Raw genomic sequence first — 72,089 nt, forward strand, 5'->3', positions numbered from 1 at the left:
TGGTTTCAGTTACAGAAAGAATATAGGGGAGCCAAGTAAGACATCAGGGGAAAAAATAATAACAATATAAAACACACACAAAAACACAAAAACAAAAGGACAATTATAAATCAGAGACATTCTGCAGGGGAGGGAGAGGGATCAGAGGGAGGGCGGGAAGGAGCACAGGGGACTGAGGTGATGGTGCACGGGTGCCTTGGTGGAGGAAATTCTATGGGGACTACACCTGCAGGGCGGCGGGGGCGGGGGGAGCAAACATTGTTTAAAAATGAACAATGATGTAAAGTATATAAAAACTAAAAAAAAAGCTTACCTTCCCTGCCCACTACCATCTAGTACACTGTTCTTAAAAATTTAATTTATTGTTCTAAATATGGAACTTCAAGGGCCTCCCCAGTGGTGCAGCGTTTGAGCACTGGGCTGTGAAGCTGCATGCAGCCTCTGTAGTGCTGGTTCGATCCCCAGCTGCCGGGCGAGGGTCCCACATGGCGCACAGACCTCTCCTGCCTCCCGCTGCTCCCCTCAGCAGTGTACTTCGGTCCTTCTGCCTGCTCTGCTCCCTGCTCTGGCTCTGGTGAATTCTCTCACCCTCCCGCACTTCTGAGTGTACCCAGTGCTTGTATAAATAAATAAATAAATCTTAAAAAAAAAAAAAAAGAAATATGGAACTTCATGTTTTCAGTTATGGGAAGTTTTCTTAAATTAGTTCTTTGATAATATCCCCATCACTCCAGCCCTGTCTATTTTCTTTGTTCTCTATTTCTGGAAATCAGATGTTGGACCTGAGTTAAAACTCAAATTTTCTTATGTAAATAGAAACCACAATGAGATACCATCTTACACCAGTGAGAATGGCACATATTAAAAAAACTAGCAACATCAAATGTTGGCGAGGATGTGGAGATAAAGGAACTCTTCTGCACTGCTGGTGGGAGTGCAAATTGGTCCAACTACTGTAGAAAGATGTAGGGAATTTCCTTAAAGTGCTAAAAATGGAGTTTCCATATTATCTAGCAATTCCACTCCTATGGATCTACTCAAAGGACACAAATATTAATTCAAAAGGGCATCTGTACCCCTATGTTTATTGCAGCGCTATTTATAATAGGTAAGCTATGGAAACAACACAAATGCCCAAAAATAGATGACTGGATCAAGAAGATGTGGTACATATACAAAATGGATTACTCAGCAATCAAAAAAGACAAACTCATGCTATTCTCAGCAACATGGATGGAGCTGGAAGGGATCATGTTCAGTGAAATAAGCTAGAAAGAAAAAGAAAAATACTGGATGATCTCACTTGTAGGAGGAATGTAGGGAATCCAAATAAGGAATCGGGGGAAAATAATTATAATAAAGTAAAAATCAAAATCAGCAGGTAACTATAAACCAGAGGACATTCTGCAGCTGGGGAGAGGAGGGAGTTGGATCAAGACAGAGGTGGGAAGAGCACAAGGGACTATGGTGATGGTTCATGGGTGAATTGGTGGTAGAAATTCCACGGGGACTATACCCGAGATGATAAAACATACACTGTATAAAAATGAAGAATGATGTAAAAGTATATATATAAAGTAATAATTTAAAAAATCCAGTCTTTCAGTTGCACCAACCACATAGCCTGTCGAATGGGAGTCCAGAACACTGCACCGCAGCAGGAGGTGCTGCTGGACAGCCCTACTCTGAGGCTGCCTGTGGCCTAGTCAGTCCCAGGCTTAATAGTGGGGCTCAGGACACAGGCACAGCAGGCCTTGTACCAGAACTTGCACTTCACCTCTGCAGACAGTGGTCAGAGCTTCGTGGCTGGCGCCCACGGTAAGCACACAAGACCTGTTTTCTTGCAGCAGAGAACAAGGGTGGAGGAACAATTATAACAGTATGTCCTAATAAAAGCTATGTGAATGTTCTCTCTCAAAATACCTTGTTGTATATAATATTTTTAGACTGCAGTTGACTGCGGGCAACTGAAACTGCTGAAAACAAAACCACAGGATGGCGGGGGGGGGGGTGGAGTGGGGAAGGGAACTACTGTATATTTTCTTAATGCATATTAAAATTCATATAAAACTATTAAAATGAAAATGTGTTCATTGGAGTCCCTGGAATCAATCTGTAGTGAGGAGCACACACACCACAGGCAAGGGAAAGCCAGAGGAAATACTTTTTTGTTCTGTTTAATAAACTAAGTTCAGAAAGGGTCCAGTCAGCAGAGGTGCTGCCGGGACAGGGCCTCTTTGCGGCTTGTCCCCGAGCCCCAGCTGGGCCCACAAACTGTAAATGACCAGGAGCAGCGCTGAGTATGTTTCTCTGGCTCCGGCTGCTCTCACTGCCACATATTTGAGCTAGAAAACCCGAGTTTAAGACTACAGGCTGGAAGAATCATTCACAGGAGTGGAAGATATTGCTTCTTTTCTTAGAAAGCCCCTTACCCAAAATTAAATAGCGTAGGGCCAATAGTCTCCAGAATAAAGCTCCTGGCTCAAAACACCAGCTCTTGGAGAACTCTAAGAAGCAAGCAGCACAGACGCTGGTGGCCAATATGACGAGCACATTGGGCTGTAGCTGCCCCAGCACCCACAGCAACCTGCTTTATTCCAAAGAAAAGTAAAGAAGTAATTGCTGCTAAAAGGGGGGATACTAGTCACTGTCTTACCTTTCCACATTATCCACTTCCATTGCTTTTTAGAATGTTGGGGGACATAGGAAAAGCCAGGCATGTGGGTAGCCTAGAGCACATCATTATAAAAAGACCCTGCCCTAATCAAAGGGATGCAGTAACTCTTATCACTTTTTACCTTTGCATCAGCAAACATTATTTTATGCCATTTTTTTTCTTCAGTAAAATTAAAAATAGGACGAGGAAGAGGGGATGTGGTGAGGCTAGCTCACGCTGCAGGGGCAACAGCACACCAGCACTCTGTTCACAGCATGGCTGCTGTTGCTTGGTGACAAGGTAGCGGGTGGCTCTGGGGACACCACAGTGAACTTCATACCCTGGCTGACTGTCCCGGACAGGAAAGGTGCCTCATTGTTATTGGGTTCCAGGGAAGTGAGTTTTACCATCTGCATTTGTGGCTTTGGCCGACGCTGAAAAATACTCACCACCAGAACCTGCTCTTGTTGGTGTCAGGATGATGTCTTCATACCTGCTCTTCCTTTCCATCTGAACTCAGGGTTAAAAGCCCAGGTGGTTTCCTCAAGGTTAGGCGAGAAGATGGAGGCCTAAATGACACACCTGTCTGTCTGATGTGAGGGCACAACATCTGGATTCTCACACCTGCTTTCTTACCCGTTGGCGGCCCAGGGGAGCACATTTACCTGCTACCACCTGCTCCTCTAACATCCTGGATCTATCAGCCCGTGAGCCGTGTGCACTCACAGCACCGTGTATGTTCCATATTCCGACAAAGGACAGCGAGGTTTAGAAGGCGATGTACACAGCAGCAATGCAGCAGGTGAATTGCAATGTGGATTCAGGGGACACTCACAGTGGGAGGGCTCCCCTGCACTCTCATGGCTGCTGTTCTCACACAGACCTGCTGCCCTGGACACTGCACTTTTTTCTTTGTAGTTGGTTGTGTTTTGTAGGAAAAGGAGCAGGTGTCATGATTTTGAAAACAAGTATCTGTAAAACTACAAAAATACTTTAAGAGGCACACAAAAGTGTGTACAGAACAAGCAAGTTTTCCTCCTACATCAGATCACAGGCCTTGACACTCTCTCTGGCAGGCATCTTTTTACAAGATTCTCATATATCATTCCAGAAGATTCTAAGTTGTGTAAGTTGTGTGTGCATCCTTATTTTTTTTTTAAAAAAAACTTCAACATAGTGTGCTAATAAGACAGCTACGTGTCTCACCACTACACCCCGAGACTTCTTGGTAGGAAAGCTAGAACTGGAGGTCCTGGGCTTACGGTAGACTCTAAAGACAGAAGGTTTTAGAGACATCCCCTTAAGCAGGCGGGGGTGTCTCCTGCTGCTGCTCCTGCTTGACTCAGAGTCATGGATGGGAGGTAACTGGTGATTGCAGCCCTCATAGGTCTTTTGGAGTGACAGGGTTTTGCAAGGTCTGGATGAAAAAGTAGAGCTTTCATCCAGATTAAAGGTGAAGTGGTCACTACTGGGATTCTTATCTACACTGGGGCATGTTAGCCATTTGATTTTTTGGATTTGTGTGATTGCTGGTAAAAGAAAAGATTCTAATGTCTTGGCTTCCTACTAAGAAAAACTTGTTTGGAGGAAACCCTCCAAGGGAATTAGGAATGCAGTCCAGAACCTCCAAGTATGCAGGCTGCCACCTGTGACATATTCTTGTATCAGGCAGACACACCAGGTTTTGATAATTATCTTTGGTGTCTTACCACCAGGTGCAGGGCAAGATTTGGTGACCTCTGCTTTCCATCCCTACCTAGTTTTATACTTTTATGTTTGAGTTTTTATTTCTAAGAAATTATTCTATACTTTTCCCCCTTTTGTCCCTTTGCAGACTTTTGCAAATCATTGGAATCTGGGAACAAGCAATCTAATAAATATGAGCACAACTACAATTTTAAACAAAATCTTCCATGTGGTTTAATGAAAACTAAACCATCTCAGCAAGTGTCTATGTTTGTGTGATTCTCTTTTTCCATTGATAATTGGTGGTTATTGAGAAATAATTTGGGGCCTCCTTGGTGGTGCAGGGGTTAAATTTGTGGCACTATCAAGATACTGTCAGCCACTGCAGCATGAGTTTGATCCCCAGCCAGGGAGCTAACCCACACGGGGCAGCAGACCTTTCCTGTTTTGCCTGCTGCTCCCCTCAGCAGTGGATTTCAGTAGATGTGACTATTCTGCTCCCCACTCTGTCTCTGGTGAATTCTCTCACCTACTACACCTCTGGCCTGCACCCCAGTTCTTGTGTCCATAAAAAAATAAATCTTTTTTAAAAAGGTAAATATTCTAGGGAAAAAAAGAGAAATAATTTGAAATTAAAGGGCTTAATCTGAAACATATGCCTTTAAAGGTATTGCATTAGCAATAATACTATTTATTTCCACATGGGTTTATCAATTTAAAAAGTAGGGTTTTACATAAGTTAAGGTTTAATGGAAGGAAAATGGATACTTTTGGAATGAGATAATATAAGGAGATGGGAAAGGTCTAATTTTGTCAAAACTGTGCTGCTGAGTCTATTCAGAGTTTTGATACTCCCTTAATATTTGTGGCAAAAAATTCCCAAAAATCTAAATCTGGAAATATTAGTACTCTTTTATTTGATTGATCAGAGGAAAATTTATGGAACAGCAGTGGAGCTCTTGAGATACTACACATGAATTTTGCTTTTGTTTATGGAAATGACTTTAGACACATTTGCCTACTGGGAATTTATCTGATAAATTACAGCTTAAGGGGAAGTATTGTCACTTGAGGGGAATATTTAACCTCAGCATATACATGAATATTAATGTTGGTGTTCTAATACTTTTGTGAAACTTCCTAGGTATATAATGTTCTGACATAATACTGCTTTTCAACTTTGATTATTGTTGGTTTGGAATGTTGTAAGTTACGACATTGAACAATTCCTTGTCAATTATGTTATTATCAGATTTTTAATTTTGTTTATTTCAGAGTTCTGGCATTCAGAGAAGTTGTTTCTGGAGAAATGAATGAGAGATCTTGACAGTTTTAAAGACCCATGGTGATAGGTGGAACTTGAGATTGGGAGATTTCTGCAGAGAAGTGAATGGATTAAAAATTATAATTAAGTTTTGTTAGATGAAACTTGTTTTGTTTTGACTCATGGAAAAAATATTTTTACATGAGCTGACTAGTCTGTAGCAAATTTAAAATTCCATTTTGTGAAGAGAAGTAAACTCTGTTTGCATTTTCTCTTTCTTTTACACCACCATAACATGGAAAATAGTAGTATATATTCATATTACTCATGAGAATGTGTCCATCTTTGCATAATTTCAATAGGGAATTTCATTTACCTAATCTGAAAACAGAGAATTGAAAAAGGGTTCATTACCAAAGACTGATTGGAATATTTTCTGGAAGTAGAAATTAAACACAGCTAATGAAGAAAAAGTCTACCTTTAGTGTTCCGTAGACCTCCGTGCAAGGCTGGAAGATGACATTCATCAGCAGGACTATGTACCCCAGAGAGAAAAGACTTGAGAACCTTGAGAAGTGGAATTCTCAGACAACGTTTTTTGAAACTATAGGATGACACCTGAAGCCTGTGCAGGCTGAATGTTGAGAGCTCAAGCTAAGACCCCTATGGAAAGTTCTAATAAAGCCAACAAAATTTCTGTTTGGTTATTTTTGGTATGAGTTTTTGCAAAAATAGACCAAATGAATTGGAATTGCATTGAATTATTTTATAAAATTATGATGAAGGTAGAGAGACAATTTTATTTTATTCTTTTTTTTTTCCTTTGGCTTGAACTAAATGATTATTTTTTAAGAATGACAGACTTTGCGACAGTGGCTATGCCTGGATAATACCTAATACTGATTGATATTTAGTTTTGTACACCCTCTGGCCCCTTAAGTGACTGTCTTCTGAGGCCACATCTTGCACTTACAGGTTTGACCTTTGTCACAATAGAAATTCTGACAAAAATTGAAGAAGGGATTTGTAAAAGAGTTGTGAATCTACTTCTACAGTCCTGTGACTCCCTGAATCAAGACAGGGGAATTTGAAGGGATTTGTAGCCCCACCACTCTCCCTACCCATTCAGGGTTTGACTGGAATAAACCAGGCATGCTGTTTTGAAGTGTCTGAAAAATTTTTTAAGTTTAAGAACAAGAAACTGTTTTTAATAATCTATTTTATGCAACCCAAAGTATCAAAAACAATGTTGAAAATTACCCTCAGCCGAGCATCGGGAGGAAGCTCCATGCCCAGTGCAGAATGCACCAAATAATGCAAGGGAGCAGCCAGATGCACACACATGTTCTCATAAGACCACCCCTGGCCCAGTATGGGTGAGAGGGGGCATATCCAGCTTGGAAACTGTGAAATCCCCAAGATAGCATTAAGGCCTACATGGGCCCTTGTAAGACCATCCTAGCATGGTCTTTTAATTGAGGAGTTCAGTACATTTAGAGTAATTGTTGCTATATGACAGTCTGTTACTGCCATTTTGTCCTTAATTTTTGTGGTTTTATTTCTTTCATTTTTCAGTTCTTTGTATTTCAGTTCTCTTCACTTTAGATATGAGAGCTCCTTTTAGTATTTCTTCAATGGGGTTGTAGTGTTTGCGGACTCCTTCAATTTTTGTTTGTCTAAGGTCTTTATTTCGCCCTCAAATCTGAAGGAGAGACTTGTAAACTAGAGTATTCTCAGCTGGCAGTTTTGATCTTTTAGTATTTGGATAGTTTCATTCCATTCTCTCCTTGCCCAGAATGTTTCATCAGAGAAGTCTGATGTTAGCCTGATGGGGATACTTTTATAGGTTATCTGCTTCTCTCCCCTTGTCAGCTTCAATATTCTTTCTTTCCCTTGAACTCTTGTTCAAGACACATTACTATGTGTCTTGGTGTAGGCCTCATGGTGTTCTTTTACCTTCATGGCTTTGTAAATATAGTCCCTTCTCCAGGTTTGGGAAGTTTTCCTCAATTTATTTAACTATGTTTTCTACTGCCTCTCTCTCTCTCTCTTCCCCCTCTGGTCTACCCATTATTTTTATATTGCCTTTGCTCAAGGGGTTGAATAATTCTCAGAGTGTTTATTAATTTTTTAACTTCATTTCTCTCTTTCCGTTTCTGCCCATATTCTTTTTTCCTTCGTAGCTTCAGGTTTACTGATTCATTCTTCCATTTGTTTTATTCAACTTCCATAACATAGTCCTGAATTTGTAATATCTTCTTTTGCTCTTTTCACATCCTGCATGACCATTATTTCCTTAAAGTTTCAATTTCAATCTTTTCTCAGTACATTCATTTTCCTGAATTTTCTATTTCTTTGAATTTCTTTATTATGAGCAATTTTGAATTCTGTTTTTGATAGGAACAACAGATCTATGTCTTTGTAATTGGGTTCTGGACATTTTCTGTCCTTCTGTGGTATAGTGTTACCTTATGAACTCATGTTGTCATTTTTCATCTCCTTATCCTTCCCCCTCACATTTTGCAAATGCCAAAGGAAGGCAGAGATAACAATACTTACATTAGACAAAATAGATTTGTAGCTAAAAAAAGGTAAGCAGAAACAGAGATGGACACTACATAATGACTATAGGACCAATACATTAAGAAGACATAATACTCATCAATGCATATTCACCAAATGAAGGAGTACAAAATATATAGGGCAAATACTATTAATTCTGAAAGCTGAAAAGCCACATTTTTGTGGGGGAACATCCATACCCCAATCCTCACCAATGGACAGTTCTACTAGACAGAAAATAAATTTATAGGCCTCATTAATAGGGCACTTTAGCTCTCCTATGCTGAATGCTCATTCTTTTCAAGCACACGTGGTACATTCTCCAAATTGACCACATATTGGGTCATGAAGCAAGTAACAACTTTATGAAGATTGAAATCAGACCAAACCTCTTCTCTAACCATAAAGTTATCAAACTAGAATTCAACTACAAAAAGAAAGCAGGGAAAAGGTCCAATACAGAGATACTGAACAACACACTACTGAAAGACAAATGGGGAAATCAAGGAATAAATAACAAAATTTTTGAGACTTGTGACAGTGGAGACACAGCCTTCCAAAACTTATGGGACATAACAAAAGCAGTACAAAGATGGAAATATATGACAAAATAGGGTCTCTTTAAGAAACAATACAGAGGGCCTCCCTGGTGGTGCAGCAGTTGAGCACTGGGCTGCGAAGCTGCCCGCAGCCTCTGCAGCACCAGTTGGATCCCCGGCCCCCCGAGAGGGTCCCACGTGGCACACAGACTTGTCCTGCTGTGCCTGCTGCTCCCCTCAGCAGTGTATTTCGTCAGTCTGCCTGTTCTGTTCCCCGTTCTGGCTCTGGTGAATTCTCCCACCCTCCTGAGCTTCTGACTGTACCCAGTGCTTGTATAAAATAAACAAATAATTAAATCTTAAAAAAAAGAAACAATAAAGAAATCAAATAATTAACCCTATCTCCTAACTCGAAGAACTAGAAAAGAGAACAAATAAAACCCAAAGCCTGTTAGAAGGAAGGAAATAATAAAAATTAGAGAATAAATAAATGAAACAGAAATAAAAAACAGTTCAAAAGATAGACTAAAAGTAGGTTCTTTGAAAAATAAACAAAATAGATAAAATTCTTGCTAGCCTCACTAAAAAAATGAGGAAGAAACTAAATAAATAGGATCAGAAATGGAAGAGAAGTTATGAGACACTGCAGAAATTCAGAGGCTAATAAGAGACTGTTATGAATATTAATATGCTAACAATTTCAATAACCTAGAAGAGATGGAAAAATTCTTAGAATTATACAATCATCTAAGACTGATAGGGGAAAAATAGAAAACCTGAGCAGACCAATCACAAACAAGGAAATTGAAACAGTAATCAAAACTCTCCCAGAAAATAAGAGCCCACAACCAGACAGCTTCACAACTGAGTTCTACCAAAACAGCAAGGAAAACAACTGGACTACATGAAACTAAAAAGCTTCTGCACAGTGAAAGAAACCAGAGCTAAAATGAAAAGACACTCTACTGAAAGGGCGAAAATATTTGCACACCACGTATCTGACAAGGGATTGATATCCAATTCATACAATTCACCCAATTGTACGGATTCATACAATTCAACAACAACAAAAAACAAATAATCTGATCAAAAAAATGGCCAGAAGAACTAAACAGGCACTTCTCCAAAGAGGCAGCAAATATATACATGAAAAAAAATTTCATTATCACTTATTATCAGGGAATTGCAAGTCAAAACTACTCCAAATTTATTGCAGCACTATTTACAAGAGTCAAGTTATGGAAATAACCTAAGTGCCCCCAAACAGATGCATGCATCAAGGAGATGGGGCATACATACTCAGTGGAATATTATTCAGTGATCAAGAAAGATCAACTCATGCTATTTGTGGAAACAGGGATGGATCTGGAGGGACAATGCTATGAGAAATAAGTCAGAAGGAGATAGACAAATACTAGCTGGTGTCACTTTTACCGGAAATATAGAGAAAGCAGAAAAAGCATCAGATAAAGCCAAACCCAAAAACTAACCTCTAAAAGCTTACTATAGAACTGAGGCATTCAGATGGGGGGAGGGTAGATGGGGGACAAAGTAGGGAGGGGACTATGGTGGTAGACCTGGTAATTTGATGTTGGGAGCACTATATGAACAGGGCAGAAGGGTCCATCATATGCTTCTCAAATGCAAACAACAGTGTAAACCAATGTTACCTCAAAAACAATTTTACATATATATTATTATTAAAATATGTAATCAATATAAACAATTATAAATTATATATTTCACTTATTTTAAGTACCAAGCATTCCCATTGGGGTGGGACTTTTATACTTACAGGGCATTTCAGTGTCCCACATTGGTTGTCATCCCGGGACTTGATTGCAGAGTTATACTTTCTCAGCTGGCTTCTGACTGTGTTGTTGGGCATGTTATTAATAAAAGGAGAGGTACCATGTTTTCAGGCCCAGTTTCACAACCACCTTGAACCACAAGTCTCAAAATGCTTAATCTGGATTTCCTGAGAATGAACCTAGGGACAGGGTCAAGCAGCCATGCTTGGTATTATATATAAGTGAACACATGTGAGTCTGGGCTCTCTTCTTGTTTCTATGGACCTGCCTGCCATCTTGGTACCACTGGTTAGTAGGATGGATAGTATTTGACCACATTTTGACCAATTAATTTATTTCTCTCTCTTTCCCTCTAGCTGTCTCTGTAAATAAACCTTCCTTTTTTTATTTTCCTCTGTATTTCTCTCTGCATGTCTGCTTTTGGGTTTGTCTCAAATTCTTAAGCACATGGGTAAAGACTCACATCCAAGTCACCTCACTTCCCACGGGGTTGCCCTGAATGTTAACATTTCAGTGTCTTCATTTTTCTCATCTAGAAAATGGTGATAAAATGCCAATGTCATAGGGTTTCTGTGAAGATTAAAGGGGAAAACCCAGGTGTAGTTGTCTTTTCTTTTTGTAATTCAAGTACCTGACTTAAATTTTGTTGCAGAGGCATGCACTTCAATGAGGGCTAGCTGAATAAACACCTTGCAGCCACAGGTCTAGATAGAGTCAGGTTCCCCTCCCACCATCAAGTTCTTTTGTTTTACAGATAACTATCTCTTTAGACCCACTAGGGTTTTTCTTAATTTTCTTTCCTTTACTTCCTGTACTTAAAATGATCGTTTTTACATCCCAAGTTCACTAATAGTGAGACTGAAAAATTCTAAGCCCTCACCCTTGACCCCAGTGAAAGCAGGACCATTGACCTATGAGCACATTCTCTCTGTGTCCCCAGTGACCTCACTGAGGCCCAGCTGTGCTGTTAATTTCAAGGTCTTATAAATATCTACATTTATTTTTAAGTTTCCTGATGATTATTGCTGAGGCATATCTTGCAATCATAAATTCTCAAAGGATGAGTCCAGGTACAACATTGATATTGATAGGCCAACACTGGCACAAATCCTACACAAATAGGGCCCCCTTGTGGTCTATGTTATTGAGCAAACCCAAAAATAAAAGGGGGGCCTAATTTGTGGTTCCTCACCCATGTACTTAAGAACTCAGGACAAGATCCAAAAGCAGACAAGCAGAGAGAAATGAATAAGGGCTTATTTACAAGGGGAGTTAGAAGAGAAAGGAGAGATAGACAGAGAGAGACAGAGAGAGAGAGATTAGTTGGCCAGCACATGGTTAGATGCCATGTGTCTTATCTGTAATATGAGGATGCAAATGAGAACTGAAAAGCAAGAGTGACAGGCCCACCTGACTTCATTGTTTAAAGTTCCATCTGGTTGCTCAGCAGCTTTTCCCAGTCGTTCCCAGCAATTTCTCCACTCAGGAAGCACAGTTCATGGGTGCTGAGAGTTATACTCTAATGTGCCTGAGGTCCTATCAGTATGGAGATGGAGTGGAAGCCATTTAAGATATCATTTGTTGACTCAGAGTTTGCTCTCATTGTTCCTATGGCACCCGTCCTCATGGTTTTTAAGGCTATTTGCATGGTTGTCAAATTAACATAGAAATTTAAACACCACTCAACTAATCACCAATCAATGCACTTAAGCTGGTCATTTCCTCAAGCCTGACCCCTGTGTCTGTACCTCTGGCCCGTGGGGAGTGAGCAGTTTCATCTCTTCACTTCTCCTTCCTCAGCTGGTCACTTCCTCAAACCTGACCCTCATCTTGACAACCTTTGCTCCATGGGCAGTGAGTGGAAGCCCATATCCTTCCCTTGCCTGCCTCTCAGTCTCCTCCTGGCCCAAGTACATCCTCTAAGATTGTCATAGAAAGTTGGCATGGAGCAAAATCCTGACTGAGACTCACTGATTTCTCAGATAGAAATGATGTTTGTCCTGCATGGCCTCACAAAAGATTGCCTGTGATTAAAATAGTCTAAGGGTGAAGGGAGGCTGGATGCTTAGCAATGGAATATCAACCCTGGCTGCAGATTAGAATGATCTAGAGAAGTTTGTAAAACACTCCTTGAAGGGAGATAACTTAGACCAATTAATAAGTGTCCCTGTAGGTGGCGCCTGTCCTGCACAGACTATGCTACTGTTAGTCAGGGCTGAGAAATACGGTTTTAAGTCCATTTTCAGAAAAGCATGTGAGATACTTTGACTTAGAAATTACTAGATGATGATGAGGGTATGTTTTTAACCAGATATAAACATCCTCTCCAAATAGACAGATGTAATGGATTTTCAAAATAAGATCAATGGTCTATAATGAACTTTAAAGCAGAAAAGAGTGATGTTTCCTTAGTTATCTCCTGCCTCATTGTGAAACAGAGGCATCATGCTACCTGACTTTAAACTATTTTGGGGGCTTCCCCTGGTGGCACAGCATTTGAGGGCTGGGCTGTGAAGCTGCCCGCAGCCTCTGCAGTGCTGGTTCCATCCCCGGCCGACACAAGGGTCCCACGTGGCACTCAGACCTCTCCTGCTGTGCCCGCTGCTCCCCTCAGCAGTGTACTTCATCACTCTGCCTGTTCTGCTCCCTGCTCTGTCTCTGGTGAATTCTCCCACCCTCCCGTGCTTCTGACTGTACCTAATGCTTGTATAAATAAATAAATAAATCTTTTTAAAAATTTTAAAATAAATAAATAAACTATGTTTAGGGCCTCCCCTGTGGCTCAGGTGGTTGAATGCAGCTCAGTGAAGCTTTCTGCAGCCTCTGCAGTGCGGGTTCAGTACCAGCCGGGGAGATACCCAGATGGTGTAGCAGACCTCTCCTGTCTCGCCCCCTGCTCCCCTCAGCAGTGTATTTCGTCAGTCTGCCTGTTATGCTCCCCGCTCTGTCTCTAGTGAATCCTCTCACCCTACCACACATTGGCCTGTACCCAGGTTTTTGTATATGTGAATAAATAAATCTTTTTTAAAAAAACCTATGTTTAAAATAACAGTAATTAAAACAATAGGGTATTTGCATAAAAGTAAACATGTGTGACCTCCTCATTTGTCAACAAATTAAACCACTTTCCATTTCCTCAAAAAAAAAAAAAAAACCACCAAACTAAACACATGGATGAATGGAACAGAATTGTCTACTGATAGTAAATCCAGACAATAAGTCCAGAAAAAAAATATATATATACACACACACAAACATACACACACACTCTTTGTTTTAATTTATTTTTTTATTTTTATATTCCCCATACAATTGCATCCCCCTTATTTTCACCCCAATTCCCCTGCCCCCTCCCATAGTATGTCTCTGGTTTATAGTTGTCTGTTGATATAGATTTTTTTCTTTCTTATAGTTATTCTTTTTCCTGGTCCCTTATTTAGGTTTTCTAGATTCCTGCTATGAGTGAGACCATCCGGTATTTTTCTTTTTCTTTCTGGCTTATTTTGCTGAGCATGATCCCTTCCAGCTCCATCCATATGGCTGCAAATTACACACACACACTCTTAATGATAAAGGATCACAATCATATAATGGGGAAAGGAGAATCTCTTTATCAAATGGTATTGGCAAGACTGGACAGTCAAATGAAAAAAAAAGTTGAATCACAATATAACTTAGTACACAAAAATAAGTTTGAAATATATTAAAGTCTTAGATATTAAAACTGTATAAATAAAATGTATAGAAGAAAATACTTTAAATACATTTTATGATATTAATGATAAAAGTGTTTTGGGACACTGTGGCAAGGGAAATAAAAAGAAAATTAAACAACTGGGATAAACTCAAATTTAAAGTTTTTACAATGAGGCCAGCAATATTGTGGCAGAATGAAGATACTGGGTGTACCACCTCCATTTCCTTACAACTAGATTGTGGTAGGACAAAGCCAAAAATCTCTGAAGGAAAAATGGATGGTCACAGCACACACTACGAGCAATAGTCCAGCAGACAAGGGTGCAAAGGCAACAATCTGAACGTCTATCACTATTACAACCCATAAAAAGTAAAAATGAGGATGCAGAAGAAAGTATTCCAAATATTGGAACAAAAACACCCTGAGAGGAGTCTCAATCCACCAGAACTATAAAACTTGACTGAGGGATTCAAGGTAACAGTTCTAACAATGCTCGCAGAACTCCAAAAACAATAGACTATATAAAACAACAATATAATAAATACAGTGGAAATAAGAGGCACTTGCAATTAGAAGTAATAGAACTACTATAACCAATAAAAAAATACAGTGGTGGTCCTCAACAACAGACAAATATAGCAATAGAGTGAAGTAACATGGTTAAAAGCACAATGTCAGAGAACAAACAAAATAGAACAACATAGTGGGAAAAGAATTTAAAAAATAATAAGATCCCTTCAGCATAACCTCAAGGGAAATAATAATATGAGGGTCCCAGAAAGATAAGATAAAGAAAGGCATAGAAAATTTCTTTAAAGAAACAACCACTGAAAACCATCTTTGTATGAAATGAACCACGTATTGTGATCCAAAAGGTCCAAAGAGTTCTAAACAAAAGAATACAGGAAACCCATATTATGATACATTACAAAAAAGCATTTGAAAGCCAATGTCAAGGACAGATTATTAAAAACATCAAGAAAAAAAAGGGAACCAATAAGGAAACCAATAAGAGAGTATAGCAGTGGAAACACTATTCGGTGGAAATATTAGAAACATAAAGGGACTGGTAGTAGATATTCAAAGTACTTAAATAAAAGATTTGCAGCCTAGTTTATTCTGTAAGACTAACATACATTGTAACATCAACATACCCTGTAAGAAGGAAAATTAAGGAGAGTCACTAAACAGCAAAAACTAAAATCATTCACCAACACCAAGCCACACGTGAAAGAAGTCTTAATGGAGTTATAATAAAGTAACACAACAAAAAATTTCGGTGACAGACACTGAAATTATCAGGGTCACTCAAATAGTCTATCATATGCTAATTAACCTCACTAGAATCTTCAAACAAAAATTAATAGAGGTAAAACATAAGGTATGGATCCTAAACAAGACATAGAAGGAAGTTCTCAAAAAATAAAATGACTGGGGTCCTTCCAGTGGTACAGCAGGTTGAGCTCAGTGCTGTGAGGCTGTCTGCAGCCTCTGCAGCGCGGGTTGGATTCCCAGTTGGCCAGGGAGATTCCCACATGGCATGGCAGACCTCTCCTGTCTCTCCTGCTGCTCCCCTCAACAGTGCTGTCCGTCTGTCTGCCTGCTCTGTTCCCCACTCTGTCTCTGGTCAATCTTCTCACCCTTCCACACCTCTGGCCTGTACCCCAGCTATTGTATAAATTTTTTAAAAATCTTAAAAATAAATAAAATGACAGGAAACTGGGGTACTTCACAGTTGCCAGGGACAAACATTGATGGGGCATGGAGAAATTTCATCTTAAGAGAACAAAGGGTAATTGTAAGGAGAGACAGTTACAGTTCTTATCTGTGCCTAGGAAAGGCAAAGCTTAGTGCTGAAGATCTAGTCACAGAAGAGATATGAGTGAGTGCTGTAGGGATGGGTCAGATGAGAGTTCCCAGGGTGAGTGGGAAAAGCTTAGAAAACAGCTCACTTACCCAATTCCCCTGGGAGTGACAAAAACAAATGAGTATGGGACTAAGCAGAGAAACTGAGACCAAGACAGAATTGCACATGGGGTACAGGCTGGAAACAGCAATAATGGAGGTCTGAGTCCTCTAGAGGAACAATAATATGGACTCAGGCATGAACCAAGCCAGCCCCAGCCAATAGCACTCCACTGAGAGACAGGCCCTCAACCCCTATTCTCCCTTCACCCATTGAAGAAAAAGCTTCAAGTTAGCTCACCATGTCATATAGCACCATCTACTAGAATAGTGGGAATATTGTGAAAGTAACAGGCAAGTTCAAATCTACAAGAGGTAATTGAACCCCTGTGAGGAATCTTATACCACAGGAGCAAACAAATCTCCAGATCCCAATCATGTGGGCATGGAAAATCTTTTCTTCCTATCATATACAGAATTCAAAATTATCATGATAAAGAAATTCTAAGAGATGAAATAAAATTCAGAAAAATAAAATTAATGAGCATAAGATCAAATTTGAAGATGTAAACAAGAAAATAACAGAATTTCAGGATGTAAAAAAAAGTCAGTAGAGGAAATAAAAAGTTCTTGAGAAAGCTATGGAGGCAAATATATCAAATGGAAGATCAAATCTGTAGCTCTGAGGATGAAAATGCCTATAGAACTCAGGAGGAAAAAGAGAACTTTAAAAAATGAAGAAACTTCAAGAATTATCCAACTCCATGATGAAAGGTAATATAAGAATAATAGAGATTGCAGAAGGGGAATAGAGAAAGACAGAAGGGAACGGAGAACTTATTTAAAGAAATAATAGAGGAAAACTTCCCAAACCTGAATAACTAAACATGAAAATTCATGAAGTAAAGGACACCAGACTATCTTAACAAAATGAGACCAACACCAAGGCATAAAGTAGTGAAAATACCAAGAATACAAGATTAAGAAAGAATATTGAAGATGGCAAGAGGGAAGCAGATAACATATAAAGGAACCCCTATTGGGATTACATCACACTTCTCTGAACAAACACTATGAGTTAGGAGAGAGAGAGAATGAAATGATGTGATCAAAATACTAAAAGATAAAAACTATCAGCCAAGATCATTTTTTCCTGCAAGATCACTCTATACCTCAAACATAATGGAGGAATAAAGACATTGTCAGGCAAACAGAAGCTGAAGAAATTTGCAAACACTAGACCACCCCCTCTAAGAAATGCTAAAAGGTGTTCTAGTATCTAAACTGAAGAAAAAATTGACAAAGAACTAAACAAGGAAACAGAATCATATGCTAATGACAATAGCAGACTTTCATATCTCATCACTCTAAATGTAAATGGACTAAACACACCAATAAAAAGACAGAGTTTCGATTGGACTAAAAAACAGAATCCAACTTTCTGCTGTCTTCAGGAAATGCGCTTGAGCTCCAAAGGTAAACAGAGGCTCAGAGTAAAGGATTGGAAAATAATCCAAGGACTGGAAAATAATCAGAAAGCAAATGGGGCTTGACAGACTCCCACCTGGGAAACTGGGAATCCCAAAATTAGGGTGGGTCCCACCTCCATCCTTCCAGTAAAAGATCAAAGACAAGCCAGGCAAGACTCCATAAAAATGTCTACACCAGAAAGGACTTCATAGTGAACTCACATTCCAGGAAGGCAAACCAACAGTACATATGCTTCCCAGTTCTTCAAAGGCAGTCGCTGAAGTAAATACAGAGCAAAAATGGGCATAGCAGTATTTTTCACAATAGCCAAGTCCTGGAGTCAACCTGAATGGCCATTAACCAACAACTGGATATAGAAATTGTGGAATATATACACAGCAAAATAATACTCAGCTATTTAAAAAAGATTAAATAGTGCCTTTCCAAATAACATGGATAGGTCTTGCGGTAATTATGTGAAATGAAATAAGTCAGACATTGAAAGACAGAAACTGGATAATTTCACTCATTTTGGGATATAAATAACCAAAGAAAACAAACTAGCAATTCATTAACAATAATCCCTAGACCTTGTGAAATATATATTAGTTGCCAGAAAGAATGAGAGGAAAGTGCTGCAGAGGACAGAATAAAGAAGGGAAGATGATAGGATATTGGGGGAGAGTGAGTGAAGATGTGTACCTATGGGGGTGTGAAGTTGTACTCCCAAAGTTATATGCAGTTATATAAACCAGTGGCTAACCAATAAAATTTGAGAGAATGGTGTTGAACCTTCTGTCATCCATGCTCTTATTATTTACTTTTCTTGCAGTATCATTTTATGTTTTAGCCTTGACTTATTTTCCAGTAGTCTCTAGTTTGAAGATTTGGCTTCATTAAATCTGAACGATGTAATTTTACAAAGGTAGACATGTAACCTACCTAAGTCACAACATACCAAAATGAACAAGTGAGGGGAGCTCCGCCAGATGTTCTTCCTCCCCAACTGCATGCAGCCTGTATGACTGTGTGTCACGCAAGGGCATCAGCCTAAGTATAAATAGGTGTGAAACTAATTCTTTCTTATTGGATTGAATATCTCATACACTTTTCAGGTCATGGATCTAGATCACTTTTTCAGAATTCTTGTGGGTGAGGGATGGAGTAAAGCAGTAACTAGACAGAGTTCTATAGCATATGAGTACTTTGTTTTCTTGCTTGCTTCTTTTATTCATTTATTTATTTTTGTAATTTATTTATTTATTTTAGTCTAGAGTTTAAAGATGCTATGAATTTGAGGATACTTCTATTATAAGGGGAAAGAAAAACTATTAATTGAAATTTCTCAGATTAGTGTCCCCAGAAAGATTTAGAAATTATTATATATTATAATAACATTTCAATCCACAGACCTGAAGTCATAAGTACAAATGATAGAGATTGTTCTCACATAAATGAGAACAAATTAGAAAAAGAAGTTATTGGAGTAAAATGGAAAGCAAAAAGACTTAACTGTACTTATTATAATGATGCAACTGAAACTAATCACTTTATAAAGGTCTTATTTTTGATATTTTGATCTGAAGACACATAAATGTTTGTCATTAGGAAAAACACATGATAAAGGGACAAAGAAAAGGAAACAAAAAAATTCCTTTTTAGAGTCTCTTAATGGCTCGTGATTAAGGCCTGGTAATAAAACAGGCTTAAAAAATGATGTCACCTTCTTAGTGTGCCCACAAACGTACTTTCGGGAGTAACAGAGCTGGGATTAGTTACTAGTAAGAGATTTCTTGTCCATTTAATCACTAACATAGTTTTCATGTGTCTGAAATACAGAATCTACAGTGTTTTTCTCTGCGAAGGAAGTGCTGCAAGGGCTTGAAGCTCTTTTACAGGCAGCCTGGGTTTGGGCATCCAGGCAGGCTGCAGCCTGACTCCCTCCGGCCTTCCCAGAGCCGCTGCATAGCAGTTTTACTCTCTCCTTCAACTGATTTGTGAATAACCTTTATGATCTCTCTCACGAGGGTCCAATTTCTCAGTCGTATGACTGGTTTACGAAGCAGATGACCGAGGAGCTTAGCTTGGAGGGTTTCTACAAAAGAAGGGATTGGTCATTTTTCTTAGCCACACGCCTCGGCAGTTCCAGGAAAATCCTCCAGAATGTGTATTTATTCTCAGTCTAAAATACCTTCATGAAAAACATGCAACTGGTCAGATGTCTTCGGGGATAAAGGGGAGACATTCTATGTGATTGTCAAACAGTTTGGCATTAACAATGCATTGCGGGGGCATGATAGTCTGAACTCACATTTTTAGATGTTTACTTTTTGTTCTCCACCTTCAAAGAATACTCTAGTCCTCCGTCTGAAATACCAATGGTAATTTTTTTTCAGAAATAGAAAAATTTGTCCTAAAATTCATAGGGAGTCTTGCAGGGCCCTGAATGTCCAAGGGAACAAAGGAACCTGAAAAGCAACAAAGCTGGAGAACTCACATTCCCTGATGTCAAAATTTACTACAAAGCTGCAGGAATTGCAACAGTGTAGTCCTGGCATACAGACAGACAGAGAGACCAAGGTAATAGAAGGGAGAGCCCAGAAATAATCCCTGGTATGGGAGGCAGGTGATTTTCAGCAAAGAATCCAAGAACATTCAAAGGTAGAGCCTTTTCAACTAACGATGCTTGGTACTTCCGTGGGGAGAGAGCAACGGTGACCACACCCGAAGGTTGAAGTTTTAAACTGTCAAATTTTAAGAAGACCGCAACCTAGAGGCACTTCATGAAATCTTTCAAAATTAGGATGTCCTTGAAGGGCTCACATTTGATCCTTTAAAATGAAACAGTTTTTGCGTTCTAGCACTGGACATTGAAGCACAATGCATGTCAAGCAATCCAATACTAGGAGTACATGTGAACTTCAGGAGCAAAAGAAAGAAATACATTTTCACCAAAACCAAGAATAGACATCTAAGGGAGTCATTTGCCAATGGGAAGACCCTTAACAATATTTGTACATGGAATGTTTCTTTAGGAATTCTTTACATTATGTACATTTTAATTAAATTTTAAAAAATCTCTGGGCTTTCCTGGTGGCCGAGGGGTTACATTTCAGTTACCACCGCTACTGCCTGAGTTCGATCCCTAGATAGGGAGTTGACCCACATGGCACAGCAGACCTCTCCTGTCTCGCCTGATGCTCCCCTCAGCGGTGTATTTCGTCAGTCTGCCTGTTCTGCTCCCCACTCTGTCTCTGGTGAATCCTCTCACCCCTCCCTCCACACTTCTGGCCTAACCCCAGTTCTTCTATGCAAAAATAAATAATAAATAAAATCTTCAAAATAGAATAAACTAAAATAAAAAATCTGAACAGAACTTCCTTTCTAAAAAGAGGACCTGACTGATGTCCACTTGACTTGGAGAGGGGAAATGTTTAATCTTAATGTTTATAAAATATAAGATTATTTGAAGCTTGGACTTTGTCCTTGGTCTCCCAGAATGCACCTTAAGAAAATGTCCTGGAAAAAAAAATCCACTTCTGAGTGTTTACACAAAAGAATTGAAAGCCGGAATTTGAACTGTACACTGAACACAGTTTCAATGTAATGAAGCTTTCCCCCTATGACTTCTTCTACAATTTTATAGTTTTAGCTCTAATGTTTAGGCTTTTGATCCATTTGTATGAATTAACTTCTATAAAAGGTACAAGGTAAGGTCTAACTCCTTTTTTTGTGTCTGGATATGCAGCTTTTCCAACCATCATTTTTTATTATATTATTTTATAATATAATAAATAAATGAATAAAATTCATTAATTTGCTTGTGTTTTGACAGGTCAGGATTTCCCCCTCAGGTTGACAACCATAGCATTCCCACCACCAAAGCACCCATAGTCCTCCACTGTTGTGCTCCTCCTGACCCCTTTTGGCACCCTCCCGCTCTAGATGCTTCAGATCTATGGTCAGCTTTCAAGGGCTGTTTTTTGGTTTTTGTTTTTTACTCACTCAATTTTATTTTTCTGTCCTACAAATCTCCGTTCTTTTTGTGATGGCTAATCATCACCTTTGTCAAACAAAACTACGATACATCTTGGATGTCACAGGTATGCCCACTTTATCTTTGCTTAGGAAAAAAGTGCTTAATCTCTCAAGGGCTGTGTTTTTGTTTTTGTTTTTAAGATTTTTATTTATATTTATTTATGCATGCAAGAACTGGGGTGTAGGCCAGAGGTATGGGGGGGTGAGAGAATTCACCAGAGACAGAGTGGGGAACAGAACAGACATATCTACTGAAATATACTGCTGAGGGAAGCTGCAGGCAAGACAGGAGAGGTCTGCTGTGCCATGTGGGTAGCTCCCTGGCAGGCTGGGGATCAAACTCATGCCACAGTGGCTGGCAAGAGCTTGATAGCTCTGAGACTTTAACCCCTGTCACCAGGGAGATCTGTTTTTAATATTTGTCTCTGTCTGACCCTTTCTTTGATTCACTGTTTCCACAAATAAGTGAAACCATCTGGTATTTTTCTTTCTCCTTGTGGCTCACTGCACTTAGAACAATCCCTTCCAGTATCATTTGTGTTGTCGCAAATGGATGAGTTTATCTGCTGAGTAGTATTCCATTGTGTGTATATATATCATACCTTCTTGATTCAATGATCTGTTTTGGGGCATTTAGGCTATATCTGTAGATTGATTATTGTAAACAGTGATACAACAAACATAGGAGTGCAGGTTTCCTTTTGAAATAGTGTTTTTGTATACTTTGAGAAGATACCTAGAAGTGAAATTGCTGGATTGTATGTCTGATCCATTTTTAGTCTTGAGGAAGCTCCACACTGCTTTACATAAGGGATGTGCTATGTAAACCCACCAGCAGTGTAAGAGGGCTCCTTTTTTTTTTTTTAAGATTTATTTATTTTTATACAAGAGCTGGGGTACAGGCCAGAGATGCAGGAGTGAGAGGATTCACCAGAGACAGAGTGGGAACAGAACAGGCAGACGGATGGAAGTATACTGCTGAGGGGAGCAGCGGGCGAGACAGGAGAGGTCTGCCGCGCCATGTGGGTTTCTCCCTGGCCTGCCGGGAATTGAACTCGTGCTGCAGTGGCTGCGGATTGCTTCATAGGTTGCTGTCTTAACCCCTGCACCACCAGGGAGGCCCAAGAGGGCTCCTTCTTTGCCACATCCTTGCCAGTTCTTGCTGTTTCTGGTATTTTTAATATAGGCCATTCTCACACGTGTGAGGTGGTATGTCATTTAGGTTTTGATTTGTATTTCCCTGATGATAAGTGATGATGAACATTTTTTTTCATGTGCTTATTAGCCAGCCATTTGTATGTCATCTTTGGCGATTTGCTTATTTAGCTCCTCTGCCCATTTTTGACTGGGTTGTTTTCTTTGCTGAGTTGTATGAGTTTTTTGTAGGTCTCAGATCAGTCCCTGACAGATACAAGGTGTGCTAATATTTTCTCCCATTTGGTAGGGTGTCTCTTCATTTAAATTATAGTTTTTTTTTTTGCTGCATGGGAGATTTTCATTTGACATAGTTCCAATTGTTTATATTCTCTTGTTTTTCTTGCTGCCAGGTACAAAACTCTGAAATTCATGTCATGGAGCATTTTGCCTGTTTTCTTCTATGTGTTTTATGGTTTCAGGTCTTACATCCAAACTTTTTATCCATTTTGAGTTTTTTTGTGTGTGTATATTATGAGAGAGTAGTCTAGTTTCATTCTTTTGCATGTGGCGGTCCACCTTCCCAACATATTTATTGAAGAGGCTTTCTTCATTCCAGTATATATTCTTTGCTCCTTTGTTGTAGGTTAGCTGTCCAGATGTATGTGGTCTCAATTCTATTATTGGTCTGTGTGTCTATTTTTGTGCCACTACCATGCTGTTTTAATTATTATGGTTTTATAGTATTTATTCCCCCCCCCCTTTTGGGTAACTTTTGCTATTTGGAATTTTTTGTTGTTTCATATGAATTTCAGTAATATTTGTTCCATTTCTTTAAAGAATGTAATTGAGATTTTTATTGGGATTGCATTGAATCTGTCAACTACTTTGGATTAAATGGCAGTCTTGACAATGTTGATTTTTCCAATCCATGAACAGGGGTATCTTTCCCCTCACCTCCTTTGTTAGTTTTACTCCTAGGTATTTAATTTGAGGGGGGGCATGATTGTAAATTTCTTCCTCTTCTACCTCATTATTTGCATACAGGAAGGCAAGTGAATCTTGTTGATTTTGTATTTTACCATTTTGCTGAGCTGGTTTATTGTTTAATTAGTTTTTTGTGGAGTTTTTAGGATTATGTATTTATTATATAGTCTCCAAATAATTAGCTTTATTTCTTCTTTCCCAGTTTGGATTCCTTTTTAAACTTTCTTTTGCCTAATTGCTCTATCTGAGACTTCCAATACAATGTTGAATAGTACTGGTAAAAGCAGACATCCCTGTCTAGTACTGGATCTTAGTGTATAAATTTTCAGTTTTTTTAATCACTGAGAGTGATGCTAACTGTGGGTTTGTCATATTAGGCTTTTATAATATTAATATGTATTCCATTTATTCCCAGTTTTTTAAGGGTTTTCACTGTAAATGCATATTGAATCCTATCAAATGCTTTCTCTGAATATATTGATATGATCACAGTTTTTTTCTTCCTTTTTGTTGATGTGGTGAATTACATTGATTTTTGGATGTGGAAACACCCTTTGTCCTGGTGTAATTCTGATTTGGTTGTGATATATAATTATTTTAGTGCATTGTTGGGTTCAGTTTGCTAAGATTTTATTGAGGATTTGTGCATTTTTGTTTATTAGGGAAATTGGTCTGTGGTTTTTCTTTCTACGTGTTGGCTTTGGTTTTGGTATTAGTGTAATGTTGGCCTCATAAAATATGTTGGAAGTATTCCTTCTCGCTCAATTTTTTTTAAGAGTTTTAGCAGGACAGGTGTTTATTCAGCTTTGAAAGTTTGGTAGAACTCATTTGTGAAGCCATCTAGTCCTAGACTTTAGTTTCTTGAGAGAGTTTTGATTAGTGTTTCAATTTCCATGTATTTAATTAGTTTGCTTGTGTTTTCTATTCTTTATTCAGTCTTAGACTGCTGTGTAAGGCAACACCACACTGTCAAAGAAATGGGAGCTGTGGAGCAAACTGTTCTGACAGGATGCTGCAGAGAAGGCAGAACCTGGCTTTTTTATTCAGTGAGTGTTTTTACAGAGTCAGTTACGCAGGGCAGGAGAACAAAGAGAGAAAAGTTAGGAGGAAGGAATGTATAATTAGGTTATCTAGACTTTTGGGGAATGGAGTCCGTAAATCAAAATTAGATTTATAGCTCAGTTTCAAGGCTCAATGTTTGAAGGTTGAATCAAACTTTGCACCTGGTTTGTTAACAAGGCATTCTGCTGATGATTCTCTGGGAGGCAAAGTTACCTATCAGTCAACGACTCCCCAGGCGTTCCTGGTCTTGCCTCGTGATGCGTACCCATCCTCCCAGGGGATTAAGCATCTTGCTCTTGTTTAACTTAAGAGGTGCCTCTGTGAGGTCAATAATTGGCTGGGCCAAATGGACTTTGTGCAGGGAAGGCTGAATTGCATAGCCAGAATGGTGGCTTAAACTGCTCTTTAATTCTAGCAGACCCACATTGGATGATTGTATAATTCTAAGAATTTGTCCATCTCATCTAGGTTGTTGAACTTGTTTGCATGTAAATGTTCATAGTAATCGTTTAGTGTCTTCTGAATTTCCACAGTCTCTGTTGCAGCTTCTCTTTCATTTTGATCCTATTTGAGTATTTCCCCTTTTTTTTCTTAGTGAGCCTAGTCAGAGGTTTATCTATTTTATTTTTATAAGGACCCTGCTTTTGGTTTCATTGATCTTTTGAACTTTTGATTTCTATTAATTTATGTCAGTTCTAATTTTTATTATTTCCTTCATTTTAAAGGCTTTTGGGGGGTTTTTTGGTTGTTGTTGTTATTCTTCTTTTTCTGTTCCTCGAGATGGTTGTTTATTTGGGCTCTTTATTGTTTCTTGATGTGGGCCTATATTGCTATATATTTCCCTCTTAGAACTGCTTTTGCTGTATTATACATTCTGGAAGGTTGTGTCCACATTGTCATGTGTCTGGAGGTATATTTTTTATTTTTTCTTTGAGTTCCTCATTGACCCAGTGGTCATTCAGCAGTATGCTGTTCATTCTCCACATATTAGAGATTTTCCCTGCTCTCTTTTTGTAGTTGACTTCTAGTTTGATATCTTTGTGGTCCAAGAAGATACTAGTATGATTTCAGTCTTCATGAATTTGAGAATAATTTGTCTGTGGCCCTTATGTTGTCAATACTGGAGAAAGTCCTGTATACACTTGAGAAAAAGGTGTGTTCTTTTGGGGGGAAATGCAGGGACCTGTAGATGTTGATTAAGTCCGTATGGTCTAATTCTTTATTTAAAGCTATTATGTCTCTTGATTTTGTCACTTTGTTCTATCCATTGGTGAGAGTGGGGTATTGGATTCTTCCACCACATATGTATTTATCTAATATCTATTTTCAAATTTGATCATAGTTGTCTGATTTATTTTGCTGCTCTTTCATTTGGTGGTATATATTTATGAGTGTTATGACTTCCTATTGTATTGTTCCCTTCATCTTTCCATAGTGTCCATCCTTGTCTATTGTCACCTTTTTAAGCTAGAAGTCTATTTTGTCCAATGTAAGTATGGCTGCCCCACCTTCCTTTAGTTGCCTTTGTGCTTGCAGGATTGTTTTCAGTCCCTTTACTTTCAGTCTGTGTAAATCCTTGGTACTTAGGTGTGGTTCCTAGAGGCAGCAGAAGCTTGGATTCTGTTTCATATCCAACTAGAAACTCTGTGTCTTTTTATTGATGAGTCCACAACAATAACATTTAGAGTCATTGCTGTCATGTAAATGTCTGTCACTGCCATTTTGTTCCTAGCTTTGTGGTTCAAATTATTTACATTAATGAAACTGGTGGTAATATTTAATGGAAGAAGGCTACTTAAATTCAAGGCTGGAAGGAAACTGAAAGAACTCAAGCTAGGGATGAAACTGTATAAGCTCATGGTTGAGGCCATATTTGAGTCAAAAACACACCCACAAGAGCTGTACGCACAGGAAAAAAACAGACTTTTCAGGACTTGAGACAAAGAGTTACACTGCGAGTCCTGCAGACCTAGTGTGCTTATGGTGACCAACACAAGGAATGTTACTTTGGGCTGGTCAACCGCTGGTGTAACTTGGAAACCACGTTGGGCGCCAAACTGTTATAGGGCAGCCCCAATACAAAACAGGTTGCCTGACTGTGGGTCCTCACCCGTGCTCTTAAAAGGACTTACCAATACTCTACTGCAGGCACACATGAACGGTTAATAAAAGGTTTATTTACAAGGGAAGGACAAATGAGGAAATGTACAACTCAGGGAGAAAAGTGGGAGACAAAGTTTTAAATGTGTCCTACCTGATCCGCCAATCTGGAATCCCAAATGGCACTCTGAGAGCTGGCTGCAAGCCAGGAGCCATGAAGCCAGGAGGCGAGTGAGAGAGCGAGCCCCTCAAGGCCCACGTGTTTGGTTTTTATACCAAACCTGGCTGCTTAACTCCACCCTCAGGTCCCAGCCACCTTCCCTTTGGTGGTGATGGGATTTGTCTTTCTCAATGTCTTGATGGCTTTGGTCTGGAGTGGGGGTGGAGTCCACAAAGCCTGCATGGAATTAGCTCAGGACATCCTTTCCCCCTAACAATTCTATTTAATATTTTATTCAGTTCTTTGTGTTAGTTTTGCCTCTGGTTTAGATCCTAAGGCTTCCTTTAATATATGTTGGCTGGGGGTGTTTAGTAGATACAAACTCCCTAAGGTTTTCTTTGTGAGAGAAGATCCTTATCTTTCTATCACACAGGAAGGAGATCCTTGTAGAATGGAATACTGTTGGCTGGCTTTTTTTTTTTTTTTTTTTTTTAGTATTTTGAATATGTCATTCCATTTTCTTTCTTCTTTTTAAAAAAGATTTATTTATTTATGCATATAAGAGCTGGGATGTCTACCAGAGGTGGGGGGGGGTTGAGAGGGTTCACCGGAGAGAGTGGGGAGCAGAACTGGCAGATCTACTGAAATACACTGCTGAGGGGAGCAGCAAGCAAGGCAGGAGAGGTCTGCTGAGACTTGTGGGTTGCTCCCTGGCGGACCTGGGATCAAACTCTACTGCAGTGGCTGGTAGTAGCTTGGTGGCAGTGTCTCTAACCCCTGTGCCACCAGGGAGGCCCTTCCATTTTCTTTTTGCCCTTAGAGGGATTTGATGTTAGTTTAATTCGATGTTAGTTTAATTTATAGGTTATGTATTTCTTCTCCCTTGTCAGCTTTGTTACTTTTTCTTTGTCTTGGACTCTTGAGTTTTTATTCTTATGTGTGTCTTGCTGTGATTTTCCTTTCATTTAGGTAGCTAGGTGTTGTCTGTGCTCTTTGTATGTTTATATTCACTTCCTTCTTCAAATTTGGGAAGTTCTCCTCTACTATTTCCCTAAGTAGGGTCTCAGTTCCCCTCTCTCTCTGTTCTCCTTCTGGGATTCCTATGATTCTTCTATTTCCTTTTCTCATAGTGTCAGATAATTCTGGAAGAGTTTCTTCATTCTTTTTCTTTTGTTTCTCTCTTTTTCTATCTTCTTACCTCTTTTACACTTCCAGATCACTGATTCATTCTTCCATTTGATTTATTCTACTTCTATGAATTTTCCCAAATGTTTTGCTTTCCCTTCAACTCCATTATTTTCTTGCTTAATGTCTCAGATTTACTCTTCTGTTTATTTAATGTGTTTCTCATAGTATTCATTTCCTTTTCTGAGTTTTCTTTGTGTTGATCCCATTCTTTAGCTTTCTTGATTACAGCTATGTTAAATTCTAAGTCTGATAATAAAAGAAGCTCCTCCACGTCTCTGTAGTGTGACTCTGAATTCTGTTTTCTCTCTGGTGTATTTTTCCCTTGAGGGGTTGCTTGGCCATTTGTGTTTTTCTTTCTCCCCATTGTTTGCTTTTGGTTTCCACTGCTTTAGTTGGGACTTTGTTGTGCATAAATTGATGGTGGGCATAACTACTGGGGATCTGACATGGTGCTAGAACCTCCCCCGAAACAATTCCAGACTTTGTTCCGGTGGCTTGGAGGGTTGGGGGGATGCTGGGTCAAGAGGCTGAGTTGCTGGGATCTTGCCTCACTCAGGAGCAGTAGCTCAGGACCTGTTTCTGATGGTTAAGGAGACAGAGGATTGGTGAAAACCCCTGATATAGAAGGAGGCCGTATTAGGCCCAGGCTGGGCTTGAGTGTGCTGTGTAGGTGCTGGTGGCTTGAGTGCTGAGTGGGATGCACTTCCCAAGTGGCTGGGGGCATATGTTGAAAAGCTAGGTCCTGCAAGGCCCAGACTGGTGCTTGTATCTGCTCCCAAAGCTGATTGCTGAATGGGATGTACTACCTGTGTGTGGCTAGTGGTCCAAGGTGAAAAGCTACATTCTGCAAGGCCCCAACCTGGGCTTGTGTCTGCCCTAAGCCCTAAGTGGTCGTGTCTGAGCATTTCCCAGGTGCAGCTTGTGGCCCGCAGTGAAAAGCTACATCCTGCAAGGCCCAGACTGGCATTTGTGTCTGCTTCCCAGGCGCTGGTGGCTGAGTGCTGAATTGGATGTATTTCCCCTTGTGGCTGGGGGCCTACATTGAACAGCTGGGTCCTGCAACGACCTTGACTGGGGTTTGCGTCTGCTCCAAAGGAGCTGGTGGCTGGGGCCTGGATTCAAGGGTGCTTAGTAGGGGGTTGCTGAGCATCCCTGATGTAGAACAAGGTCCTGTGAGTCCTAGGCTGGGGCACCGGTCTGGTGGGATATGCTGTTGCCTGAGCAATGAGCAGGATTCCTTCTTGGGTGCAGTTGGGGGAATGTAGTGAAAAGGTGGCCCCTACAAAACCCATACTGAGGCTTGCGTCTGATGCCCAGGCGCTAGTGACTGAGTACTGAGTCTCATTTTTTTTTTTTTTATTATTTCATTTTCCTGTTGTTTCTTTTTCCATTTGTTTCTCTCTGGTCACTCTAGATGGCTTTACTTAGTATTTCTATAATTTCTTGGTTTCTTCATCTATAGGTTTCTATTCTGGATTTTTGGGTTGTGGTCACCATGGATTTTTACTTAAATTCCAATATCTTAATTCCTTTATGAACTGGTGTTTGCTGTCCAACTTTTCACTTCTCAGGTTCTGTCCATTTCTTCCTCCCACTTAGTGTTTTGTTGTTGATTCATATATTCTTGCTTATGCTTCTGGTGTTGCACTGATATTGTCATTTTACTAAGGAATTTGTGCTTCATTTTTTCTTTTCTTCTTGAAAGGAAGTTCTGGTGGTAATAAATTCCATTAGTTCCTGTTTGGCAGGAAAAAACTTTATTTCACCTACATACTTGAATGATAATTTTGCTGGGTAGAGTATTTTTGGCTGGTATTTATTGTCAATTAGGATTGTGAACACTTCCTTCCACTCTCTCTCATCTAGACAGTGTCTGGGGCTGAGGTCCAGGCAAAACCTAATTTGGGGGGCCTTTGTAAAGTTATTTTATCCTTGCTTCTGCAAATTTTTTTTGTTTGATTTTTGATTCTTTGACAATAATATATCTAGATGTAGGTTTTTTTGCACTTAGAATGTGGGCACCCTGTTTCCTGGACATTCATTCTTTAAGTTTGGGAAATTTTCAGTTATTATTTCTTTACAATTAGGGTCTTGAGGGTCAAGAGAGAGAAATGGGAGCAGAAAGTGTCTTCTTCTAATTGAGTATGATATAGTTTCCTTATTTTTCCTTTGTCCTAATTCTTTCTCTTTGTTCATTTGAGTGGTCTACTTCTGAAATTTTTTCTTCTACCCATTGAATTCTGAGTAAAGTGCTGTCTAAATTTATTTGCATTTCATTCAGAGTCTCTTTTTGTCATCTTTTTATATATTTAATCTTTTGGTGAAGAACTGTCTTTCTTTTTGCATCTTCTTTCTAAGATCTTGTACCTCCCTATCTGTTTTTGACTAACTGTCCAGTAGTTCATTTAGCATTTGTTAGCCTTTTGTTTTGAAGTCTGATAGGTCTTTGGTTCCTGTATCCTTTAAATTTTTCTCAGGACTTCTGTTCTCATTTTGCTTTTCTACCTTGTGTTCAGATGTTCCTTGTTTCCTAAGCATGAGTGTTGCCTTAGTTGATATGTGTTGTGAGTTGTGTAAGTGCATAGATGTAGTAGTGGGGATTTAGTTTTGTTTGTTTCTCTTTAGTTTACCTTGGTGTGAGAGGGGGCAGTTGAGTGTGTGGCTTTAATACTCAATTTCAGTTTGAAGAGTGAAGTTGTAACCTCTACCCTCTCTTCTTTTGTTCCACAGCAAGCTATATTCTGTGCTTAGGTTGTCCTCCCATGCCGCCTCCCTGACGCTCCTTTCTACAACAGGTTGCAATCTATGAAGCCTGAGTCTTCCTGGGGAGAAGCTAGGTCTGCATCACTAGGCTCAAGCTCTGGGATGGAATTTTGCTTGACTGGGAGGCTGCATTGCACTTGAGTGTGGTGATTGCACGTGTGCTGCCTTGTCACTATGATTGCCAGCAATGGCTGTTACCAGACTGCTCCTACTTCTGCTTAGCATCTGTGGGGCTGCAATATCTGTATGCCCGAGTGTTTAGTGAGTTATCTCAGAAATCCTTCTCTCTGTTCTTGGGCTTATTTTGGAGTTGGTCTAGCATTTCTTTGACCTCCTCCAGAACAGGGTTGGGGAGAAAGTTTTCAACGGCCCCTGCCAACTACCGAGTTTCCAATTTCCCAGGTTTGTGCTCACAGAATTCCCACACATAGCAGCAAAGTTCCTTCAAAGAATTTCACATTATACTAGGACATTTTAAGAATTTCATTAGAATTTAGAACACTTGTAACCTATATTTATTATTTTACATTTTAAAAGGACAGGTTCGTTGGGAAAAAGAGAAGGAAAAAGAGAGGCACCTGCATATTCACAGGCAGGTAGGAGCAACCTATAATTACAAAATACAAATAAAGGAGGCTTAGTATTGCTTTTCAATTGAGGATACTTTCATCCACTTTGACATACCAAATAAGCCTCTTTAGATTAATGGCTTTCATTTCATTAGGAAAGAAAACAAATCTTTTTGAGATTGTTCCAGGCGCCCGTCTAGAATTATACAGATCATTATGAAATTTAATACTCAATTATCTACTTAAAGTGACAATGAAAGATTTTAAAGTAGATAGTAAAGTAAAAAGTAAATAGTAAAGAAGTTTACATAGTTCTGAACAAAGCTTCTCTCTTAATGTCGAGAAGACTATGTTTATGTTAAATCCTGATTAAAAAAAAACTCAATCTTTTTAAAATTACAAAACAGACTACATTAAAGATAAAGGAAAACCCGCTTATAACTTCATGTTGAGTAGACTCAACATCGAAGAAAATTCTGTTTACTTAAGAGAGAAAAAATAAATTCGAATTGAGTGGCAATAGGCTTTTGTTTAGAATTTTCTTTTACTTAAATTCATTCCTATCTTCGCCTAGCCATTTATGAAATTCCTTTCTCCAGATTCTTTCCCACAAGCCTGCCCTTTGCCACAGCTCTCCTGGAACTCATGCATTCAGCTTTGTTCCCTCTGCAACAGCCACCAGGCTCCCCGGGGCTGACCTTTGCTCTGGCCGCACCCGGGTCCGGGGAGGGGGGGGTTGGGGGGGAGAAGTGGGGGGCGCCGGGCCCGCCCCGCCCCGCCCCGCAGCTGAAGGCTCACCCCCCCTGCACCCCCAGCTCTCCCGACGCCCCCAAATCCCGCCGCCTTGTCAAACGTCGCGGGATTTCGGGGGCTCCTCCGGGCTGGCTGGGGGTGCCGCGGGCGCAGCTGACTCCCGCGGTCGGGCTGGGGGTGACCGCCCTGACGCGGCCGGGAGGGAGCGCAGCCCCGAGGCGGGCGGCGGGCGCCCCGGGTTGGGACCGGGCCCGGCGCCGGAGGGAGCTGCGCGTGCGCGGCGGCGCCTCCCACCCCCGGGCTCGGGCTGGGCCCGGGTTGGTCCCGGAGCCGGGCGGGCCGGGTGGGGCGGGCCACTCCGCACTCACGGGCTGCGGGAAGACCCGATCCCGCGAAGCGAGGTCCTGCGAGACCCCCGCGCCCAGCGTGCTGCCAGGACCCCGGGGCCGGGCGGCCGCGCGTCCTCCCGAGGGCTGCAGGTAAGCGCCGCAGGTAAGCGCCGCGCACACCCCCCTGAGGCGGCCGCGCCCCGCCCTCGGGATTGCTGCCGGCGGCCGGCGAGAGGCTGTTATGACGGCATCCAATGACACGCTCAGATTCCGTGCTGTAACTCTCAGCTGAGTTTTGAGAAATGTATGCACCCGCGCAAGCAAAGCCTGGGTAAGATGCAGAACATCTTCCTCCCAGAAAAGTACCCTCATGCTTCTTCCTTACCAGAAGCAACACCTGTTCGGATTTCTATTCCTGAGAGCTAATCTTCCTGGGATTCCTTTTAGGCAATACAACATCCATGGAACAGCAGTCAAAATTGTGCCCTAAAGTGCAGCTCAATCCTGAAGTGTTAATTTAAGTTTAGCATGAATTAAGGTTGGAATAAAGATAGTTTGGGGAAAGAGGGATATGAAATTGCAAGGATATTAAATACTCCGTTTCCAGAGGATATTCAGGAGCCTCCATTGACAGGTAAGTGTAGCAGAGAGTGGCGTTACCAAGAAGAAATCAATCTCCCCCGCCCCAACCTATCCCAGTCACAAAAGCTTAATTCCATCTTCTCAAGATTACTTTTCCTGAATTTTTATCATAGTTTTATCATAGTTTTGGTCCATAAGCTCATAACTTAATTTTTTAAATAACCCTAATTTTTATTTTAAGCCTTTGTTCTTCCTAGCAATAGAACACTTATTCTTTACAATTGAAGTGATAATTTTGCTTCTTTTCCAATTTGGATTCCCCCCCTTTTTTGATGTATTTATTTATGCATACAAGAGCTGGGGTACAGTTCAGAGATGTGGGGGGCGAGAGAATTCACCAGAGACAGAGTGGGGAACAGAACAGGCAGACTGACGAAATACACTGCTGAGGGGAGCAGCAGGTGAGACAGGAGAGATCTGCCGTGCCATGTGGTTTCTCCCTGGCTGGCCAGGGATCAAACTTGTGCTGCAGAGGCGGCAGATTGCTTCACAGTGAGTTGCTTAACTCCTTGCACCACCAGGGAGGCCCAGTTTAGATTCCCTTTATTTTCTGTTATTTGATTGCACTAGCCAAAACTTCTAATACTAAATTAAACAGAAGTGATGACAGCAGGCATCTTTGCCTTATTCCTGTTTTTTTGTTTTTTTCCCCTTAGTTCAGGTCAAGTATAACCTTCAAAAGTTCCTTTCTAGCTGAGCAGTAAAACCTTCTCACTTCTCAGAAGGGATCAGCCTTTCCCACACGCGTCTTCCATCTCCCCACTCTCACTCAGCCCAGCAAGGCCTCAGTGATCCACGTGACTTTACTCAGGCACATGCACACCATGCATCAACATTTTGTTACTTTGGGCTTTTGTTTCCCTGAGCTACAGAGGTCAGGCATCAGCAGACTGGAACTTCTGCTGATGTTCAAATTTGGCTATTTTCATCGTTGGTCCACTTCAGGAAGAGTAGATCTCAGATTATTCCTGTTCGTAAAGAGAAATCTTTAACTGTTGTCTTGGTGATGCTAAATATACTGAATATTTATTCTTTACTGTTTGAGGTTAACTCAGTCACTTTAGAATTAATTCAGTCATTTCAGTTTATACTTAATTCAGGGTTTTCTCTGGCATTCTATTGCTTTAATATTACTACCTTGTAAATTTGTTCTGAAAAGATTTTAAATTTTTTATTGTTCAGGATATCTGTGATGATGAGGTAACTTTTATGTTTATGTTTAAAATACAGGTGATATGCTAGATGATAATCCTTATAATTTAACAAAATTTGTGAATGGAAAAGTAAGACCCTGTATTTTCGTTTACATTTTAATCCCAAAACTGGTGGCGACATAGTCAAAATGACGTAATCCTGGTTTAAAAGAGCTGATTTCTTTTGGTAACTTGGTATGTAAAATTGGGTAAGGGGGCCTCCCTGGTGGCGCAGCGGTTGAGCGCTGGGTTGCAAAGCTGCCCGCAGCCTCTGCAGGGCCGGTTCGATCCCCGGCTGCTCCCCCGCCACCGGAGGAGGGTCCCACATGGCGCGCAGACCTCTTCTGCCGCCCGCTGCTCCCCTCAGCAGTGTACTTTGGTCCTTCTGCCTGCTCTGCTCCCCGCTCTGGCTCTGGTGAATTCTCTCACCCTCCCGCGCTTTTGACTGTACCCAGTGCTTGTATGTATGCATGTATAAATCAATCAATCAATCAATCTTTAAAAAAAAAATTGGGTAAGGCACGGAACATCTCAAGATTGAAATTTTCCCTGTAAAGAAAGTTGATGGGGGGAAGGGGTAGAAGGAATTTGACTAGATAATACCAATATGCTTTCCTCGTGGGTGTTCTGTCATTTGAAAGGTAACATCAGCAAGCAAGGTGAGTTTTAAAATAATTTTTGCTGCAAGGGTGTTTATTCACTTGTCAAAACATATACTTTACTTCATTTGCTGAACTTAATTTTTGAACTTTGGGTGAAAATTAATAATCTCAAGAAGTACAAAATCAATATTGAGAAACATTGTTGATTTATCTTAAGAGAAATCATTTAAATAAACATATGTATTATATATCCCCTTTCTAGATTGTTTCCCCCCCCCCCAGACATAATGTCAACTGGAGATGACCAGCAATCACAGGCTCTTACCAAACCCGCTTTCAGTGAAGTACAAGCCTGTGCACTTGTGGAATCAGTATTTGGGTTAAAGGTTTCCAAGATCCAGCCACTTCCTAGCTATGATGACCAAAACTTTCATGTATGCATTTCAAGAACCAAAGACACTACTGATGGTCCAGCTGAATATGTCCTCAAAATAAATAACACTGAGTCTAGCAAAACTCCAGACCTGATTGAAGTGCAGAGTCACATCATCATGTTTCTGAGAGCAGCTGGATTTCCTACAGCCTCTGTTTTTCATACTAAAGGGGACAACATAACCTCTCTCATGTCCATAGGTAAGAGACCAACTCATTCATCTGTCACTTATCCATGTACATTACTACTACATTTTGCTACAAATAGAAATACCAAGAACAGATTCATAATTCCAAGTGTAGACATGGTTATTTTTCAGCTGTTGAGAGTAGCCACAGCATCACCCAGGTGGGAATAGGGGCTCCTATTCAGAAGGGGTTAGACCTGGGATCTGATGCTAACACTTCTGCTTAGAAAGGATCTCATGGATAAGCAGCTAAGAGGTCTTGCAAAAATCAGAGGAAATTTTTTGGAGGGGGGCTGGTTAGGCAGAAAAATAATTAAATGTTTGTATTCATCACAGCAGCAGTCTGTTTTGGTGCTGTTACATAGTTGATAGAACACAGAACTAGAAATCAGGAATTTTAGATCCCAGCTCTGTCATTACTGTTTGTGTGACTTTGGGTATGCCACTTAAATTCGTAAGACTACAAGTCCTCCATGAGACTTGGTCTCTTTCAACTCTAAATGCCAAAATGTTAAGATATGCCTGCCAGAATGCTCTTAAGAAGCAGCCTGAACTCAATTCCTTGGCATTTTTTGAAGGCCTAAAATCTCAGTCTTTTTCTCTTTTCTTTTTTTTAAATATTTATTTATTTATACAAGAATTGGGGTACATTCAGAGGCGTAGGACAGTGAGAGAATTCACCAGGGACAGAGCGGGGAGCAGAACAGGTAGACAGACCAAGGACACTGCTGAGGGGAGCAGCAGGTCAAGGCAGGAGAGGTCTGCTGCGCCCTGTGGGTTTCTCCCTGGCTGGCTAGGAATTGAACACACCTGCAGGGGCTGCAGACAGCGTCACAGCGTGGCGCTCAATCTGCTGCGCCACCCACCAAGGGAGGCCCTCTTTTTCTCTTTTCATTGTTCATCCTGTCTATCTAAATTTGCATTGCTCCAAACAACTAACACCCATAATAGTTCCTGAGGAGTAATTAGTTATTGTCATGTGTTGCAAATAGGCTGTTCCCCAGTTTGTCTCTGAGAAGCTTTGATTTCGAGGCAGTCATTTCTTATATCACACGTTCCTCAATTGTAAACTCAGGAAGAAGTGTTTTAGGCATCCACTTATGTTTAGTGCTAAGGCTGGCAGAGTTGAAGCTGTAATTTTGTTTCCATGTGAATGAATGATTCTCATCTTCTAAGGTTGATCTGTTCTACCTGTTGGAGTCATCCACTCCGGAGTACTGCTGGTTGGCACATTGTGTGTGTGTGTGTGTGTGTGTGTTGTGTAGTCTCTCTTATTCTTGGCAATAATTGCAAAAACAAAATGACCTCCAATTATTTTTTTCAAGATTAATTGAAAGAATATGTATTTCCACCCATCTAGATAGTGGATCTGAAACCAAAAGCTACTTGGTGAGGCTGCTGACTTACCTCCCGGGAAGACCTATAGCTGAGATTTCCATCAGCCCCCAACTGTTATATGAAATCGGAAAGCTAGCTGCCAAATTGGATAAGACACTAGAGGTAAGATTTGAGGGGTTTGTTTGTTTTTTTATTAGTATTCGTATGGATTTGATTTATTTTTTAAAATAAATCCAGGGTCAGATTCTCTTTTTATGTGTGGTGCTTCCTAAGGTGTGTTATGAAGAAAACTGAACCCTAACCCTAGATTACATGAATTTCATGACAGTAAGGTCTACTTTACTGGTATAGTGGGAAGTTTACTCACATTTTGAGAAATTTAGGATATAGTGGACCTCTCTGGTGGCCTAGGAGTTAAATCTCAGTGCTATCACCACTGTGATCTGAATTGATCCCTGGCCAAAGAGCTAATCCACATATGGTGCAGCAGACCCCGACTGTCTCACCCGCTGCTCCCCTCCGTAGTATATTTCATTAGATCTGCCTGTTCTGCTCCCTACTCTGTCTCTGGTGTATCCTCTCACTCTCTGCACCTCTGGCTTACACACCCCAGTTCTTCTACCTAAATAATTAAATAAACAAACAAGCAAATAAATAAATAAATACTGCGGTCTATATTCACAAGTTAAAACTTAAAGTTTTGATTGAGATAAGGTGTTACCAGCTAGAGCTCTGTAGGAAGCAGTAGCTAAGTTGCAGATGGATTAAAATGACTTGTGTTAAGTGTGTTTTTGACCTATAAAGATAGTATCATGTATGACAAATATTTTTCCAGACCTGCCCACAAAATATCTTCATTTATTTAGCATGTTTTCACTGAGTACCTCTTCTGTGCAGGCAGCAGGGAAAAGTGGAGAATTCCATGTCCTAGAGAAGTGTGTTCTGGGGGGACAAATAGTTTGAAAAGTAATTATAGCCTGTATGAGTAAATCAGTTTTCACACTGTTTTAAAACACTTGCAATTACTCCAAAGTGCTGTTCAGACCTTTTAAATGGCTCTATAATCCATCTACTTCTTTCTGTGCCTGTCTCAACTATCTTTAGCTTATGACTGTAGCCTCCCTGCATTTGGTTTTTCTTCCTCTTCCAATTTATATGTATCACTACAGACACTATAGAGTGACTTTTTAAAATTATAAACTGATTATTTGAGTTTTATAGGTGAGACCTGGCAGTTGCTTCTCACTGGCTTCAAAATGAAAACCATTGTTCTCAGCGTTTCTTTTACACAAGGACCTGTGTGGCCTAGTCCTTGCCTGCCCTACTCCCTCCCCTCAGTCTCATCAACCTCATCTCCCCTTTCATGCTTTTCTCCCCAGCAATGTAGAGCTTCTCACCTAAATGCCAATCTGGGTCATGCACATGTGCCTTTGCTATTTTCTCAACCAGTGATACCTTTTCTCTGCTCTGTATAACTCCTCTCTATCCTTGTCACACAGCTCCAGCTTCACCTCTGTGAAATGTTCCCTGACACTTTCTCTTCCCATGATGCACAGAGGTGATCATTTCCTTCTCTCCGCTGCTCCTGAATGGTGTACATTCAGCCTTCCATGGCTGTACTTAGGTACTGTGTCCCTTTTAATCTAAATAGTTGCTGTGTTACCCACCACCCCAAAATATACTGACTTAAAACAATAATGACTTATTTCTCTTGATTTTGTGGTGATTCTTCTGCTCTACTTAATGTTCAGCAGGCCCTGCATGCTGGGCTTAGGAGACCCCTTACTTGGCATTGACTGGGGTTACTCATGCAGCATGGGATGCTTCAGCTCCTTTCCATAGGACTTTTTCTCTTCATGTGGTGTTTTACCCTCCAGGGTGGCCTGCATATCCTTGCAGTATGGCTGCTGACTTCCAGGACAGCATTCCAAAAGGACAAGCCCACATTACAAGCGCTTATCAAGGCTCTGCTTGAATCATGCTAGCTAAGTCCCACCGGCCAAAGCATGTGTAATATGTCCCATCCCAAGTCAGCTGGGAGAAACCACATAAGGTCATGAATACCAAGAAGCATGGCTCACATGGGCCATTGGAGTAACAGTCTATCACCTATGGTGGTATAATTATTTGTTGTACATCTATGCTTCTTATTACATACACTACATAAGGAACACTGAGCTTCTTAAGAATAGCATTTGTGTGAATGCATTAAGAGTAGCATTTGTGGTTTTTTTCCCCCACCCACCCCCAGCATTTGTGCTTTAATTAATCATCTTTTACCCTTGATGTCTCACAGTAATAGATACATTCCAAGAAGGCTTGTTAAAAATTAATTAATTAATTAATAAGCAACTCGAGCCGGTTCTTAAAAAAGTTAGTCGTCCATCAGAGAGAGAAAAGGAGAAATGCCTGCTTTAGGACAGAACATGCAGAAAATCATGGAGAGACAATAACTGTGCTCCAGAACCTTCCATGTGGCTGGATTATAAAGGTTAAATCTGAGAGAGACGGGATAAAGTTGGAAACATAGGGTGAAGTCAGATTATAAAGCATGCTAGCATATACAGCATTAAGGAGTTTGGACTTTGTGTTAGAGGAAGTTTGGAGCCTTGGAAGGTTTTCAAGGTTTTCAATCTCTATTATAATTTATGACTCTCTCAGGGCCAGGATAGTGGGTAGTTTGACAGAAAGAATGAAGGCAGGGAATGTATCTAAATCTAATGCATTTGTCAGGTGAAAACTAATTGAGAACTTCAACCAAGAAAAGGTCTAGGTATAGTTAGGAGTCAGAGTCAACCAGATTTGGTGACTGGTTTAAAGATAAGCTTGTGGGAGAAGGAAGGGTTAAGCAAGATGGATTTAACCTGTGTCTGCTGGGACATACCCTACTCTAATGTAGGCCAGGCACTCCCCTGCTATCAATCATGTGGGAAGCTTCATATGGAACAGAGGACCAGAGGGTTGGTGGAGTAGGTGGGGAATAGCTGAGCACCATGGAAGGTGAGGTTTCTCACATAAAGGAAGGCAGTTCATACTCTAGTTATTTCACATTGTGTTCCTCTAGTGGCTGATGGACGTAGCTTGCTTGCGACCACTCCTTGCTCAGTGCACACTTTCTTTTCTACCTGTCTGAAGCTTTAGGGACAGGGGTAAGATGATGGGCCTTTACAAGCAATCAAGTGAGAGAGAGGATGGGCCTGGGAACACTGTAAAAAGAAGAGTTAGAAAGTTTTTTTTTTCATTCCTTTTATCCCAGAGAATTGATATTTTTAGTCTAGAAATGAATGAAAAAATTCTTTGCTGCTTTACATTAAGTCTTATAATTGAAATGTGTTTCTTGGAGGAGTACGTATTTGGGTCTTGCTTTCTTATCTAGTCTACCTATGCTCTTCATTTGGTATGTTTTTCAACCATTTACATTTAATGTTATTATTAATATACTTATGTTTAACACTATTGTCTTGATACATGTTTTCTATTTGTCCCATATATTTTTTAATTTTTAATTTTTTTGTGCTTGTTTTGGTTGGTAGTTTTTATTATTTCATTTAATCTCTTTTTTGCCTTATTAGCTCTAACTCTTTATTTTGTTATTTTAGTGGTTACATAAGGGTTATAAAATATATCTTTAACTGATCAGTCTACCTTAATGTCATATTCTGTCACTTTTTTCATAATATACTTCTGTCTCTTCCTTCCTGGCCTTTATACTAGTGTTGTAGTATATTTTACTTGTATTTATGTCATTATCATCATAATACATTGTTATTATTTTTGTTTAAAGTAATTAAATAGAATTAAATAATTAGAAAATGATGTATTTACCTAGGGTTTTACCTTTTACAGTGCTGTTCATCACTCGTGTAGGTCCATGGTATTATATTGTAGTTCATCAGGTATTATATTATATTATATTGTAGGTCATCAGGTATTATATTCTTCTACCTAAAGAACTTTCCTTTAACATTTCTCATAGTACAGGTGTGCCAGTGATGAATTTTTCCAACTTTTCATGTCTGAAAAAGTTGTTTCACCTTCATTTTTGAAAGATACTTTCATTGAGTGCAAACTTTGATGGTTTCTTTTAGTACTGTAAAGACATTACTCCATTTCTTCTTTCTTGCATTGTTTCTGACGAGTCTGCTGTTAAATTAGTCCTCTAAATTTAATATATTGTGTGTATATGTGTGTGTGTCCATGCATGCCAGTGTGTGTTTATTGATAAGATTTTCTATTTATCTGTACTTTTGACAGTTGGATATAGTGTCTTGGTATAATTTTGGTTATGTTTCTTGTGCTTGGCGTTCATTGAGCTTCCTTGAGTGGATAGTTATATTACTTGGAGGCAGCTTGATGATTCTGTTTCTTGATTTTACTACTTGATAGGTGGAGTTAGGGCTGAAATTAGGTACTGTCAAGGAACAGTTATTCCCTACTACCAATGCAAAATGCTTCTGCATTTTCTACCCATTGTCCTATGAACTAGATTTCCAATCTGGTACTTATCCTGTACTATTCCCTCTAATACTGGGAATACTTACAGGTGGTTCTTTCCCCAGCTTTGAGTGATTTCCTTATCCTGGAACATTGATCATAAACTATTTACAAATTCTCAAGGCAAGGGCAGTCTTAAGCTCTGTAGAGCTGATTTATATGATTAGCTTCTGTTTTCTGATCATCTGTTCCGCACACTGGAGCCCAGGGTTCAAAGCTAAGCCTGTGTCCCCTGCCTGTACTGTGGCTTCTCTAATAGCATTAAAGCAACACAAACTCATTTCATTTATTTTCAATCTTTCAGGAATCTCTATCCTTCATTGCCTGATGTTTAGTAACCTGAAAACCATCATTTGATATATTTTGTGCAGTGTTGTAGCTCTTACAACCAGGAGAGTAAACCTAGCTCCTGTTACTCTCTCATGGACAGAAACTGGAGTCAGTGTTACTGTCTAAAAAGTATTTATTTATCCTTTCATCCCCAAACAGAAATAACTATTTTTGGTGCTAAAAAAAAAAACCTTTCGGTGACTCATTAAGGAAAGTCTGATAAAAATACAGAATTATGTTACCAGTCATCTCCCCATTGTGGAATGACACTCATCACTGGGTCCAGGACCATATTGCCCCACAGTCTCTGGGGCATAATTGAAGCTCAGGAAATGTTTATCAACTGACAGATTCTTTTGTTTCCCTTATGTTGGCAGTAGTTACCATTATGTTACCCTTATGTTACCATTTCACATTGCACTCTGTTCATTTATTCAACAGATAATTATTGAGTGGTGCAAGATTTTGGGTGGAAAATATGTTAAGCATTTCAGATGATATAGTTTTCAATTAGGTTGAAGCAAATCCACCCATGGATATTCATTAAAATACCAATTTCTGAATATTAATATAATTTGGATTAAAATGAGCTGTTATAATTAAATTACTATAAATTTTTTTCTTCATATATTAATTTCATTTAGAAAACTGTTAAAACTGGTAGATGTCTCAGTAAACTCTCCACCACCCTCAGAAACAAATCTACTTAAATAAGCACCTGTTACATGTAAGAGTTCTTTATCATTCATCTTCCCTTCTACTCTGCCTCTGTGGGCTTCATTCATATGCCTGTTGCCATTGACATTTCAATTTTACTTCTGTATTCTGAAATGACCAGTATAGTTTTCAAAAGGAGATGACACCACATCATTGCTGAGTGAGTTCTGCTGTGTCGTTCACCATCTGCTGCTCTGCTGTACAGCTTATTTTAGTTGTCTGGCATGGGATGGGGGAGTTGTACAGGGACCCAAGAAAAGCATTCCTTACTTGGTACTGCCATGCAGGTATCATGCTTTGTTGCCATGCCTCACCTAAATGCAAAGCATGTCTTTACAGGAGGTAAGTTCTTGGTTTTTATATGAGCCACAGAGTCCATTGCAATTCCACACAGGTGCAGTATTTTAATCTTGTAGGCGTGGCAGAAGTTGACTGATCTGCTAGGGGTATGGCTGGGCACCGACACTTCCAGCAACTGGGCAGGAAGCCCAGGGTAGGCGGGAGACCTATGGTCAATAATGGCCAGAAGTGTGACATTTCACAAGTGAAGGGACCAACTAATCTGTACTGGAATTTTACTTCTGTTTGATCAAAGGTGATCTGGAGGTTAATCTCAGAATCTGAAAATCTCCTTTCTGTGTGAGAAAGAAGAAAATACAGGGCAGGTTTGGGAAAATGACTGTGGTCAGAGGTTTGTACAAGAGAATGCAAGGTGCTTAGGGAATGGGAATGGGGTGAGGCATAGAGAGTGAGGAAGCTGACAAGACGTAGGCTGATACAGACTCATAAGGAGCAGTGATTAAACTATCACAAATGCAGTTTGAAATACTAAGGAGCCAAACAGATAAAGGCCAGAGAAGTCGGGTATATTGGCCACAATGTTCGCATTCAGCAAATGTTTACTGAGCATCTGTTTGTATGAAGTGTCATTCCTTGTTGTAGTTTTTTTGTACATGATGGTGAGATTGGCATTTGTATTCTGATTTTGTTACAGGGCAGGGAGAGGGACAACCCAGAACCCCCAAACCTGCCTGTTCTAAATAGGTTCTGCCATCAGCTGCATCAAGATAAAACATGTAGACATTTAATGGAAAGGAACTTTAATACATTAGAGTGCAGTACAGAAAAGGGGAAGAATATATTTTCCAAATCAAGCACCCAAAGCCACCCATCCCTTCGTGGGTAAAACTCCAGCCAAGCATGATTGGCCCAAAGCAAGGGGCAAAGGCTTGCCACAAGTCTAAAGCTCCTTTTATCAGGGACCCATGGAAAATGGTCAGAAGCAGCCAGACAAGTCTGGGAGAAAAGAAAAACAAAATCAAAATCAAGATAAAAGCTGCCATTGTTAACCTCCCCATGGGTCTCAGCCACATCTGTTTCAACCAGTCCAGAACCAAAAAGCAAGTGGAGCTTCTTCACATGTCTCTCTGCTCCACATGCCTCCTCCAGTTCTCCTTCTTGCTCTCCATCCTGCTTCCTTCCTTCTCCAGTCTCCTTTCCAGCTTCTTTCCCCCCTGCTCAGTTCTACTCTCCTTTGGGTGGGGCAGGGAACCTGCAACCTCCCCTTTTCCTGGGGGCCACCCTGTTACAATTTTACTCCGAAGGAAACTAAGATCTGAACTATTTCATGGTAGAGCTAGTGAAAACCTAGATCTGATTTCCAGTCCAGATCCCAAGTATTCCTCCCATCACTCTATACTCCTGCGGGATGTACGGGATAACAGGGCCACCATATTAGCTGCCCGAGGCCTTCTCTGAGTGGACTTTTGCTCCATTGAAAACCCAACAAGTGTTACATTTCACTTTTCTTAAAAATAAAAGTTAGGGCCTCCCTGGTGGCACAAGGGGTTGAGATGCAACCCATGAAGCTGTCTGTAGCCTCTGCAGCACAAGTTTGATCCCCAGCCAGGGAGCTACCCATATGGCACAGCAGACCTCTCCTGACTTGCCCGCTGCTCCCCTCAGCAGTATATTTCAGTCAGTCTGCCTGTTCTGCTCCCTACTCTGTCTCTGGTGAATCCTCTCAACCCCCACACCTCTGGCCTGCACCCCAGCTCTTGTATGCATAAAAAATAAATCTTTTAAAAAAATAAAGAAAATAAAACTTTTATGTGCACATGATAAAAATTTCAAACATACAAAGAGGCATAGTGTGAACGTATTTTTTCTCCACTATCTCCACACATCTTCATCTTTAGCCCCAACCCCACCCTCCAAAGCCTCAACTCCTAACATTGCTTTCAATGCCTTTGGTGTATTTTTGTTATCCACAATGGCATTTAGCACATTAGATAGTCAGGAGGTTCAAAACCATGTCATGTGAGGAGTAACTGAAAGAACTAGAAAGGTTTACTCTAAGGGGCCAGGTTTCCTGTCTTCAAATATCTAGAGCTGTGTAGAAGAAGGGCTAATCCTCTTCCAGATGGCTCCAGAGGAAACAGGTGGAACCAGTGGCATGGACACTATTTGAAGAAGCACATTTTAATTCAGCAAGAGGAAGGATACAGAACCATCTCAGTAAGAGTGAAAAACATCCTACAAGAAGTATTCATATCCACTTAGAAAGGATATGGTAGTGATAACAGACGTATTGGGGAAGGTTTCCAAACTCCACGTCATGAGGCTGTTGAAATCAATGTAGAAGAACACTTTTTGAAGAAATGGAATAAGAACTTAAAAAAAAAAAAACCCACCAGAATACAGATGTAATGTTATATATATTGTTCACTAAGACTTTTTTCTTTATATGTACATGTTGCCTCTTTAGTGAGTTGTGATGTAAAATGTGTTTCATACTGAGAGCAATGGTCAATAATTTGAAAACTGCTCTACCTGGCGAACTTTGTTCTGGGCACCTGTCACTCTCTGTGGAAGAGACCTCTCGCTCTTAGCCCGTGACCAAGTCCTCCCTTGGCCCCATGGCGGATTCCTCATGCGTCCCTCTCTAAACTTCAGTTTTCTCACTTTTGCAATGCTCGGTGAAGCTACTTAGAATTTTACGTAAAGTGGTTACAATTCCAAAATTTCAAACTCCCAATTTTCTGTTCTAAGAACATTCCTTTATTCAGCAAACACTGCTTTGGCAGTGCCTTCCTTGTGCAGACACTGAATTAGACATCGGGATGTAGGAATGAGCAAAATATACCAAAACCAAATTTCCCGGTGCTCGTGCAGCTGACAGCCGAGTGAGAATAGACAGTAAGGGAGGTAAGTAGATGACAGTGACTGATAAATAGCAGTATGTGCTAATTGCTTAAAATAGAAAATAAGCAAAGAAGAGGGATGAGAAGTATTGAAGAGAGGGTTGAAGTTTTAGATAGAGTGGTCAGGAAGCTTGCCCAGAAAAGGTGACTTTAGAGTAAAAGCCTGTTGGAATTGAGGACACTACCCATCGGGGTATCTGGGGACCAGCATCCCACGGTAAGACAACAACAAATGGAAAGGAAAAAGCATGACTGCATGGTCCCTGAACAGTGATTGGAGGAGAGTGAGCAAAGGGAAGAAAATGGAATCCAAGAGGTCACAAGGCACCAGGGCAGGTCACGTGGGTGAGAGCAGTGTTCTTCAGAACTGTCTCCTGTTGTAGGCTATGGATACTGCTGTCTTCACAACTTTATGAGGGTCAAATGAGATAAGCATTTGCTCTTAAAGCTGTGAGGTCCCATACAGTCATACTTACACCATGTGTAGAGTGGCGCCTGGGAGAACGCTGGCTCTCACCCCGTGCCCCTGGCTTGCACTGGGAGGTGCCTCTCCTGGCACACAGCATGTCTTGTAGCAGTAACTGCTCTGTCAGGAGTTTTAAGAGTTTTTTGCTTTTGATTTAGAAATTCCAGCATCCAAAGTTAAGTAGTCTTCGTCGGGAGAACTTCATCTGGAATCTGAAAAACATTCCTCTTCTGGAGAAATATCTGTATGCCTTGGACCAGAATCAAAATCGAGAGATCGTTGAACAAGTCATTCAGCTGTTCAAGAGTGAGGTGATGACCAAATTAACTGATTTTCGAGAATGTGAGTATTTCTCCAGTCAAATAAGTATTTTTCTTGATATTTATTTCAATTGTCAAATTTCAAACCAGCTTTATCGAATTAAATTTTTTTGCCTTATTTGCTCCTGTTGCTTTTTAAAGAATTGTACTTTCCTTAAAATTGCTTCCCTTGAAGCCCCCTCTAAACTTTACGTGATTCCACCTCTCCCCTCCCTACTAAATTTTTATGCATGTTTTAATATCATTACCCCATATGTATGTATCAGAAGTTATATATAGTATTTCCAACTTTCATAAATGGTATCACATTGTATGTTCTGCAGCCTGTTTTTTATTCAACATTATATTTTTCAGATTTATCCTTTTAATGTATGTAGTTCAACTTCATTTAGTTTAAACTGCTGACTAGTACTCTAGTATCTGTATACCATAATTTATTTGAACATGCTGTAATTTTTTTTACTCTATTTTCTTGTTAATAAGATTTTAGTCCGTTGCTATTTTTTCTGTGTATAAGTGATGTTATAATGAGCATATTTGGGTGTATGTCCTGTGTGCATGGACAGTAGTTTCCCTGGGGTGTCACCAGCATTTTGACTCAGCTTGAAGCACTGATCAAAATACAAGGAACTGGGGGGATTTCTCAAAAGGCTGGGGTAGGAGTGTGTGTCCCTTGTGCCCTCTGCTTCCTGTGCTGGGCAGCTCAGGCTGCCATTAAAAAACACCACCATAGACTGGGTGGCTTAAACAGCAGACACTTGTTTTCTCACATCTCTGGAGCCTGGAAGTCTGTGATCAGGGTCCTTTGATGGTCAGGTTCTGGTGACTCTCTTCCAGGCAGCAGACAGCCACCTTCTTTCCATGTTCTCACATGGCAGAACGAGAGCAAGCAAGCTCTCTGGTTTCTCTTCTTCTCAAGACACTCACCCTATCATGAAGCCCTAACCCTTGTGGCCTCACCTAAATCCAATTGTCACCTCCAAAATAGCCCTTTCTCCAAGTGCCATTATATTGAGAGTGAGAGCTTCAACATAGGAATTTGGAGGCCAAGGAGCACTTGGTTTGGTCCATTGTGTAAGCACAGTGTAAGGTGGGAGCATAATCAGAGCTGATTTTACCTCTCAACCCTGCCCTCCCTCCCTGCTGCCCCCCAACCCCATTCATCTTCGTGCCTTTAAATGGTGTCCACCGTTCACCATCTGTCTGGCCAAAAACCGAGGTGTCATCAGCCTTGGCTTTGTTCTTTCGCTCACAAGTCACATCCAATCAAATTCTATCATTTCTAACTTCAAAATATGCCCTACATCTAACCACCTTTCCCCATCTTCACTCCTACCACTTGGTCCAGGCACCATCATTTCTCATCTGAATTCTTGCAGTGACCTCCAAACAGGGCTCCCTGCCCCGTTCTCTGCCTGCAGTGTATATTCACGTGTGTTCTCCCTGTAATTTTTATTTTACTTAATACTACTAAAGTAAGGTTCTTCATGTTGTCATGTGTGGCTAGTTTTTAAATTTTTATTACCTCAGAGTATTCTATTTATAAATACACCACACTAGCTGTTCTAGTCTTAAAAGATGTTTGAGTTGTTTCTAATTTTGGTCTATTAAGAATGGTGCTACTGTGCATGCTCCGGTGTCTTTTTGCTCCTGTGTCTCAGAACATGTTCTTGAGGTCTTTGGTCTGTGACTGCCTGAGCTCTGGGATAGGATTGCTAAGTCATCAGACGTGTCTTTATTCAGTTTTACTAGTGTAATAACACCAGCTTTCCAAACTGGTTGTATTACTTTATACTACTACTAGCCTAGTATAAAAGTTGTCATTGCAATTGTCAGACTTTAAAATTTTTTGCCAATCTGACGATTGTCATTGTGGTTTTCATACATACCTCCCTATGTATGGGCCATTTGAATAAACTGTTTTGTGAAATGCCTAGTCTAGTCGTTTGCCTGTTTTTCTATTGGGATATTTTTTGGTTATTGGGATAATCTATTGGAATTATCATTGACCAGAAATTTGAAATATTTTCTGGCTATGAGTCCCACATCGGCTGTATGTGTTGAAATATTTTGTCCCATTCCATGGCTTGTATTTTCACTCTCTGTGTGATGTGTTTTGATAACAATCCTTAATTTATCGCTTCAAATAAATCAGTCTTTTGCTTCATAGTTAGTGTTTCCCTACCTATTGGTTATGAAGATATTCTTCTATATTATCTTTCTAAAGTTGAATCATTTTTGCCTTCCATAATAGGTCTAAAATACATCCGGAATTTATTAATTTTTTCTCAAAGATTTATTTATTTATGTGTACAAGAACTGGGGTGTAGGCCAGAGATGTTGGGGGTGAAAAGATTCACCAGAGACAGAGTGGGGAGCAGAACAGGCAGACTGACTGAAATCCACAGCTGAGGGGAGCAATGGGCGAGGCAGGAGAGGTCTGCTGCACCATGTGGGTAGCTCCCTGACCGGGGATCAAACTCATGCTGCAGTGGCTGGCAATAGCTTGATAGTGCTGTGACTTTAACCCCTGTGTCACCAGGGAGGCCCTGGAATTTATCTTTATAGTATGGTGTGAATTTTACTTACGGCTGATCAATATATTTTGAAAGTCATCTTTTCTCCTTTTGTTTTGCAGTCACCACCTCTGTTGTAATCAAAGATGTTTATAGACTCTCCACTTTATTCTGTGGGTTGTTTTATCTCTCTCTATATGCATGTCATACTATGATTAGCTTGACTACGTTATACTGTGGTGAGAAATAATGCCCAGAGTACTAGGGACTGAAGTCATGAAGGTTTATTTCTACCTCAAGTTTCATGGATTGGCTTGGGCTCTGTTCTGTGTATTCTCACGCTGGGATTTAGAGCAATGGGACTTTTATCATCTGGAGTATTGGTAAGGGGAAAGAGAATGCAGTAAATTGTGTGTTGACTCCTAAGTTTTCTGTCATGAAGTGACACTTCTGTTCTTTTCAGTGGCCCAAAAGTCACACGGCCACCCTTAGCTTTTTGGGAAGTAGGAAAGCACAACCAGCATGTCCCTGGAGCAAAGATAGCTGGGCCATTTGAGAATATTCCTAAGAAATATCATACTTTATCTTAATTTCTTTAACTTTCTAAGTCTTCTCATCATCCTGCCTTCTTGTTCTTTTATAAGAGGGTCTTGACTGTTTTTTGGAAATTTACGCTTGTATGTCAATTTTGATATCATTGTGTCATATTTTTAAATAACTTGGTTAGGGTCTTCCCTGGCGGTGCAGGCAGTTGAGCACCGCGCTGTGAAGCTGTCCGCAGCCTCTGCAGCGCCGGTTCAACCTGGCTGGCTGGGGAGGGTCCTATATGGTGAGCAGACCTCTCCTGTCTCGCCTGCTGCTCCCCTCAGCAGTGTGTTTCATCAGTCTGCCTGTTCTGTTCCTCACTCTGTCTCTGGTGAATCCTCTCACCCTCCCGCGCATGTCGCCTGTACCCCAGTTCTTGTATGCATGAGTAAAATAAATCTTTAAAAAAAAAAACTTGAGAAAACTGATATTATAGTACATTTATATTTATACTTAAAAGATTAAATAATCTATGAATATTGGTCTCCATTTACATAAGGTGAATTTTTTAGTTATCCTTTTATTGCTGATTTCTGTTACAGTTGCATTACGGTTAGAGAAAATGCTTTTTATCCGTGCTATCCAGTAGCCTTTATTTCAGTAGTGGAAATTTTCTGTATATGTATTGCCCAATACAATAGCTTCTGTGTGGCTGCTGAGCATTTGAAACGTGGCTGGTGCAGCTAAGGAATGGATTTTCAATTTTATTTAATCTTAATGAATTTAGATGACAGCATATCCCTGGTGGCTGCCATTTGGAAGAGAGCAGCTCTGTATGACTTTAGTACTTTGAAATTTAAGATTTACTTTATAATGCAGCACTTGGTAAATTTTTAAAAATGGTCCATGTGTGCTTATTCTACATGTATTGGGTGCAAAATTATATGTTAGGTCAAGTTTTTAAATCATGTTGTTTACATTTTTTATGCAGTTGATTTTTCTTATTTTTACCTACTTGTTACTGAGAAAAGTATATTTTATACCTCCTCTGATTGTAGATTGTTTACTTTTTACTTATATTCTGTTAGTTTTTGCTTCATATATTTTGGGACAAGTGCATATGAAATGAGAAGTCTTCTTTTTTAAACAAAATTTTTTTGATTTGTCTTCCGTTTACAATGCTATTTAAGTTTGGGAGTACAGCTTCACATCTCAATATGTGTATATATCTCACTGTACCCATAAAAACTACAATTTTTATCTTACTGAGACTTTTTTCAGTGTAAAGAGTCCCTCTAATGCTTTTTGTGTTTATGTCTGCTCCATCTAACTTACAACTGTACTCTTATTTTTGAACTCTTGATTTTTTTCTCTGTCCCAATTTTCTTTTTTCCTCTTCTTTTTGAATGAATTGTTTTTGTTGTTGCATTTTTTTTCTTCTCCAATAGCTTAAAAATTATATGCTCTTTCCATTTTTTGAGTGGTTACCCTAGAAATTCTAATGTGCAACTTTAACTTACCAAAATCTAATGCTATTCAAGAGGAGAAATTTAAGATATTTAATTATATTTGTCTTTCCTCAGGTCTATGCTGTTGTTTTAGTGAACTGAAATTCCATATTTTTTAAAGTCAAAAGACATTATTGTTTTGGTTTTCTAGTCATTTGTTTACATTTGCTCATATGTGGCTCCATGTCTTCTAGCACCTCAAAACTTCTGGAGTTATTTTTTTTCTGCCTGAAAGTCATCCTTTGGATTTTCCTTTATATAGTTTTTTGATGGTGAAGTTTAACTGGTTTTGTCTGAAAATGTTCTCATATTGTTTATTCTTTTTTTTTTAAATAATAAATTTTATTTTTGTATTCCCCCATACAATTGCAAACCCCCCCTTCTGACCCCAATCCCTCCCCTCCCGCCCCCCACCCCCCAAAAAGTGTCTCTGGTTCATAGTTTTTTGTTGATTTTGATTTTCACTTTCTTATAGTTATTCATTTTCCTGGTCCCTTATTTAAGTTTTCTAGATTCCTGCTATGAGTGAGACCATCCGGTATTTTTCTTTTTCTTTTTGGCTTATTTCGCTGAGCATGATCCCTGCCAGCGCCATCCATGTTGCTGCAAATTGCATGTGTTTATCTTTTTTGGATGCTGAGTAATAGTCCATGGTATATATGTACCACATCTTCTTGATCCAGTCATCTATTTTTGGGCATTTGGGCTGTTTCCAAAGAGACTCAGCAACAATATTGTTTATTCTTGATGGATATTTTCACAGCCTATAGAATTTTAGGATGCAGGATTTTGGAATTTTAGAATTCCATTGTCTCCTAGCTTCCATTCTTTCAGAGAGCTCAGCTAAGGTCTGATCTGTTGCTCCTTTAAAGACATTCTGTCTGGGCCTCAAAGACATTCTGTCTGGGCCTCATAGGAGTTAAGTCTCAGCACTATCACTGCTTGGCCTGCCTTTGATCCCCAGCCAGGGAGCTAATCCACATAAGGCACAGCAGACCTCTCCTGTCTCACCAGCTGCTCCCCTTGGCAGTGTATTTCAATAGATGCACCTGTTCTGCTCTCCAATTCTGGTGAATCCTCTTACTGCCCCCCCCACTTCTGTACCTCTGGCCTACACCCCAGTTCTTCTATGCAAAAATAAATGAATAAATCTTAAAAAATAAATAAATAAATAAAAATCAAGACATCCTGTCTTTTCTCTGATGAGATACTTTTAAGATTTCTTTCTCTCTCTCTCTCTTTTTTTTTTTTTTTAACTTAACCCCTGAGCCACCAGGGAAGCCCCTTTAGAGAACATTTTAGACTTGCTACAGTGTTTTAGTAGTTTGTAAACTACTCACACACTTTTTATAAAGATTTCTCTTAAGTGATTTTTTTTTTAAACTTGGGTTTCTCAAATCTGCATGCAGATAATATCTTTCATTAGTTGTAGAAAATTCTTACCTGTGCCCCATTCTGTCTCCTCCTTTCGGGACTCCATTTAAGCTAGTGTTAGGCCTGCAGAGTGAGTCCTCTACATCTCTTATTTGTGTTTTAAATCTTTTTCTCTGTCCATGTTGCATTTTGGGTAATTGTCTAACCTGTCCTCTAGTTTATTAATTCTGTTCAGCTATGTCTAATTTCTTAAACTCATCTATTGCACTCTATTTCATTTTTAGAAGTTTTCATGTTTTTCAGTTTTAGAAGTTCTCCATTATTTTTCTAGAGTCATTTCCTTGTGGCCAAAGAATATACTCTATGCCAGCGCACAGGGAATGAAAAACAACCAAAAGAAACTAACTATAGAAATGGAACCAAAAACTTTAGTAACTAAAATGGTGAGACACAGAATATATTGATACAGCAGACTGGTTTGGTGACTGGTTTCATACTATATTTCTGTCCTTCTGCCTCCCTGTACCTGCAGCAGTCCTTACAGAGAATTGGTAGCAGAGGTCACCCTTTCGGAGTCCACAGGCTGCCCCTGGCGTGGGAGCTCCCCCAGCTGGCAGGTTGCACTTTCTGTTCCTATTTCCCCAAAGGAGTAAAGCACAATGATTATCTGAAGTACAGTAGAGAGACCTGTGGTTTTATTCCTGTTCACAGCATGGCTTTTCTGTTTGGTTTTTAATATATAGATCTAGTCTTGTCTTTTTTTAAATATCTGTAGTTTTCCCATTACCAGAGTGCCTACAGTCCCCCACCACACTCCACTGGGGCCCTCTCTTCCATGATCCCACTCTCCCTCCTCTGCTCTCCCCATTCCCTCTCTCCCTCCCTGCTGACTGTCTCTGGTCTGCCATCTCAGTCTGCCTCCAGGAAGCAGAGTTTGTCTTTGTCTGACCCTTTGTTTAGTTTCTCATGATTCTACAAGTAAGTGAAACCACATGATGTTTATGTTTTTCCCCTGGCTCACTTCACTGAGCATGATCCCTTCCAGCCCATCCACATTGCCACAAATCTCGGGAGTTTATCTTTTTTAATCACTGAGTATTATCCCATCATGTATATGTACCACATCTTCTTGATCAGCTCAACCAATCTAGGGCATTTAGGTTAGTTTCCATATCTTAGCTAATGTAAATAGTGCTGCTGTAAACACAAGAGTGCAGGTTTCCTGTCAAATTGGTATTTTTGTGCTCTCTGAATAGATACCCAGGAGTGGAATTGCTGGGTCATATGGCAGATCCATTTTTGTCTTTTGAGGAACATCCAAACTGTTTTCCAAGGGGCTGGATCAGTCTGCATTCCCACCCACAGTATAAAAGTGTTTCTTTTTCTCCCCACCCCCGCCAGTAATTGTTGTTTGTGGGTTGCCCCCTCTTCTGCCCATCTTTTGGTTGAGTTATTTGTTTTATTTTTGTTGAGTTGTATAGCACTTTGTAGATCTTCAATATCAATCCCTTATCAGATGTATGGTGTCAAAATACTTTCTCCCATTCAGTAGGGTCTCTCTCTGTTTTGGTCACTATTTTGCTGTATAGAAGCTTTTTAGTTTTATACTTTCCCAGCTGCTTATTTTCTCCTTTGTTTTCTTTGCTGGTAGAGATGAGTCCACAGGGATGCTTCTGAGGTTTAAGTATTTTGCCTATGTTTCATTCTTCTATCTTGTTTTTAAGATTGACTATATTTTGTTTTTCTTTTTATCATTGTTGTGTATATTGAGTACAAGGGGACTGATTATCAAAGAAGGCATTCACTCTACCATCTTGATCAGAATTCCTTTGACAACTATTTTCATCTTTTTCCAGGCATTAAATAACTATCTTTTCTTGATAGGCCATTGACATATCAACAGAAGCAGTGAAATGAGAAAGCACGGTTCCCTTGTCTACAGATTGTATTCAGGAAGTGACATATTCTGTAGATTCCAAGGTGCCACTGGATTATATGACATGCAACATGACAAACCTCTAGAGAGAAACATCGCCCGTGAAACAGACAAGGCACCAATAATAATGGTCAATGCTTTTGTGTGCCACCCACTGCGTTACGTTACCTAAACGTGGTTTATGTGATCCTAAATCATACAGAAGAAATCAAATTGCTTTAGAAGTAAATATTATAATAAACACATGACTCACTGCTTCACTGCTCGGGGATACCTCCATCTCTGTCTAATCCTCAGTCTGTGCTTGTCAGTCAGTCAGTGCTTGTCAAACAAGTTTGGATTTTTTCCCCAAGCCATTTCAGCCTGATCGAAGGCCTTAAAGTATCAGGCTCAAGTTTACAAGTAGCTCATACCACACAAAAGTTACCCTGCAAGTTCAACAACACCCAAATTAGTCTGTACTCTCTTCAACGATTCTCTAAAAAAAAAAAAAAAAAAAAAAAAAGTTAATCGGAACATTTTCAATTTATGTTTTATCTCTTGCAAATTAATAATAGTTTGTGCACCAGCCCTTACCACAGACCTCCCTCCTACCTCACTTTGAGTAGTGCTAACTTAAAATATTACCATCTATTCCAGTAGTTGGAAGACTAGAAAAAGTCAAAATTACTTTGTCATCAGAAATTTTATTTCTGGAAATCTTGGGTTAAAATAAAGGCACAACTGGGCCTCCCCTGGTGGCACAGGTGATTGAGCACAGCACTGTGAAGCTGTCCGCAGCCTCTGCAGCACCGGTTCGATCCCAGCTGGCCAGCGAGGGTCCCACATGGCGCAGCAGACCTCTCCTATCTCAACCGCTGCTCCCCTCAGCAGTGTATTTCTTCAGTCTGCCTGTTCTGTTCCCCACTCTGTCTCTGGTGAATCATCTCACACTCCCATGTATCTGGCCTGTACCCTGGTTCTTGTATAAAAATACATAAATCTTTATTAAAAAAATAAAATAAAGGCACATCTGATCCATTCTAGGACTCTTTGCTTCCTGTAATGGATATGCATAATAAATATATTATTTTTTAACATTTCTGGCATGGGGCAGTTCTTTTCCCTTTACTTTGCTGGTAGCCAAAGTCGGGTGTTTGCAATAGCTACAATATTAATCTTCTGGCCTTTTATTGATAAGAAGCAAAAGCAAAACAAGTACAAGTAACTTTTTTTTTTATCTTTTTCAGAGAAAATTATTTTATTTCAAGAAAAATAGGGCCTGGGTTTTTAATCTCTGACTGCTCATCAAATTACTTGAATGCTTATATCTGAGCAAGGGAAATGAACAGAGATGAAATGAACTGTTAAATAACTGTTCTTACATTGCTCGATTTTTCTCCTTTCAGGTATCAATCATGGAGATCTTAATGACCATAACATTTTAGTAGAGTCCAGCAAGTCAGCCTCTGGAGATGCTGTATATCAAGTGTCTGGGATTTTAGACTTTGATGACATGAGCTATGGCTACTATGTGTTTGAAGTAGCTATCACCATCATGTATATGATGATTGAAAGCAAGAATCCTATGCAAGTAGGAGGTCATGTCCTTGCAGGCTTTGAAAGTATAATTCCACTGACAACTGTGGAGAGGAGTGCTTTGTATCTGCTAGTGTGCAGTCGTTTTTGTCAGTCACTTGTCATAGCTGCATACTCTTGCCAGCTCCATCCAGAGAACAAAGAATATATCATGATTACTGCAAAAACTGGGTGGAAACACTTACAGCAAATGTTTGAAATGGGCCGTAAAGCTGTCGAAGAGATCTGGTTTGAAACTGCCAAGTCCTATGAATCTGGGATGCCCATGTGACTAGACAAATGCACATTAACCTGAGCAATGAAAAACTCGCTAGGACCAAATCTAATGTATGGGTGACTTCCCTGCACAGCTATCAGTGAGTTGGTAGAACAGATCAGTGCACATGAAAGCGCTAAGATCTTCAATGTCATGATTTTTTTTTTAACTTAACGCTACATGAGCAAACATGTCTTTCAGTGAATCTCACATGTGTAAAGCACACAGGATGATATTTTGAATCAGATGATTTCTCAAGTCCTATTCCAGAAACCTCCTCTCACCTCTCTGTTCTCCAGATTCCTGCCGCACCGTCTTTCTATGGCACATCACTTGGAATAGTGGACCATGGCTACGCAGTCATTAGCCTGAGAGCTCTTTGAGGGCAAAGATATATCAAGATTTGTTTTTCCTGTTTTTTTTTTTGGTCCTTTGTCCTTTCTTTTTACACCTGGTATAGTGCCTTTCCACAGAAAGGTCTTTAAAAATATTTGTAAAATTGATGTGTTCTAGAAGAAAGTCTGGAGAAAATAAATCATGAATTAAGATGCCTCAGAAGAAAATACAGATGGTATTCACAAAAAAAGTTATGACTTGTTGAAGAGGGTATTTGAAATTGAAAATCCAGAAATGGATGCTAAATGCATTGGAACTGCCAAGAAGCATATAAAGACATTCAAGCAAGGCCACTCATTCCTGAGGTACCTAAATAGTGTGGTTAATTTTCAGACTGATACTAAGAAAGTCCCTAAGCAGATATTTAAATTCTCTACAATTTATTTCTCTTCATATAAATAGGTAGTATTGGTGAGCTGTAGCTCACTGTATTCTTGACTTAAATTATACTACTGTATTTTATTGATTTCTATTCATGTTTGCTTTAGTGTAATTTAGTAAATGGCTGTTTACTTATTGCAGATTTAACTATATGGTGTCTAAAGATGATTCAGGACTATAACCCTAGCCATTCAAACACCCCTTCAGTAGTTATCACTCTAAATATACGTAATGGTCACTGATTCTGTCCATCTTCCTATGGACTGACCAGTCTGTATTCCCCAAACAGGTCTCTCTAAGTTTTCTTACCTTATTCTTGTATTCCTCTTTAATTCCTCTTGCCCCCAATATCCTTATCTATTAAGTTGGGGTGATAATACTAGCTATGTCATATGTTCAGAGGCTCCAGCAGCAGTAGAATTTGCCTGGCTCGCCCCCACCATGAGCTGCAGGGAGAGCTGGGTTTGACAAGCCCAGTGTGAGCCATGGGGAGAGAGGCCCCTGCTCTGGCATGCTGGTCATTCAAGCATGTGACCTGCTACTGGGTCCCCTGTGCTGCGTGCCCTACGCAAGACTATCAAGCCAGCCCAGGGCAGATATTTCACACACTACTGGGTGGGGATTTGGCTTTTGAATACCACCCAGAGTTGTAAACAGACCAATCAGATTCAAGCTCTTACTGGTGCCATTCAAGGTTTTGAGGCCATTGAGGAATTGTAAACAGACTAATCAGATATGAGCTTAACATGGACCAATCAAGTCTTGGAAATGAAGCTGTAATGGACCCCTCAGTCTTGACAGGTGGATACTCTGAAGGGGATATAAGCTGAGGTTTCACAGGACTTCAGGGAGAACTTCCTCTGGACTTGACCTCTGCTAACCTTTGAGATCTTTGCTTCAGACATCCAGCCCTGCATCTGACATCACCTACTGACTGGCACCATTGACCTATGCCCAAGTTCTCTAAAAGAGCTGCCTGCCTTTGGCTTATGTCCAGCATCTCTAAGAGCTGTAAAACCGGCACCTGGTCTTCTGGCACCACTGCCTGCTGACCTGTGACTAGCACTGCTGACTTGTGTCCAACTATCTCTAAGAACTATCCGCCACTTCTGATCCTCCTGTGCCACCTCCTGGTTATGTTGCATCTGGTTCTGTCCATTCTGGCATCTGGCAGTGTCAGCCCGTTCTCCAGATAGGTGCTGTTGCGGCCGTGCCACCTCAGCACCTGTGATCACCTCCAGGTGCCATTGTGAGTTGGATCCTGGCCGACTGCTTATTGGTGTGCAACTAGCTTTAGGCTCTCATCAGAGGGACAAAGCCATCTTGCACCTTTGATTTGGACTACTGGATACTATCTGGGGTAGGACAGCCATTTGTGGCCTTAGAAATGTTTTCCTTTCCCTAATTTCCCCTTTGTTAAGAAACCCCATTGTTGTTACACCCTGATATCGAGTCTGTATTGCAGTTGTAAGCACAGTGATGAGGACCCATGAACTGTGATATCTCCCAGGCTTTGCAGGGTTTCACATATAGTTACCTACTGAGAATAATGCAAAGTGATTAGCATAGTACTTGATACATAGTAGAGACTTGATCATTACTAAATAAAGGAAACATTCCTGGTTATCCAAACTCAAAATTTTGGAGTATCTTTTATTTTCCTCCCTCATAGTCAGTTAGTGACTTTCAGGAATTAGAATTTAGATCAGAGGGGCACATGTTGCCAGTGAGTGGCCATAGAAAGCAGGAGACTCAGCTGCAGGAGGGCAGAAGGAAGGAAGGGCAGCAGCTTGAACCCTCTCGATCTGCTAGGGAAGGGGGTGGAGAACCAGGCCACCAGGAGCAAGCATGTATTTTCAAGAAGGCAGTGGTGGAGGCTATAATCCAGCTCCAGTCACTGTCACCTTTCCTAGGTAGAGGCTGTGGTCATTTCAGAGGCAGCAGTGGTGAAGGAGGAGGAGTATTTGGACTAGGAGGTGGCCTAGGCTTTAACAAAGGCCAAGATGTAGGACCTTCCAGAAGGTGTAGTTTCACTAGAAGAGTCTTACATCCCTGTCAAGATGTCATAGTTTGTAAATGTACCACAGAGGGCAATAAGGTGCCTTATTTCAATGTTCCAGTTTATTTTAAAAAGTGAATTGGAAAAGCGGATGAAATATTTGGACAGCTTATAGATTTTTATTTTTAAAAATTGTCAGAAAACATGAGGGTATCTTCCTTTAAAAATTACTAGAGGGCCTCTCTGGTGGCACAGGGGTTAAGGTCTCAGTTCTATCAAGCTATCACCAGCCACTGTGGCCTAGGTTTGATCCCCGACCAGGGCACTGGCGCCACCACATGCCGCAGCAGATCTCTCCTGTCTCACCCACTGCTCCCCTCAGCAGTGTTTTTGGGTAGATCTGCCTGTTCTGCTCCCCACTGTCTCTGGTGAATCCTCTCACCCCCTACACCTCTGGACTATACCCCAGTTCTTGTATGTGTAAATAAAATAAATCTTAAAAAATACTATATAAATGTTACATGGATGGTATAAGCTGCAGCCACTGCATGGGTGTTTACCTCCACCTCCAAGTGAGAGGGGGGCCTACAATGGGCAGAGTTGGGGGGAGTCTAGGAGGAGGTGGTGGAGGTGGAAGAGGAAATGGTTTTAGAGGTGGAAGGGGACGAGGGGATGGAGGGAGAGGACATTGACAGAAAAACTTCAGTTAACTTCTGCTTCTGAGGATTAGAAACTTATTTCTAAAAAATCTCGAGAGTGAATGAACATTTTACTAAATGTTGATAATAAATATCTAAATACGAATTACTTATATGAAAATATCAACATCATATAAACATGAATACAACAGAATAGGCAATTTTGCTCTAAAAGAGCATGAACAAGTGTTTTAATGTTTTGTGCTATGCCTGGAACTCTATGGGTGAGTGATAATAAATGGAGAATTTTCATTTGAAAAATAACAAAAAGAACAGAACAAAAAATTTGTATCAGTAAATAAAAAACATCATCTCTGGCCTTTCTGCCTTAAGTTTTTAACAATATGTAACAAAAACAATATGTAACAAAAACCAATGCTTATAGAGCGCTAAGTATTTAAAAGAAGGCTTTGTATTCCTACAATGCTATACCCTGTATTTGGGGGTTTCCTTTACTCTAGACAATTCTGAAATAGACTACTCAGCGGTAACTTAGATCTCACAAGTTAGGGGCTCAGCAACCAGGATTGTCTCTACTTTAGGTGCCATTTTCAAGTCCAAGCTTGTCACCTGGACTTCCTCTCCTCTCCTATTCTTGCATGCGTGCACACACATACATGCCTGTGTTAGGATTAAATTAAATCATCCAGGCCTCCCTGCTGGCGCAAGGGGTTAAGACACAAACTATGAAGTTGTCTGCAGCCTCTGCAGCCTCTGCCTTTTCTGCTCCCCACTCTGTCTCTAGTGAGTCCTCTCACCCTCCGCACCTCTGGCCTGTACCCCAGTTCTTTTATGCATAAATAAATAATAAAAAAGAAAATTAAAAGAAATAAATTAAATCATCCATTTTCATGAAAACACTGAAATACTTTTAAAATCTCGCTTCACCGTACAGGAAATCAGGGACCAGAATGATGGACTAAAACTCCCAGACTAGCTCTTATTCTCTTATACCACGGGAGTATGGATTCCCCTCTTGCTTGCTCCTGCTAATGTGGATTACCCTTCACTAATTTCAAATACAAATATTGTCAACCACTATTTCCATATTTATATACATGCTGCTTTGGATTATATAGCTTGTCTCCAGTCAGTCAGTTCTGTGTAGTTTATAAACTCTCGGTGGCATAAATTGAATAATATCACATATAATCTTCAAGATCAAATATATTCTTCACATATAATCAAGCAAGATCCCTAGCTGACCCTTCGTAAAGATCTGTTGGATGAATTATAAGAATGAATGTCCTTCTACACATACCAGTCCCTGGTCCTTTCAACCAATGGAAAGTGTCAAATGACAAAATCAAAACAAATTTTTAAAAATGTTTATTTATGCATACAAGAGCTGGGGTACAGGCCATAGATGCAGGGGGTGAGAGGATTCACCAGAGACAGAGTGAAGAACAGAACAGGCAGACTGAGTGAAATACACTGCTGAGGGGAGCAGCAGGTGAGACAGGAGAGGTCTGCTGCGCCATGTGGGTAGCTCCATGACGGGGGATGGAACTCATGCTGCAGAGGCTTTGGATTGCTTCATAGTGTGGTGCTTAACCCCTTGCGCCACCAGGGAGGCCACCAGGGAGGCCCAAAAAAATCAAAGCAATTTAATAACCAGTTGAATGACCTTTATTCTAGGGAAAACAGTCTGTAGATTGGCAGAGTGCAGTGCCTCACGTGCAATGGATCACTCTTCCTGAGGGATTTTGTGCATGAGCACATTTTATAGAGCCTTAGAAGTGGCAACTGCTCTCTCTTTTTTTTTTAAATTGACATACATGTTCCGGGTAGGCAGTATAATGTTTTGGTATTTGTATAAGAACTGCTCTTTCGAGTATCTTTTCCTGTCTAGGCTTTTACCCCTTCTAGACTACTCCAGAGCTTTGCTTTCTGGTCTTCTTACCTTAGTCTCTCCAATTACTTCCTTCATATTAGAGGCAGATAAAAGCTCTAGTTATAGTTATTGTTAGCACAGAGTGATAATTTAACCAAAAACTTAACATTTTAAACCTCATATAATCATTTTATCATTTCATGGCTTCTGTAGGTAATGAATCCAGACAGACTTTGAGATTATCTCTGCACTACATACCTGGAGCCTCAGTTGGGAAGACTTGAATGTTGGGGGAGATTTGATGGTTGGGGAGACAGGCGAATAGAACCATCTGGAGAAATATGTACTCACATATCTGGCAGGTGATGCTGGACCTCATCCAGACTGTTGGCCAAACACCCCTTTATGTGGTATGTGCCCCCTTATAGCACAGTGCCTGGGTTCCAATAACAAACATCCCAAGAGCAAGATTGAACTCTAACTTTTATGACCTATCTTGGTAGTCACATGGTGTACTTGTTACTGTATCAAGCCTACCCAGGTAGATAGCAAGGGGATACAGAATCTCTCAATGGGAAGCATTGTAAGAGGAATGTGGGATGGGAGATTGTGAATCTTCATCACCCTAAAACATCACCTTTACCTTCCTTTACATAAGAAAAAAGTTCTGATATTCAAGGAGCTCTATAATCTATCCCCAAAGTCTTTCCTCCTTTACTTCCATAGTCTTCTCCATTTTTGCCAGAATCAAACTCCCTCTACTCTCTTTTAATTCAACTAATCTCTCTTCCTTTGACCTAAGAAATCCTTACCTCTCACTTAAAATTCTTCCCACATGCTGAATTCCACAGGATGAACTAAGATGGAAGGGAACCCCAGAGATCCTTTAATTTACATTTCTGTTCGAGGATGCTTTCAGAGCACCACCTGTCTAGCTGTGGCCCTTTGCCATTTTGTCTTGATTCACCTCACCATGTGCCTGAGAAGCAGAAATGACAGGAGAGGCTTAAAACACAATTCATTCTCAGGCTACCTCCTTTTCAAAGCTCAGATCCCGCATAATAATTTTGCAGCCAACATAAAAAGGACACGTCCTGGCCCTGCAGCCCTCTTCTTGTAGGAAACTGAGTGACTACACATTAAACCAGGCCTAGTCATCTTCTAGCCAGAAGGACCTAAACGTGAATTGTAGATGGTTTACATATGGACCAAAGCCAAGTAAGAGGGTGGCGAGATGGATAATGAACACGTAAACCTATGACAGTTTCAGTAGAAAAGATAAATTGCTGTGTGTGTGTGGTGGTGGTAGGGCCAGGAAATCTTTTCTGAGGAGGTGAAAGGCAGAAGAGATGACCAAGAATGTTCACCCAAAGGTATGACACCTATGTTTTCCCAGAATGAGCTCCACCTGAGTGAAGCAAAATATAAGTGTTTATTTGGTGGTTTTATTAGAACCGTAGCCCAAGGAACACAGAACAAGAATCACAAGTTGTGAGCCCAAGCTGCTCTGACGTGGGAGTGCTTGTATGAACAGAAAAGAATGTTAGTCCACACTTGGGTCTACTCTGTGCAAATGAGGTGTTCAATCAGTGCGGTTCTAAGTAGAAAGTCATGTCAAGCCATGGCTGGACAAACCAATCCTCGTTTGTCTGTGGCAGGCTGGTTTAGTTCAGCAAACCCAGGTACCTAGGCAGACGTGCCTGGGATCAGAACGTCAACCATTTGTTACCCAGACTCAAATGATGCCAAAATTTTTATATCTCTTGCTATTTGTAATTTGCTTTATCAATAAATGCATGTACTGGGGGCAAGTTGGGGTTAATTAGGCAGCTTCGGGGACAGTGCAGCCAGGGACTTCTGTGGAGTTAAAGAGTAACTTTTAAGAGGTCCTACGCAAAACATACACCAGAGATGAGGTCAGAATGTCCAGAAGGACTAAACAAAAACAGTAAAACTTGAACAACTAAGACCTTGGACAGGGAGGTGAGCTCTAAGGAGAGAGGGAGAGAGAGCCCACAGGACTTCTTTGCCTCTCCCAAGGACAGCGTACCTGGGAGTCCTCACTTTCTTCCTTCAAATAAACTTTTCTTTCTTAAGCAAAGTTTGTTTCTCTCTGCTTACTTAGCTAAAATGTCTGCAAATTCCTTTTTTATGGCTTTGTGGGACAAGAGCCTGTGGTGGTTCAAGGGCTACAGTAACAGCACACACTGGGGACACCGGCAATAAAAGCGGGAGCCAGATTGAAGAAGGGGAGGATAAGGAGAGGCAGGAGGAAGGACAAAGTTGGATGGGCTTGAGACTAAAGGGGGTCCCCAGGAGAGGGGGAGGTTCAAGTTTCCCTGCCCCACCCAAGAGAGGGTGGAGCTGAGCAGGGAGAGAAGAAGCTGCAGAGGAGACTGAGAAGGAAGGAGCAGGATGGAGCCAGGAGACCTGGAGGAGGCACATGGAGCCGAGAGCCACGTGAAGAAACTGCGCTGGCCTTGTGGTCGTGGACTGGGTGATGCAGATGTGGGGGAGAGGAGGTGACGATGGCAGCTTTTACCTTGATTTTGCTCTTTTCCTCCCAGAATTGTCTGGTTGTTTCTGACCCTTTTCTGTGCGTCCCCACTGGAAGGTGTTTTAGACTTGAGGCAGCTTTGGGGCCTTGCTCTGGGCCAGTTCCGCTTGGGTGGACTTTTCCCCAAGAGGGGACGGGTAACTTTGGGTGCTTGATCTAGAAACTATATTCTTTGCCTTTCCTGTACTGTTTCCTAATTGTACTAAAGTTCCTTCCCATTAAAGTCTCACATGTTTTGTGCTGACCTGGCAGATGGCAGAACCTATTCAGAGCAGGTGGGTTTGGGAGCCTGGGGTGTCCCTCCCTGCCCGGTCACAGACATCGGGCTCTCCAGGCGATGTCCCAGAGCTGCGGTAGAAAGTGAAAGTGAAGGGCCTCCCCGGTGGCAGCCTCTGCAGCGCTGGTTCGATCCCCCGCTGCTCCCCGACCACCAGGGGAGGGTCCCACATGGCGCGCAGACCTCTCCTGCCGCCCGCTGCCTGCTCCCCGCTCCGGCTCTGGTGAATCCTCTCACCCTCCCACACATCTGGTTCTTGTATAAATAAATAAATAATCTTTAAAAAAAAAGAGCTTTAAAAAAAATAGAAAGTGAAAGTGAAAGTGAAAACGGCGCAAAGGGAGGACTGGCTCTTCCCCAGGGCCGGGGTCTTCGCGCCACCTCCCCATGCTGCACTGCGCGGCGCGCCGACTGGGGTGACGACAGGGACTCGGCACCCCAAGGACCGGCACCCCAAGTCCCCAGCACCCACGAGGGCAGCTCCCTGCCCGTCCCCGACACTTCCGCTTCCGCCCCCCGACTGCGCAGGCGCGGGCGCCATATTGGCCGCGGACGCTCGGCACTGGCGGCGGCTTCTCTCTCCAAGCCCGGAGCCTCCCTCCTCGGGGTCCTTTTCGGGTGAGCCTTTCGGGGGAGCTCGTGGGACGCGGCTGCCCTCCGCGGGGCAGGGGTCGGGGGCGTCGCGCCGGAGCGCGGCCGGGCCTGCGGGCGCCGCCGGGAGCCGCGCGCACCATGACTCTGCACCCGCCTCCTCGGGCAGGTCCGGCCGTGGGGCGCGCGGGGGGGCGCGCGGGGGGGGGCGCGGGGAGAGGGCGTGGGCCGGGGGGGCGGGGGGGGCGCGCGGAGGCGGGGTGGGCGCGCGGGGAGGCGCGCGGCCTTGGAGAGCCGCAGCCCGGCCGGCCCGGCTGCCCGTGGCCCCGCGGCCGCGGTGGCGGCGGCCGGCGCCCGGCGCGCGGCCCGGAGACCCCCGGCGCGCCCCCCCGCGCCGCCCCCTGCCGGCCCGGGCCGCCCCGGCCTTCCCTGCCCGTGCACCCCCGGGCCGCCGCCGCCCGCGCTCTGAGCCGCCGGCGCGTCCGGGCGGAGTCGCGGCGGCCTCTGTCGGGCTGCGGAGCCCCGCGGTCTCCGGGACGCGCACGGCGGGACCCGGCGCTCACCTGTCCGCCCCGCCGCGCTCCGTGTCGGGGGAGCGGGAGGCGGCCGACGCTTAACCTTTCACCCGCGCACCCCGAAGGAGCCCCGGTGCCGAGTTTTTCGGGAAGAGTCATGACGCCGCGGGTCCCTGCGCCCCGCGCGCTCGGGACCCAGAGCCCCCGGAGAGCCGCGCCCCTGACTGGCCGCGTGTTCACAGACCTGGTGCTCGCCTGGCTCCTGCTCCAGCCCCGGCCCTTGGTCACGTTCTCCCCTCCCCGCATCCGCCACTCCCAGCCCTTGCTCTTGGATTCGGAGGTTCTCGGCCTTATGTCGGCCTCACATCGTCTCGTCTGGATTCATTTTCTCAGAAAGTCCCTGCTTCATCCCTCTCCCCGTTCAGCTCTTGGCTCCTGTCTAGTGTGTGTCTACACTTTGCTTTACTGTGGGTGCGGGCCTCCCTCACCCCGCTAGTAGGCGGAGCTCAAGCAGAGAAATAAATTTTTTTCATTTGTAAGTTTCATTTTAATACTTATCCTTTTTTCTTTTTACAGGAATTGTAGAAAGATAAGATAAAAAGATGGTGAGTTTAAAACACACACCCACAGACTGTTGCCTGATAAACCATGTTGCTGGTGCTCACTTGGCAGACTTTTGCATGAGAAAAGTGAAATGGAAGAAAGAGATGGGAATGGTGTTTTCTTCCTTACAAGTTTCTTCTCATGCACTGCACTTAGTGGACCAGAATGTTCTATAAGATGATTTGTGGGCTTGCAGGAGGAATTGACTTGCTTTCAGTGGACAGGAATCACCTTTCTGTTTTTCCTTCACAGTCTCGAAGATATGACTCGAGGACCACTATATTTTCTCCAGAAGGTAAAAAAAGAAATTGCTTAATCTGCCTCAATTAAAAAAAAAAAAAGTATTTGACTTAAGGGGGAAATCTACAAACTTAGGTGGTTGTGACCACCAGGTTGCGTGGATATCATAGAAGAGTAAAAGTGGGTGAGATATTTGTTTGTAGCCTGCCAGTGTTGTGCTTGTTTCTCTAGCCCTGGGGTGAGCGAGCAGAGGAGAGTTAGGTTTCACACTGCTTGTCTTTTGCAGGTCGCTTGTACCAAGTTGAATATGCCATGGAAGCTATTGGACATGCAGGCACCTGTTTGGGAATTTTAGCCAACGACGGTGTTCTGCTTGCAGCAGAGAGACGCAACATACACAAGCTTCTCGATGAAGTCTTTTTTTCTGAAAAAATTTATAAACTCAATGAGTAAGTAAGATCTTTAAAGAAGGCAGTTTAAAAATCTTACTTAATAAGTATATTCCCCAGTGTTCTGGGAAGAAGGCTCTTCCTTTCGACATGGTAGAATTGAAATGCACAGTGTATTGTGTTTTCACTCGAGAAAAGTTTTGCTCACAGTGCTTGAGGCCCAGGACCCTGTGTCATTTTTTTAAGTGCAAGGCTGTGCACTTAATGGGGCAGTGGCTCTCTGTAGTGACAAGACTTGGTACTCACACAGATTTGGGTTAATCTTAGCTCCACTTATATGAGCTGTGTGGCCTCGTACCACCTTCTCTGAGTCTCAGACTTCTAGTGTGGTTCTGGCAGTTAATGAGATAAGCTAATAGTCAGCTGTAAAAGCATTGCTTAAAATGACTTCTCGGGAATTTTGTTGAATTATAATGAATCACCAAATGCCAGGTCTCCCGGAGGTCTGAGAACGGTTAAATGGAGCCCTGTACGCTTAGTAGGGTTTCTGTTCACTGGGTGTGCAGGGCTGTGCCTCTAGCAGAGAGCTGGATTATCTGATCAGAGACCTTCCCTTCAGTGCTGGTTATAAAGACCTTTTGACATACTCATCAGAGGAAATATCATCTGTTCATAGTCACTGTTGGTCCTGCTCGGCAGCTTGCAGGCTTGGCTCGGTGTGGAGACAGAGGGGATTGGGCTATAGGAGAGCCAGGGCAGTCTTCAGGAACAGGAACAGAGAAATGAAATGCACCCATAGTGTGGGCCTACCCTAGATCTCCTAGGCTGCCCTGGAAAACCATCTCCCCTCAGGTGCCCTCACCTTCACCCCCATCAACCCAGGGTTCAAAGAGATTAGATCACTTACTGCCCAAGAGAATGGGGTAGGTCGTATCCCTGTCTGGGAAAACCTTTCTATTTTGCCGCATCATCTCAGGATTTACTTTAGCCTCTTAGTATCCATCCTGTTGTACTATTCACAGGGCCATGACGACAAATCACTGAAAAACTTCAGGGTGCACTAGTTTATCTTTCATGTGGCATGACCTCCAGTTTAAAGTCTCCTACAAAGATAAAACATAGTTTTTGTCTGAAGGGTGTAGCAGCTGTGAAAGCTAGCATTGTAAATTTCTAATAGAATTCAGTACTTTTCAGGACTTGTAAAGACCCCTTGCAAACATTTTCCTTGCTTTCAAATCATTGCCTGTCTTGCCTCCAGGGACATGGCTTGCAGTGTGGCAGGCATAACTTCAGATGCAAATGTTCTGACTAATGAACTGAGGCTCATTGCTCAAAGGTATGGTCATAAATAACATAATTGATGGTATTAACTTGGCTTGCATGGTTTTTTCTTTCAAAGAATTTTTTTTTTTTTTTTTTTATGCATACAAGGACTGGGGTGGAGGCCAGAGGTGTGGGGATGAGAGATTCACCAGAGACGGGGTGGGGAGCAGAAAAGGCAGACTGACTGAAATACACTGTTGAGGGGAGCAGCGGGCGAGTCAGGAGAGGTCTGCTGCGTCGTGTGGGTATGTCCCTAGCTAGGGATCGAACTCATGCTGCAGTGGCTGCCGATAGCTTGATAGCACTTAGTCTTTGACTGCTGTGCCACCAGGGAGGCCCAACGTGGCTTACATGTTTCTAAGGAGAACTCACTTTTGCAAAGATTGAAGTAATTTAAAATATATTAGAAAAAATAGATTTTTTAAACCCAAACTTGTATTATTTACTGTAAGACGGTTAGCATGTTGATGTGCTTTTCTCCCACTTTCAAATTACAAATGACTATTATGTTGTCCCCTGGCATGGATTTCTTTTCAGAGGTATTTTGTTTAGAGTGTGTCTTTGTCTTAGAGAAAACTGATCTGCCAATGTCTTTATCCTAGGTATTTATTACAGTATCAGGAACCGATCCCCTGTGAGCAGTTGGTTACAGCACTGTGTGATATCAAACAAGCTTATACACAGTTTGGAGGTATTGAAGTTTTTGGAAATTTTACTTCAGAAAGTAAAAATGTTTCATGAGTTATTCTTTTTGAGACAGTAAATGGAAAGTGAAGATTAGATAAGTAAACACTGTATGTTCCTGCTTCCTGACTTGACGTCCACTGTGTAAATTATCATAAGCTTTGTAAATAGACATTTGAAAGGCCAGAATAACATTTTCAAATCTGGAGGCAAATTGCTTTTTTCATAATAATGAAATTCAGCTGTGTTCCCTCTCCTGGCTGTGTCTAAATTAGAGAAACAAAAGTAGAATTTTGGGTGGCGCTTATCTCTATGCGGGCCAGAACACAGTGCAGTTTATGAATGCCTGACTTCACAGAAAAGGGTTTAACCACATTAACTGAGCTCGGGTAACTATAGTGATACTAAATTCAGGTTGCAAGTGTGTTTGACTTTTTTTCTTTGTTAAAGGAAAACGACCGTTTGGTGTTTCATTGTTGTACATTGGCTGGGATAAGCACTACGGCTTTCAGCTCTATCAGAGTGATCCTAGCGGAAATTATGGGGGATGGAAAGCCACATGCATTGGAAATAATAGCGCTGTGAGTATTTTTGTGGTACTATAAAATGCAGCAGAAGATCTGACAACTACCATAATTAAATAGCACTGAGTATAAACAGTATTGCAAGATTGCTGTAGCAGCCCTTACTATGACAGGGAAAATATCTGTGATTTCTATTTGTGACAGGGTTGCAGTACTGTTAGTACTACTGGGGTTTATTGTGTATGTTGTTAATGGGAGGAGATGCTAATTTTCAATGAGAAGTTCTGAAAATATGTATGTATTTTCTGTACACTGGTACACAGAACCCCTGAATTCTACCACGGATCCCTTTTTCAGAGGATCCAAGGACCCAGGTTGAAGACCCCATTCATAGAGCGCTGGCCCCTCCCCTGTCACCCATGGCATGTTTACCCTCCCTGCCATTAAAATTGTCTCTTTGGCTATAATGCGATAATACGGACCAGTCCGTATTCCAAAACATGAAAATTGAAAGGAAATTCTCTGTTGATTGTTTTTTACAGGCAGCTGTGTCGATGTTAAAACAAGACTACAAAGAAGGAGAAATGACTTTGAAGTCAGCACTTGCTTTAGCTATCAAAGTTCTAAATAAAACCATGGATGTTAGTAAACTGTCTGCTGAAAAAGGTAATTGATACATCCTCGCCTCTAACTTCTTTGGCTACTTGAGAGGACTTGAGTGTTAATCGTAGTTTACTGAACTAGTAACTTTATAGTTACTGTTTATATAGGTGGCCTGTTTCCTGGAGGACATAGGCTTAGTGAGGTTGCTTTGCTAAGCAAGGCAAACATTGGTGAGCCATGGCGCCACACTCCTGCACTGCATTCAGGTTGGAGGACGAGGACCCAAATGTGCTCAGTGTTCATGGTTAGAACGCTGAGCTGTGTTACTTTTACTTTGTTATTATCTACCTCCTGACAGTGGTATCTGTCATAATGAACACACGTGCAGTTATATTTCTAGACATGGACACTTGCATGTTTGTCTGAGTCTCCCAATTTCTTATGTTAAAATCAAACTTGTAATTTTAATTGCTTTCTTTCACTTGTTATATGACTATATAAAACAATATTTCTAAGTGATATTTCCAAAATGGTGATAAATTAATATTGAATTGGCTTAGGATAATTTATCTCCTGGTCTTAGAAAATGCCATTTCTTTAGGATTGCCCACTGTTGGCTACTTCTACTTAATTTCAGGGAGTCACTGCTCAATTTCCCCTCCTTGCCAATCTCATTTTGGTATCAGCCTATTTGTCCATAGCCTTGGTGTAGCTGCTTTTCACACTTTTTTAAAAAGAGATTTGAAAAGTCCGTAAGAAGTATAATTACTGGTTATAGATTCTGACTGGTTAAAGATACTGGCTAAAGCTTTCAGACACTCTTAACAGAGGAATTGCTCAGAAGGTTCAGATGGGGGAGGAGAAGAAAGATATTTAAATAGAAACATTATAGGGTCTAAGGTGTTCTGTTGATGTCCATAAAATATCCTGAGTCATATTAAGCATACAACATGCAAGAGTGGTGATTTAAGACTGAAGGGAGGGGATGAAACTATGGTTGCCTACTAGGTTGTTTGCTACGTGTCCCTGCCTGTAACACAAATGTGTGTTTGCTTTAGTGGAAATTGCCACGCTGACAAGAGAGAATGGGAAGACGGTCATCAGAGTCCTCAAACAAAAGGAAGTGGAACAGTTGATCAAAAAACATGAGGAAGAAGAAGCTAAAGCTGAACGAGAAAAGAAAGAAAAAGAACAAAAAGAAAAAGATAAATAAACAAAATCAGATTTTTCTAACTCATTTGGGAACCATTTTAGAGTAAAAGTTGTCCTCCTCTTCCACACTGAGAAAGCTTTGACTTTTTTTTAAACTTGTATAGTGGGAAAATAGGACATGACGAACTGAATTGGGTCCTTGTTGCTGTCCTGTTGAACACTCTTCATGGACATCCTAATCACCTTCTACCCTTTTTTTTGGAATAAAACTTGGAAAGAATGGAAATTGTGAAGGAAACAATTTTATAGCAATAATTGTTAAAGATACTAGGAGTAGTAGGGCTATCTATGATCTTTCCATGCTTTATACTGTGGCAGCCCTTGCAGTTACTTGCAAGTAAGATGTTAAAATTGACAAATGTAAACAAAAAGAGAAAGATGGGACTATGCAGTAAGGATTTCCTTTGCTGTCATTCTATGCCATCGTGAAGCACCTTCACACAATTTAGCAAAACTGAAAACTGTCCTGGCCTCTGATAGAGTAATTTGATGAGGCCTAACCTGGGAAACAATCACTTTACTGGGTATTGCAGTCTTTGATTTTGATGGGTATTCATACTGGAAAGTGGGAGCTGTGCTTACTTGAAACTGTGTGTGTGTGTGTGCACATGCATACATGTTACACATACATTAATAAATCATGGAAGACAAGTCAAATGAAAACCCTATGTACCCACTACCCAGCTTCAGAAACAGCCAGAACTTTAAAAACCCTCTCTGTGTCCCTTTCAGTGCTCTTTCTGGGGAAGCGATTAATATTCTTGAGTTTATCCTCCTCTTAGGTGTAGTTTTCACACTGGTTCCGCCCCCCCCCACCTCCTGCCCACCCCCTGCACCAGGTGATCTGAGGAGGTCTATCAGAAAAAAATCCCACCCCTTCACAAAAGTAGGCACATTCCTGTGCCAGGTGATCTGCCTCCAGGGCTTAGTTTGAGAATGAATATGGGGGCCACGGCAAAAACAGAGATGTGT

At 41.1% G+C, this 72,089-nt stretch overlaps 2 protein-coding genes across 2 annotated transcripts; both read left to right on the top strand.

Annotated features, from left to right (window-relative positions):
* Positions 1-35,397: 35,397 nt before the first annotated feature.
* HYKK (hydroxylysine kinase) lies at positions 35,398-56,306 on the top strand (the record flags this gene model as incomplete). The annotated part of the gene is made up of 4 exons (XM_084253566.1): positions 35,398-35,743; positions 37,091-37,230; positions 46,437-46,620; positions 55,846-56,306. 4 exons carry the CDS (start codon positions 35,398-35,400, stop codon positions 56,304-56,306), a joined length of 1,131 nt encoding a protein of 376 aa, XP_084109692.1.
* A 10,373-nt stretch (positions 56,307-66,679) lies between these two features.
* Positions 66,680-71,142, top strand: PSMA4 (proteasome 20S subunit alpha 4). The gene is made up of 6 exons (XM_084241455.1): positions 66,680-66,831; positions 68,030-68,107; positions 68,697-68,785; positions 69,229-69,359; positions 69,845-69,968; positions 70,964-71,142. Exons 1-6 carry the CDS (start codon positions 66,695-66,697, stop codon positions 71,116-71,118), a joined length of 714 nt encoding a protein of 237 aa, XP_084097581.1. The 5' UTR covers positions 66,680-66,694; the 3' UTR covers positions 71,119-71,142.
* Positions 71,143-72,089: the final 947 nt, after the last annotated feature.

Source organism: Talpa europaea, assembly GCF_964194135.1.
Source record: "Talpa europaea genome assembly, chromosome: 1".
NCBI lineage: Eukaryota > Metazoa > Chordata > Mammalia > Eulipotyphla > Talpidae > Talpa > Talpa europaea.

Coding starts and splice junctions, on each gene's coding strand:
- PSMA4 (XM_084241455.1), top strand. CDS start 66,695: ATGGAAGCTATTGGACATGCAGGCACCTGTTTGGGAATTTTAGCCAAC. Junction 68,108..68,696: donor CTGAGGCTCATTGCTCAAAG/GTATGGTCATAA, acceptor TCTTTATCCTAG/GTATTTATTACAGTATCAGG. Junction 69,360..69,844: donor GCATTGGAAATAATAGCGCT/GTGAGTATTTTT, acceptor TGTTTTTTACAG/GCAGCTGTGTCGATGTTAAA.